This window comes from Papaver somniferum, chromosome 11 (assembly GCF_003573695.1).
Source record: "Papaver somniferum cultivar HN1 chromosome 11, ASM357369v1, whole genome shotgun sequence".
In the NCBI taxonomy this organism is placed as follows: Eukaryota; Viridiplantae; Streptophyta; class Magnoliopsida; order Ranunculales; family Papaveraceae; genus Papaver; species Papaver somniferum.
Genome location: NC_039368.1, coordinates 37,292,749 through 37,364,837, shown reverse-complemented (window position 1 = coordinate 37,364,837; position 72,089 = coordinate 37,292,749). Strand labels below are relative to the sequence as shown.

At 35.9% G+C, this 72,089-nt stretch overlaps 2 protein-coding genes across 7 annotated transcripts; one reads left to right on the top strand and one right to left on the bottom strand.

The window, feature by feature from the left end:
- Positions 1 to 33,262: 33,262 nt before the first annotated feature.
- Positions 33,263 to 40,392, top strand: LOC113320715. 5 transcript variants are annotated; one of them, XR_003346256.1, is made up of 7 exons: positions 33,263 to 33,392; positions 34,033 to 34,198; positions 34,322 to 34,464; positions 35,551 to 35,723; positions 35,814 to 38,782; positions 38,915 to 39,075; positions 39,174 to 40,391. XR_003346256.1 is itself a non-coding variant. In XM_026568609.1 (5 exons), exons 2-5 carry the CDS (start codon positions 34,065 to 34,067, stop codon positions 37,371 to 37,373), a joined length of 2,010 nt encoding a protein of 669 aa, XP_026424394.1. In that variant the 5' UTR covers positions 33,263 to 33,392; positions 34,033 to 34,064; the 3' UTR covers positions 37,374 to 39,086. The 5 variants fall into 5 exon arrangements, 1 of the variants encoding a protein (XP_026424394.1); XR_003346255.1 differs by having other exon boundaries at positions 35,814 to 37,813; positions 38,375 to 39,075; positions 39,174 to 40,388; XR_003346254.1 differs by having other exon boundaries at positions 35,814 to 39,075; positions 39,174 to 40,392.
- Positions 40,393 to 40,554: 162 nt separating this feature from the next.
- LOC113320717 (beta-glucosidase BoGH3B-like) lies at positions 40,555 to 44,866 on the bottom strand. Of its 2 annotated transcripts, none has more exons than XM_026568611.1 (11): positions 44,491 to 44,866; positions 44,160 to 44,403; positions 43,837 to 44,041; positions 43,563 to 43,653; positions 43,328 to 43,473; positions 42,831 to 43,074; positions 42,617 to 42,721; positions 42,311 to 42,493; positions 41,648 to 41,852; positions 41,032 to 41,515; positions 40,555 to 40,761 (listed from the first exon to the last, which is right to left on the bottom strand). In XM_026568611.1, exons 2-11 carry the CDS (start codon positions 44,377 to 44,379, stop codon positions 40,665 to 40,667), a joined length of 1,980 nt encoding a protein of 659 aa, XP_026424396.1. In that variant the 5' UTR covers positions 44,380 to 44,403; positions 44,491 to 44,866; the 3' UTR covers positions 40,555 to 40,664. The 2 variants fall into 2 exon arrangements, with proteins under 2 accessions (XP_026424396.1, XP_026424395.1); XM_026568610.1 differs by having other exon boundaries at positions 44,518 to 44,863.
- Positions 44,867 to 72,089: the final 27,223 nt, after the last annotated feature.

The window sequence follows — 72,089 nt, the reverse complement described above, 5'->3', positions numbered from 1 at the left end:
AAAGGAATGACACTCCGCTGCTGATGTTGATGCTGCGGAAAATAAGACTGCTCTATGCAGTCTGTTCTTTGTGATCTTCAAGGTCCTCTAATGGCGGCAGCAGCAGCAGGCGAGAATTGCTGCTAATCCTTCTTCTTCGCTCCTCTGCGTCCCAAACCTTCCCCAAACTCTTGATCAACCTTCTCTAACTTCTCTCCACCTCTTATATACTTCACATCTCAAAGAAATCCTGATAGAATCTCTTTTTTTCTTTCTTCCAACGTCTCGGAAAATATTTCTCCTTTTCTGTTCTTCACGCGGCTTCTGGGATTATCAAAACTTCTCAAAGATATTCGTACGCGTCTGTTAGCTATAAACTTTCCACCAAACTCTTATCAAGACTTGAACAGGACCTAGTACGTAACTATCCAGCGTAAAACTCTCACAAAATCTTTCATATAAATCCTTGAAACTGGACAGAACAATACGTATCCTGTTTGGACTTTGATCGCTTCTCCCAGCCATTCCAGCCCAAGTTGATCGATAAAATCACTTGCATACGGTCTGTTTAGTCTTAACAGGCCTAGACCAATTGATTTCAGGGATTTAATCTCCCTCAAAACTGCCCAGAAATCCAACAGCAAATTATCAGACGTGAACTTTAGTTTTCCCGCCAAATTTCATTATTTGAACTTTGAATGTGGTGTCCCCTTAACCAGACTGGGAGTCCCTTTAGCATATGCCTTGAAATGGGGTTCCCCTAGCGATTTTTCTAGGGTGAAAATATAACTTTTTTCGGGGTTCCTCTGAGGTATTTCTGGGGCGCTTCCGGGGTACTTCCGGTACACTGTCTACGGAGTTCCAAACGCCATATTTCTAGCCAATTTCGCCGCAAAACCTTATTTTTCTCAAAACACCTACAAATAAATAAAATAACCCAATAAGTACAAAATCGAGCACTAACAATATATACAATTGAGATATATTAGACACATAAATGCGTCTATCACAACACAACAACGCACAACACAACACAACAGAAAATCACTTTTGTAAAACTCACAACAATACCAAACTAGGCTATAGATTTCAGGTTTGTGCACATTTGAGATTTCAAGCTGAGTTTAACTCGCTTACATATTTCTCGACATATGTGTTGGTAAGCTTTTGCTTTAATATGCCCAATCTTGTGAACGACATCTTATCTCCCAAAGAAAATATCATGATGATACAAAATACAATAAAAAATTAAATTAACTAAACCTAAAATAAATACATTATACACACAAATATTTTATAAATTTACCACCCGTATATGAATACTATGAATCCATTGTGAACGCCAAAAAAATAAAAATAAATGAAAACTAGAATCAAAACCAAAATCCAAAGTACTTTAAATATTCGTAATTATTTAAGAATTGTACTAGATTTCGGATATTACATAGACATAAACAATTATATCCTCTTTTAAGGTAATCTAAGTTTTAATATCAATATTATGATTATACAATCTAAGAGTAGAAAATTCATCTTAGCTTGTAGTGTAGAAATTTTCATGGATCTTGTTCTTGTCTTTTTCCTAGGAGTCAGATAGGCATAAAAATTCTACAAAGAGCATAAAATGCGTTGACATCCTCAACAAGTCATTACATTTTGAACTTACCATTAACCAGGTGACATCACTGCAGGAGACATGGATTGACTTGTAATAGAGGTGCATATAAGGCAAAGATGACAACAAGTTATGTAACTGTTTTTTATAAAAGTATATCATCGTTTTGAAGCAAGAGGCCCAACAAGAATTAAGATGAATATTTTTATTGTCCTTTGTTTATAAGAGGAAAAATTATAACCAAATATCTGGATCCCACCAAAACAAATGGAAAAAATAATTATTCAAATCATACAAGATTCTATAGCGATAAACTTAAGAAGCCTTGATACCATAAACTTATTATAAGATTCTAATAAGTTGTACAATCCTTATATTCTCATTTCAATAAATGAGGATGCACCCATTACCATATTTAGATAGTGATTGGGTGAGTTTGAGACTCACCACTAGTTTCAACAGAAGACACTTCAAGGTTATTTTAATTATGACGAATAATTGGTTTTTTCTCGTTTTTCTTTCCTTACTTTGTCGTTGCTTGTAGAATAGACACCCCGGGAATTGATGTTATGCTTCCCATCCTGCAAATCGAAGTTCCTTTTTGTAGTTTTTCCTTTCTTATGAGATTATTGACATTGTAAAGAATTTTCTTTTTTGCAGGGACAAATTGTTAGGATCTTCCAGGTTGCTTATTCTTTTTGAACTATAAAAACCATTTGGATTCCATATCCATAAGGAATTAAAGCAAGAGGGTGAACTCTTTTCATCAGAGAATATTTTGTTTTTTTCGAGCAATTTTTTTATTTTTCTGATAGTGTTCTCAAAGGAAATAAAATTTTCCTTGAATGCTATCAATTATTGAGAAAGATTGTAATTTTGAGGGAGCATCATTCGAAATCTTAAAAAGGTCTTCAGAATTTCTTAATGGTATCTCCTCCTATTTTGAACCAAACCATCAGAGTACATGGTAAACTGATTCTTGTTACAAGAGAATATTATAAGTTCTAAAATGCTCAGTGATACAATCAGCAATTTCTTGTCTAGTGTTTAAGCATATTCCATCTCTGTTCATTATAGTTTCTATTCGATTTCTTCTGAATAGTTTTTTTGCCTTACTATGGAAATACTTGGTATTTCTATCCCCTAACATGAGGTTTTTGTCTCTATTCTTGTCCTTCCAGAATTTTTCTTTTATTGCATACCATTTTGTTAGTTCTTTGTTTAAGTTCGTTAGGTCAGAAGCTTTGAAATGGTAATAACTTCTACTGTTTGTTCTTTCCAATTCCCTTTTAATTCTTTCAATATTAGTTCCTATGTGACCAAAAGTGCTTTTATTCCGTAATATCAAGGTATACTTTACATGTTTTAGTTTACTCACAAGGGAGTAAGCTAGAGACCCTCTAATCTTTGATTCCCAACAATCTTGAATTAAGCCAGAACATTGTTCATGCTTCATCCACTCTCCAAAGTATTTGAAGGGAGTTGGGCCATCATTCCAACTATTGTGAGTACTCAGGCAAATTGGAACATGGTTAGAAGATAGGGGACTAGATGTCTCAGGTTAGAGTTTGGAAATTTTATATTCCATCTATCATTTACTAAAGCCCTATCAAGTCACTATTCTACAAAATTTCCATCTTGTCTTCTATTGTTCCATGTGAAATTATAACCAATAAAGCCTAGATCCATCAATCCAGCATTTTGAATTAAATCATTAAAAGTGTCAGCTTCATTTTGTTTGAAGGGAAGTTTTCCTTTTTTCTCTTGTTCATGAAGAACGACATTACAGTCTCCTAGAACAATCCAAGGTTTATCTACAACATTTGCCATATTTCTTATGATATCCTAAGAAACTAATTTCAGGTGAGTGTAGGAACTACCATAAAAACAAGTTAGAAGCCAGGAATTAACACTATTATTTATATGAATATTTACATTAATGTAGTTATAGTCATAATCTATGATTGTTATTTGCATGTGGTTTTTCCAAATCAAGCACAATCCCCCTGCAGTACCTCTAGGAGGAACTAGCCAGTAGTTGTAAACATTTACTTTTCTCGTTATATTCTGCATTTCCATATTTTGCTGTTTAGTTTCAGACAAAAATAAGATATCAAGATTATGTTTAAAAAGAGCTCAGAAGACAGTAACAATAAAGTCTTAGAGAGGAAACAAAGAGATAATTGCAGAGATATATGATAAGAGGGAAGCAAATTAGAATTTCAAAAGGAGATATAAACTTAATTCCAAACACTAGAGGAACAAGAAATTAAATAAAGAAAGAAAAAAAATGGGAAAATAGAAATTAAAGATTAAATCAGCAAAGGGGCTATGCTAGAAATTGCAGGCTTATAAAGACAATTGAAACAAAGAAGCTGGCAACTTAAGGATCTTTAGGAGTCTTTCAATCTAGAATCTTTGTAGCTAGTGTTTCTGGTAACAATTGCAACTTAGGGTTTCTGTGGTCTTTGTAATTGGAAGTGTCTTCGATTTCAAGAGATTTTCGTGTCTTAGTAACTGTTATTTCTCATCACAGATTTCGATTGAAGTTGCGGCTCATAATCATAAAATTGAAGCAGCAAATCTAGAAATAAAAGGATTATGAAGTGAAATCTAGAAATAGTGCATAAACATTGACTGGAGGTGACAAAGTTGTTAAGTTTTTCTGAGATTGATTGTTCCCCGGTGATATTCAGGCGACTTCAATTTTCCAACGGTCTAAAAACGGCTAGTTTTGGTGGTATTGAAGGTTGTTTCCAGGTCAGAGATGGGGGTTTACCACCCCAGAGGGTGGTATTGTGATTTGCTACTACTGTTGACCCTATTATTGATAGAAAAATGATAGATCTAATTCCTACCCGTGTTAATGATTGCGATAATAATATGTTATGTTTGCTACCTTCTGAAATAGAAATAAAAAAAGTTATGTTTACAATAAAACCCGACAAAAGCACAGGGCCAGATGGATTTCCGCCTAGCTTCTTTCAACAAAATTGGGAAACAATAGGAAAAGATCTAATCAAGATGATACAAAACTTCTTTAGAACTGGTTTCCTAGCTAAAGAGATAAATACCTCCTTTATCTCTCTTATTTTGAAAACCATTAATCCCAACACCCTGAATTCAGACCGATAGCTTTGAGTAACACTTCTTATAAAATTATAGCAAAGCTCATGGCAAATAGGATGAAAGTATTATTGGATAAGATAATAAGCCCTTACCAATCAGTGTTTGTTCCTGGTAGGCAAATAGCCGACAATATAAATATAGCTCACGAGATAATTCATAAGATGAGAAAATATAGAAGCAAGAGTGGCCTGATGGGTTTAAAGATAGACATGTCTAAAGATTTTGATAGAGTCGAATGGAACTTTCTAATAAAAATTATGAAAAAACTAGGATTTTCGGAAACTTGATGTAATTTGGTTTTCCAATGTATTTCAACCACTTCTCTTGCTGTACTTTTAAATGGTTCTCCAACTAACTTCTTTAGACCAACAATAGGATTAAGACAAGGAGATCCTTTGTCTCCCTATCTGTTCCTGCTGTGTATGGAAGCAATGTCTAGGACAATTTTATCTGCTGAAGAAATAGGAGACTTAAAAGGAATCAAAATCTCCAGAAACGCTTCTTCTGTGAGCCACCTTCTCTTCGCTGATGATTTTATCATCTTTTGTAAAGCAGATTTAAAAAATTGTCACAAACTGGTGACTCTCTTTAAAGATTTTGGAATAAATTCGGGACAATTAATAAATCTTAGCAAATCAGGGGTTTTCTTTAGTCCAAAAACTTACCTGAACAAAATAAACAGAGTTAAACAAATTCTAGCAGTAAACTCTATTCCTTTAGACGATAGATATTTAGGCTCTCCTCTTTTTACTAATAGATCTAAAGTTAAAAATTTTGAACCACTAATAAAAAATATGACTAAAAGACTGAAAGGGTGGAATGGTACTACAATAAACAGTGCTGGAAGAACAGTGATGGTTAAAAATGTAACGTCCTCTCTTGCTGTGTATCAAATGAACTGCTTTAAAATCCCAAAGAAAATTTGTAAAACCCTTACAAATCGCCAAAGAGACTATTGGTGGGGAAAGGATGAGAATGGAAAGAATAAGAATGGTAAAAAAGGGGTCTATATAAAAGCGTGGGAGTCAGTCTGCACATCAGTTGAAGATGGAGGTCTAGGTATACAAAACATAGAAAAGTTTAACTTGGCAATGATTTCCAAGATGCGGTGGAGGTTGAAAGAAAAACCATACTCTTTAGGGGAAAAATTCTAAAAGCAAAATATTACCCAAAGTGTGATATTCTTCATATTAATACTAAGTTAAAAGATGGGGACTGTTGGGTGTGGAAAGGGATTCTTAATGAAGTTGAACAGGTGAAGAAACATTGTATATGGGAGGTAGGAAATAGGGAACTCATTGATATTTGGAAAGATCAGTGGATCCCAAATACCACAGCACCCCTATAAAAACCAATCACAGGTACTGAAAACTTGAAAAAGGTATGTCATTTATTCACAATCAACAAAAATTGGGATGAACAAAAACTGAAAATTTGTTCTGATGAAAGTACTGTCAATAAAATTCTAAATATATCTATCCCAATAGTTGATTCAGAAGATGTAGCTCGCTGGAAGTTAGAAAAGAAAGGTAATTTGACTGTAAAATCCTTGTATAACACAATAAATAAAAGTAGTAACATTACTGTAGTGATTGGGGTAGGATATGGAGATTAAAAGTAACTCCATCTATAAAACTTTTCATCTGAAAAGTTGCACATGCAATTCTATCTAGAGGTATGAGAGTAACTGCGATTCTACCTAATATTAATACTAAATGTAACTTATGCAATGAAAATTAAGAATCCCTATCTCATCTATTTCTCAAATGCAATTTTCCAATTCAGGTATGGATGCACTTAAACTTTGATATAAATTTTGTGATAGATGGAAAAAAATGCTTTCATGAATGGTTAAATGATTGGTTTCATGCAAAAAACAAAGTAGATGGAAAAATCCAATGGCCTGAATTCTGTAGTATAGTAATCTGGCACATATGTAAAGCACGGCATGAGATCACTTTCAAAAAAAAGATTCAAAATAGTGCTTACACAGCAAGAAAAAAAGTACAGTTTATCAATAATATGATGACTGTTAATATGCCTGGTTACAATATAATGCAGACTCTTTACTATGATCCTATGCATGATATAGATCTAAAAAATTGACTAGAGAACCTGAAAAACATGTAACACATCTAAGTATGAGAATGTCCATAGCCCTGACTATGCATATCCCAATAAGTCAATCTGGAATTGGTATAACTTTGATGGATTTTTCAGGTAATACTATCGAAGCAAGAGGATCCTTTGAGGACTTCACAACTAGGGAACAATTAGAAGAGAAAGGTGTTGAAGCTGCCTTCCATTGGGCAACCGAATGGAGTGGCTATAACATCACTTTCCAAAGTGATTCAGAACCTACTCTAAAGCTGCTAATGGGAAGATATGCAAAATCTAGACAACAACGTTATATGCTTAGTGAAGACTTTGAAGCAAATATAAACTGTTGTATCAATTTTAAGGCTACTGCGTTTATTTTAACTTCTAGATTTTGTATTAAAAAGGCAGCAAACATAGCGACTTTCTGTAACCTAATTCAAAACAGTTGGACAGGGGATGGACTTATAGCTATGTTACATTATCTTTATATTGAAAATTGTCGTAATCTTGTAATTTCAATGGATTCTAGTGTTTATGAAATCAAAAATTATCAATCTAGTATCTGAGGATTCTGTCCTCTTTTCGAAAAAAAAAGTAAGAAGAATATTATAAGTTCTTTGTCGTTACTTCCGGAAGACTCAATCAAAAATCTTTTGTAATAAAAATTTAAGCACTTTAAATAATTAAAGCCTGAAATAACCATGTACAAATTGTCACAAGGCTTTAAACACAAACTTATTAGATTTTCACGGCGCCTTCCATATATGATACCAATTGAAAGGCATCATCAACTTTTTTATTCGTACACGTGTATGCACAATTCCTTGTACATATTTACGCATCATTCTCTTCACTTGGTCTCTCTATTAAGGAATTCGAAAATATTAACTTGAATGCAGGGGATTAGGGAGGACAACTAAAATTTGGAGAACAAGTATATTAATTTTATGGGTTCTTTGATTTTTGGTATTCAGTTTTTGATCTAAAACTGGTTTTGGTATAGCATTTGTCCAGGCTTTGCGTTTGGTCTAAAGACAAACGTTGACCCCGTTATATAATGAATTCTGTTTAGAAATTATTTTAAAACAATAAAAAATGAAAAACAATAATAAATAAAATAAAATTACTACACAATTTACTATTATGACCTTCACTTTTTTAATATTTACATTGATTACTCGTCTTCCCAACCTTCTTTGAACCCATCACCGCCACCATCACCACCGTCCTTTTGGGAAACTCAAACATTTACAGAAACACATCTCCACCACCACCGTTCTCCAAATTATCCACTCCCCTCTTCAATACTACCAGCAAATACATTTTTGTGCACCACCAGTGATTGAGATAAGAAATTTCAACAACCAAGTTAAGGTTCTAGTCTCTTACTGACTTGGTTGTTGAAATTTCTTATCTCAATCACTTCATTATCGGACATCACTGCTATGATAATAAGACACACAGATGGACTCCATTAACCAACATCTCTTTGAACATCTAAAATCTCACTGATTGACGCCATTAATCAACCTCAAAACTAGGTAATCACCCATATTTTCCACCATCAGCCAATCCATTTCAGAAAAAAACAATTCATCACCAACAAATTCGAATCCATATCAATCCATCTTCAATCCCAGTCATGCAAAAACCTCATATCTGTGTTCGTTGTTGTTGTGAACTTCAATATGAAATCTCAATCTCAAACACAACTCCCCCATTGAACCCATTTCAGGCCATATAAACACGACCACAATCACCACCACCGTCTTCCATTAAATCAAGTATCAATACTTAAAATCAGATCCACAATTCAAAGCACATCGAAACCATTTTCCATTGTTATTTCAGTAAACAACACACTCATCAACATTGAACCCATCTGTGCACGTCACCAGTTTAGTATTACACGGATTTCTTGGTCGCTGACAAGCTGAATGAATCGAAATCACCAAGACCACCTATTATGCTTGTTTGAAGACGACAAGGAAAAAATGGTTGTTGGTTTTCGGTACAGAAGGAAGAAGACATAATATATGTTGAAATATTTGCGACCATCCATGTGTACTTCGGATCAACGGTTCAAATAAAACAATTTAGATTAATTATTTTATAAAATTAAATTAAACTTAACCTAGTCAAAGAATGCCAACGTTGCACAAAGTCTGGACAAATGTTAGACCTAAAGCAATTTTAGGTCAAAAACTGAGTACAAAAAACCAAATAATCCTAAGTTTAAAAATCCAAATTATTTCCTAATTGTCCCCCTAAATTTTACAAAACCATAGTATTATCCTTATTTTGTAATGGAGATGGGCAAAAAATTAAAAGAACAGCTAATAGAATCTTTCTACCCTCTCTCCTCTTTCTTCCATTCCAACGACAATTTTTTTCATCTTCTTCCTTATTTTCTGCTGATTCTTTCAACAATGCGCTATGAGTAGTCCCTCCTGCTTGTGTTGATTCCTAAGCTAGGAGGGACTTGTGATGGGAGGAATGGTAAGTGCTCATAGTTTGACCTGTTTTAAGGTTTGCCGGATTCCATGGAACCGGAGATTGTGAGGGAATTTCAACAAACTTTTTGTTTTAATTCAAAACGAATTTTGGCTGGGTTATTTCAATGACTCTTTTCAAACAAAATCATATGCATTTTCATGTTTAAATTATAATCATATGCATTTCTGTAGCATAAACATCCTTCTAGATCTGATTTTCAAATAGTTGGAACCTCCAGTAAGCTTCAAAGATTGAAAGTTGATAATAAAACAAACTAGAAATGGCATTCTTCATGATAAAACATTGAGCATAAACGATAAAACATAGAACATAAACACATAGATATGATATTGACAGGTAGATAGTACTTTTGATCCTTTCTTAGAACTCGATCCCTTCCTCTGCATCCTTCTTTTCCATCTCCTCATAATGATTCTTACCTCGTTTCTTTAGATATCGTATCTCCCTCTTCTGAACATAATAATAATCTGAACCGAATGGCATTTCTTCAAGATAAATCTGGGCATCTAAAAATATTCCCTTCTCTATCTTGAACTGAATAACCTTCTTAGCTCAGGGACAGAGCTTCTCTTTTTCTTCTTTTTTAAGATTGCAATAAGCCAGGTACTGTGTCTGATTAGGATGGAGAAAAAATTCCCTGAAACAGTTTGAGCATTGATAGTAGTGGATTCAGTGGAGATGATTCTCCCTGCATCGCATAATTCTAGTAGAGAATATTAGTGCATCTTTGGGAATTTGTTTATGATCGCAAATCATTTTGATTTTCTGATTAAATCTCTCTAGCCTCTTGACCTCCCTTTCTTGTTTTCTAATTTTTCTGTGGATTGCTCTATACTTGCTCTGGAAAGAGTATTTAACCTTTTCTATTGATGACTTGTTGAAAGTACATTAATGGCATTCTTATCTTCCCCTCCTAATTTCTTCGTTTGTGTCGCTTCTGCTGGCTAGTCAATTATTAGATTCGTTGCATCTAGAGTAATTTTTGGTACTGTTTACACACTTTGTTATCTAGAATTTCATTTATGACTTAGAAATTTAATCTCCGAGTCTTCCCTTAATTTCCTTTTAATGTTTTAGAATGAGGAAAGTTTTCCACAATGAAAACTAATAGAATTTAGGGATCCATTATAGCCAATTTGTTTGTGAGGATTATTTACTTAGATATAGTGAAAAAGAAAATATAACTTAAACATGGAACTGACTTAAATACCAATACATTACATAAAACATATAACACTACATTCAGGCAAAGCGTAATTCATATTCTAGCTTTTAACTTTCCTAGAATTAACACTGGCCTTTTTTAGAACTTTAAACGATATGACAAGTAGAACAACTAACATTACATGCAAAATACTAAATTTAAAGATGGTTTACTGAATAACCATACTCTTAGCCTGATATGTTATTTCTTCCCTTGCATCTGCCTTCTATGCAGCATTGTATTTCCCCTTGCCTTTATTACAATTATACCTTGTCTCCATTTTGAGTACATATCCATACTAAAAACCTGGTGTCATCTCACTATATAGTATAGTGGCATCGATTGGTAATCCATGCTCGATTTGATTCTCAGCTGCTGCCCTCACCTCTTCACCCAAATTATCCTTTACTACTGGCCTCAGATTGCAATATGCTAAATACTTAGCCTGTTCTGCATGCATAAATAAATCAATTCCACACAAATAGCAAAAATAACAATGCACCCTATGAAAATGATATTCCATGCACCGCATACTTGTCATGGAAATTGGAGCTCCTTCAGGAATAATATCATGATTACAAGCCATTTTGTGAATTTTTGTCTTTTTGTTGTTTTCTTCTATAAATTAGATGCAAAACTTTGCTCTCTTTTATAGTAGTTTTAGGATAATCACCCATTAATTTTGCGTATAACTTTTCTTCTTCTCTCTTTTTCAATGCCTTATCTCTTGTTTTTTCTTTCTTCTCTGATTATCTTTGTATTAAATTTCTTTGTTGTTGTTGTACGCCTTCTCTAATTATGAGATTTGAAAATCTCTGTAACCTTTCCTATCTCTGTAATGTGAAGAGTAGTACCTATAGATCGTAGATGCCTATTTGCATGGCTACATGCATATTTAATTTCAGTCATTATCTGATAGTCCAAAGCTTTTAAAGGTTAGGTGCATTAAAATGAATTGCTAGAAAACTGGTTTAGGTATCTGTAGATGGTGGATTTTCAACAAAAGTCAAAACCGTAAAATCATGATACTGCATGTTTCTGACATGGCTTCAGGGATCCATGTGACAGTTCGTGTTTTACGAAGTATGATGCATATGTCGCTCGGAAGGCCTATCCGGAGCGTTCGACACCGGGCATTTCATCATAGCCTCTATGTAGAATAACGTAATTGGGTGGTTCTCCGTAAGATTGAGAGCTTAACGCCTTCAAGATGCCGGTGACACTCACTGTTCCCTAACTACATAGAGGAATTCGCCTCTACATAGAAGAACAATTGGGCGATTCTCCGTAAGATTGAGAGCAATAATGTCTTCAGGACGGTGATACTCACTGTTACTGACTATATATAGAGACCCGTGTATATACTCAGGCGGTCCTCCATACATGAAATGTTGAGAGGGAAAAACGTCTTCGAGACATTAACAACACTCGCTGATTTACTGACTATACGCAAGAGATTAAATTCTAGGTCATATTCACCACTGAATTCCTAGAATATAATCTATCTTTTCTCATTACTCCTATTTCATGATCGAAATGGTAATAGATAAATGTATTACTCCGATTTCATGATCGAATCCACGCTTGATCTCATGAAATGGTTATAGATGTTACTCCGCTTTCATGGTCGAATCCACGGCTGATCTCATGAAATGGTAATATCACCACTTATTTTATTACTCCGTTTCATGGTCGAATCACCACGGTCCCATGGAATGGTAATATCACCGCTCATTTCATTACTCCGATTTTATGGTCAAATCTGCAATTCCGTGAGATGGTGATGAAATTATCATTTTATTATTCTGAATCCATAGTCCAATCCGCTGATGATTTTATGGATTGATAATAAATAACTACTCATCTTATTACTCAGTTTCATGAATTATTCTCCATTGAATTTCATAAATCAATAATAAATACCCAACAGCCGGGCACCTGGACCATCACTGAGTAAGCCCCACAAAAATGGTGCGAGTGTACTCGAAAATGATGCACGACTGAGCACCCGGATGCACGAACGAGTGTCCAAAAATATGAAATAATAAGGAATCCTTCGCAAAACAGGAGAAAACGATGAATATTAATAATATAATAAGAGGCGCCCAAGGCCGGGCCCACCAGCCGGCCGTCTGGTCGTGCCCTAGCCATGGTCCGTCCGTGCCTCTCCCATTATTTTCCTTATTTCTTGTTATTTCGTGAACTCACGAAAACTCCTTGGTTTTAGCAACTTTCCTTGTTTTTGCAAAACTCGTGAATTCTCCATAACTTGGTGGATTCACAAAATAATATTATAAAATAAGAAGAGGTGTGCGGGACCGGGCAACCTAGCCGGACGGCCATGCCTAAGCCATGACCGGTCCCACATCTCACAATCTTTAGCTTTTTATAATTATTATCATTCCCTAATCTCACGAAACTCCTCCGTTTCAACAAAAACTCATGGATTCTCCATAACTTCAAGGATTCATGAAAAATAAATATCATAAATTAGGGAAAGGTGTGCGGGACCGGGAAACTCAGCCGGCCGGCCATGGCCGGTCCCACACCTTGCAATATCTAATTTTTCATAATTATTATTTTCCTCAATTCATGAAACTCTCGCGTTGAGCAAAAATTCATGATTTCTCCATATTTTCTCAAATATTGCTCAAATCACGAAAAACGAAAAGCCAACATAGTCACACGACTGGCTAGCCTCTCACGGAAATTTCAAATATTAAAACACTTTTATTTTAATATTTTCAAAATATTGATGAATTGAGCATACATGCTCATTCCAACAAAAATCAAGAATTCTCAGTCGAGATGAAACTCTTCTGAAAATTCACTATGTTGCTGGAACGCGCATCAGAAAATACTGAAACTCTCAGTATGAAAACAAGGACACCACGTAAACATGTGCATGCCTCCATGACCGACCAGAGTCATTCCTAGGGCTTGCACAAGGCCGGTCCCACACGTTCTCATAATTCTAACCTAATTTGGTCGATTGCTCATACTGGGCCCGAACTCTCTCCAACCAACTGGAGGATTCTCCAAATGACCAACAACCGGTCCCGTGACCACCAAGATCCGGTCTCATGCCCTCTTGGTCGGTCTTAATCTCTCACACCTAGGTTTTATCACCTAATGCTGAACCCAACAATATTTCAAAAAATGGTGAAACCGGCATTGAATCATCGTTCTTTCACTAACTCTCAAACTGAGAACCCTGGTGCATGCTCACTCGAGCACCGGGCATCACATGGACGCTCATCATCCCATGTGGTCGGTCCCTCTTCACTCATGACCAATTTTCAGAAATTCACCAATTGTTGAAGGATTGATCAAAAAATAGGGTTTCGAACAAATGCTTCACGAATCACCATTCTGAGCAAGTTCAAACACAAAATTATGTTGATTCAGTAATCAACATCCAAATTAATAATATTCGCTAATTAACTAATATTTTTGATTAATATTTTATTGGGTCACAACACCACCAGTAAATAATTCGTTGAATTGAGCAATACTTGCTCAGTTGCTCGAATATTGATCCAACCATCAATATTCGGTAACTCATCAGTAGTTTGTCGAATTGAGCAACACTTGCTCAATTGCACGTCAAATTATCAATATTCAGTGTTTTGGTGAACTGAGCAACACTTTCTCAGTAGCATACCAAAATTATCAAATTCGTCGAATAAAGCAATACTTGCTCAGTTGCTCGACAAACTCTCAATATTCGGCAATTCTTCGAGTCGAGCAATACTTGCTCAGTATCTAGTCAGTAATTCATTGACATCTCAGAGAACTACATGTTCAAATCCATGAATTGCCGAGCATTCACCACTTATGCTCGATTCAACAAAATTAGACTCACAGTCTAAATCAGTCAACAACTGACCAACTATTACACGTCTGCCTTGCAGACTCCACGATTCATGAAATCTCAATCACGTCACAAATGGGGGATATCACTTAGGGTTTTGGTCTGGCGGTCTACGACACGTGGATTCATCCACAATGAAAAATGTGCGTAAGTCGTGTAAACGGTTGAAGGAGTTAGCAAAGTAGTGGGTACACGATCAGTCAAGTCTCCGCACGACATGGAACTGACTTTACCACGATCTCCCACTTTCCTACTCTTTCACTCAAGAAACCGTCACACTTACAGGGATCAGTGGTACATCATTCTTGCAATAAAAATAAGTCTAAATCGAGGACATCAGGATATCATCAATCATCGATTATCATCATTATCCGTCAACAACTCGATATAAACTTATTCACAGAACTCAACTTCAGCAGTTCAACAATATTGCAGAAACCTTCAACACACCCACAATCCTTGATCATTACTGATCCCACACAACTGTCAGCTTCCCTCCTACAGATCAACCCATCTCCCTCTTTACGACCGAATTGACTCTGGAATGGACATTGTCTTGGTTTAGGCCGGAGTCATACAGATTGATTTCCCGAATCTAAGTACCCCCTTTGCAGCGGTGCATCTATGTGAGGTTCAGCAGTTCGCTCGGTTGAGGAGTCTCGACAGCACGCTCGACTCTCCACTTTCCTAGAAAACCAGCAAACCGTTTTTCCCCATCTACAGTATTGATCCGTTTAATTATTGGTTGTGACTTAGAAAAAGGAGTAGTAATCTTTACTATCTCTGATAATGAGATTCAAAAATATTTGTAATCTTTCCTTTCTCTGTGAGTATCACCTAGAGATCGTAGACACCTATTTGCATGGATACATGCATATTTAATTTTAGTCTTTATCTGATAGTCCGTAGCTTTTAAAAGTTAGGTGCATTAAATGCATTGCTAGAGAACTAGTTTAGGTATCGGTCCGTTTAATCCTTAGTGGTGGCTTAGAAAAAGGAAAACGAGAGACCCAAAGTGACGAGGAAATGACTTGTCACTGTGAAGCTATAAGATATCATACCCTGTAGATTACGATGAAAACCCGTAGGAAAGGGCTTAATGAGGTCGCTCAAGGTAACCATCAATGCGTGTTCGCATGGATTTTCCACAGGCTCTTGCTTTCCATGAGTTTTCTTTTACGGTTCATATTCTGGGTTGGGTTCATCCCTGTAATATATAGTATGAACTGAGTTGTAGACAGGAAAAAGTAAGAGCTCAACGGGACCCAGCATAAAGGCATGATTAGTTCCACGAATCTCACTGCACTGACCGTAGTAAACTCCTTCTCGTTGGACTAAAATAGAGGTCTGATTTGAACGACCAGGTACAACATCACATTTCACCTTGGGGAATCTTCCAATCAGTGAGGTGGTTGAGAGCATCCTGTTTCTCTCATAACTGTGATTCATGTGATCTTGGCCCCTCAATGGCATCTCCATCGCACTCACTTACAAGCATTCCACCACTTTGGAACTGATCTTCCTGCCTTTGTAGTTGATTCTTTCAGTTCTGTTTAGGAGGGATGGCTGAGATTACTCATCTTGTTAGGTCTTGACTTCATTCTTGAGCATGAAACCCTTATCCCGTGTTCTTGGTCATCTTGATTGAGCAGGTGATTAGGAGAAGTGGACAGAATCTGGTTCATCAGGTACATCTGGTCGGTCAGTACTAGGATTGTGCAATAACATCACTCAAGGTTCGGGGTGATACCTGATTGTAATCTATTCTTGTTCTTCTGTAACAAGACTAGTCTTCTTCATTGGGTAGATTCCTTCAAAGCTCTATGGAATCATTGACTCGCGTTACATGGTACATATTTCTTTTAATCCTCTATGTTTTATCAACTCCATGATTTGTTGTCTCTTCTCTTGGTTCTGCCTATTACTTTCTTGTGCTGCATCTTGACTTAGTTGTCTTACACAAATTCGAAGAGTAAAAGCATTTTAAAAAAGTTAATCCTAATAAGTCTTATTTTAGGGTTTGTTTTTTGGCTCAAGTAATGTTTAGATAAATACTCCTCCTTAGTCTGTCTTGCGACTAGTTATCCTGCGTCCTGTCTATATATTTTGATTATTGTTGGGACAATAGCAGAAATTCATAAGTTTGGCACTCCCCAAATTTTGTTTGGTCAATAAGTTCTCTTTTCTTCCTCGTACCTTGGTTTTAGTTAAATTCATTTTTTTTTTCAGTTGTCGACTTCCCATTGGTTAGGTTTTAGGTGCATCCTTTTTTGATTTCAGTATCATTCACGGGTGTTGATTTCTTTGGTTTTTGTGCTGTTATGTTTTTGGTTTACCCCTCTATATTTAGTCTTCTATCCCCTCCCTAATTTCCTTACCTTTGCTATCTTCTGCTATTTCCTTTCTTTCTTGCAATGGGTGAACCGTTCAATCTCTTTAAACACCTTAGTGGTCTTTCATTAGCTCAACGCCTAACAAATCACAGTAATACTGGCATTCTTCCTACACCTCCTTCTTTTATTAGAGACTTCGATATCAAGCAATACAGTATTCTTGTCAGGGTTTTCTCAACTGAAATCCTTCACCAATAAGAAGTTAGAGGTGCACTGAACAATTTTTGGGGGAGCCAAATAGCGTTTAGAATTAGGGAAATAGATCCGAATATATATATTATTATGTTTAAAAATAAAAAGGAATTTCACTGGATATCATCTAATGGACCTTGGTATCCATTCGGTAATGTACTTGCAGCTACAACAACTTTCCAAAGAATGAAAATCTCTACTGACTTGGTAAAAGAAATTCCAATATGGGCTTCTATCTCAAATGCTAAATGTGAGCATCGTAGTGAGGAAATGCTAGGTTTGATAGCAGGAAAAGTAGGAAAAGTTTCTAGGATCTGTAGAGGATCTGAGACGCCAGACTATAAGCCAAGAGTTCTTCTTTGGGTAAACATTGAGAAACCACTTATTCATCATCTGCTGGTTAAGTAGGAAGATACCCTGTTACTTCCATTTATTTAAACTATATCAACCTACCCTCAAAATTTTGTTCTCATTATCTGCGGTTAGGACACAAAGTAGGTAATTGTACAATACTTCATGGAAGACCTCTTGAAGATATTTATGATATCACAGTTAATTCACCTTATCCAGATGACGATATGAATTGGTTAAATAACATCTTAGTCCAAGTTTGGAATCCTAAAGATAACTTTGATCACACTGGTGTACCTGTTCCTGTGCAAGAGTACTTAAATCATCCCGGAGTACGTGAAACATTCCATGATATTTTCAGAACCTATGTTGAGGAGGAACCTGCACTGCAAAATGATAGGCATGAAGACCAAACTAGAACACAACCATCTACATTTAATTCCTATGATGTTTTAGGACCATTTATTATTAATAAATTTGTGTCTTCTGATGAAGATATGCCGCTGGCATCATCTTCTGTTCTAGGTAAACGGACTTTCCCTTTTAACTTTCCAGAAAACTTTATTTCGTTACCTTATTCTGATGATGAATCGTTCCGATCTTCTAACTCGGAAAATTTCCGAGTTTTGGCTGAATCGGAACAGGTTGTTATTGTTATTCTGGAAGCCAGTTCTGAATAGGATATTGTTATTCCGGTTCAAGTTCCTAGCTCTCCTATTAGGTCAATCAGTGACAGTTTAATTGGGGTAAATAGAAGACTCTCATTCTCTTCTCCTGATTTAGGAAGGGACTCATTGGAATCTCTAATTTCCCCATATTTTCCTGTGAGCTCTTCAATTAGCTCTACTTCTTTCAATAATCATAACATTTGGGTTGCATCATCTTTTCAAACTCCTTCAACTCAGCCAAAGTCCGCATTCAAAATTTTAGTCTCTGATTTCCTTTCTTCCTCATCTTCTGAACGCCTTTGTTCCATTCCCTCACAAGATGAAAAATTTATTAAAATTAATCAATACGGGTCAAACATTGCTGATTATATGGCAAGCTAAAGCACTTATCAGCCAATTCCTTTCCCTGATCTTGTCCCCTCAATGCAGAAGGAAGAGACACAGGTGCTTTTCTTTTAATTTCGTTTAAATTTCACTATAGATTTGATTCCATTAAATTACTGTTAGAACATTTCTGGGACGAACACGCATGTGTTTCTACCTCAATCATGTTTGTCAAGTTTAGTTGTCAAAACTATATGTCTTGATTTCTAGACTACTTATAGCTAAGTCTCGGTTTAGGACAGTCAAGTGTAGTTGAGCTCCAGAATCCACGAAGATCATCTTACGAAGACGAAGAACTACTCGAGGAACCAGTGGAACTTCATCCGACTAAAAGGTATGTGGAGACTTGAACTTATCTGTCACTCAAAAGTCTACCTCTCTATATCCTAATCTTGAGACAAAGTCGTATAAGTATGATAGTTTTCATACATACACATTCGCTATTTCGAGCCGAGTTTATTCGCCTATCCTTTTCTCGAAATATGTGTTGGCAAGCTTTCGCATTAACCACTTTTCATCTTAACCCGTGACAAAAGTCATGATGACGTTTCAATCTTGAAAATATATTTGATGACTATAGTTGTGAATAACGACTTTTATAACATTATAGAAGAATTTTTCAGTGGTTGAAATGTAGAGTTGAGATTACGTAACCAACTATGTATATAAGCATACATAGTGTTCGCACATTAGTGTATAAATCCATGTGCCGGAAACCAAGTGTGTGCATATGTATGCATGCGGTATTGGTGAAGGAGATAGGTTGGCGCACTAGCGGAAGTTTTCAACCGAAAATTTCTGATGAGTTTGTAAACTTGCAAACTAGTAAACCAGTCACCTTACCCACGGAAGTTTTCGAGCCGAAAATTTTTGCCGAGTTTTCAAACTCAATTCCAGTAGCTATGGTACACGTACCCATACGCGTACCCAAGCTGGTTATATTTCTCAAATCGGAAGTTCATGAACTTAAACAATAAATCAATAAGGAATGCAATCTTTGCAAACCGTGGCTATATTTTTCATGAATTGATTCAATGGAGTCAATCCGATTTTGTTTCAATTGTGTCTATTCATAAAGACCTAAGCAATTGAACAATTCTTGAACTAGTTCTTTTGAAGTCATTTGAACTAGTTGTGAAGAAGATGAATACGGTTAATATGAAAGTATTTGTGAACCAACTAAGTGTACATGTTTAGGTACGGTTACTCAAACCTAAATGAAATACATTTCACTTGTGTGTGACAAGATAAGTTTAAATCTAACGATTGAAAGATATTGATTAGCTTGGTTAAATCAGGTTTTTCATCTAACGGTGAATATTGAATGCTTTGTTACCAAGGTAACTTAGATTTCAAGCCCTGATTTGAAAACTATATAAAAGAGACATCTAGCAATTGGAAAAACTAATCCCTACACCTCCTGTGTGATACTAGTTGGTTTTGCTATAGTCGGTTCTCCTTTAACCTTAGGTTTCTTCTCGAGACCCTGTAGGTAGACGACTGAAAGACTTCATTGGGACTGTGAAGCCAGACGAAACTACTTCTCTTGTAATTGAGCGATCTAATGTTGCCATTTTCTATCGTACGAGTTCAATTGAATAATTGTCTTGAGATTTATCTCCGATAGGGCAAGATAAAAAGAAATCACAAACATCTTCGTCTCATCGTTTGTGATTCCGTAATATCTACTTTTGCTACCGTACCATTTAGGTTGTTGTGAGGTGATTGATAATTCTAGGTTGTTCTTCGGGAATATAATTCCGGGTTATCAATTGGTTCATGTTCACCTTGATTATATTAAAAGACGGAACAAAACTATTAGGTTTATCTGTGGGAGACAGATTTATCTATATCGTAGACTTTTCTGTGTGATACAGATTTTTTTATTAAAGTCTTCGACTTAGGTCGTAGCAACTCTTGGTTGTGGGTGAGATCAGTTAGGGGAATCAAGTGCGTAGTTTCCTGCTAGGATCAGAGACGTAAGGAGCGCAATTGTACCTTGAATCAGTGTGATATTGATTGGGGTTCAACTACAGTCCAGACCGAAGTTAGTTTGTAGTAGGCTAGTGTCTGTAGCGGCTTAATACAATGTGGTGTTCAATCTGGACTAGATCCCGAGGTTTCTCTGCATTTGCGGTTTCTTGGTTAACAAAATTTCTGGTGTCTATGTTATTTCTATTCCAAATTATATTTTGTTATATAATTGAAATATCACAGGTTGTGCGTTAGGATCAATCAATTAGAACATCCAACCTTTGGTTGTTGATTTAAATTGATTGACACTTGGATATTGGTCTTTGGTACCATCCAAGTTATCCCTCTAGTATTTGATAAAGACTCACAAATTTCTATTTGCTTGAGTATAGATCTAATCGAGAGATAGAGATATTAACTCCCTGATATACTTTTTATTAAGATTGAGTCTGACTGTCTAGTTGATTCTCTTAAAATTATATTAGAGTTTGTTCATACAGATTGCTAATCGAAATATTGGGTGAGGTTGTTAAATCCCCGCTTTTTCAATTGGTATCAGAGCAGGCAAACACGTTCAAGACCTCAAAAGTCTGTGTTTGTAGCGATCTGACTCTATGGACAAAGGTGTTATCTCTGATAAACGCGTCACCAGAAATAAAAACTTTGTTTCTAATAGCTGTATTAAAGAGAAAGATGCTTCAATCTCGGGTATAGACAAACCTAGTGTTCAAATGAAACATACTAACACTGACATGTGTTATCCTGATGAATCTAACCCTGTTATTAAAGAGGAAACGACTAGAGAGAGTAAAATGATTATAAACCTTGTTAGAATTCAAGCTGAAAGATTCAAACAGTTGAAAAAACATGTCAATGTTCTTCTCGGTGTAGTAACAGACTGTGGCTCCTGTGAAAAGGCTTCTCTTAAAGAAAAACCTGAAGTACGGTCAGCTCGTATCTTACTTGAGGCTAAACTTAAAAAGTATGCTTTAGAAATTGAACATCTCTTGAGTAAACTCTCCATTCAAGGATGCTCAGAAAAGTCTGCTATACTGTCTACTTCTATTCAAATTGAAAGACCTCCAGTTTCAGAAGTAATTCCTGGTTCTCTCCTCACTAAGCCTGATGAGCAGGAGATTCACACATCAGTTGAAAGAGAGAAATCTCCAAACGATAATGTTAAGACTGCAATCTCTAATCACTCCCGTGATCAGAAAGTGTGCCTTCTTTGTGATTCAAAAGGGCATATAGTGCAAAAAAGGAACCCAAGTTGAAAAACAAATCGTTGGTTCAACTTCAACATACCTAAGATTTAATTCTTAAAGGTGTGAATGATATCATATGTCTAAACCAATTGGTTTCAGCACACATCTTGTGTTTTCCACTAGGAAAGTCAGTTCAATGAGTTTCCCAAATGCACAAAAGCTTTGCAGACCTCTTGACAAATATCGTCCAAGAAGAACTCATGTTCTCTATCCTGTCAGTAATGGAGATAATGCTAAACCTGATGTGAATCATGTATCAAGTGAAGAATTCAGATATGAACAGATGGATGATAATCTAAAATTGATTATTGAAGGATATAAGGAAATCATCAACAAGCTGTCTGCTCCATCTAGATGTTCTTCTTCAGGTAAGAATTCTTACTATGTGTCATATTATGATAATAGTAAATTTTATGATAACTTTTCACATCATAACAATATTCTTCCTGGTAACAGAAGAAAAGGTTTTAACCAAAAACGATATTCGTTTGATGAGTTAAAAGCTCATACGTGTGCTACTTAATCACAAGGTTGGATGATCTCTTATAAAAATCCTGGTTAAGAGAGATGTTCATGTATACTTGCTGTAAATGTGTTTTCAAATTCTCAAGCTATTTTCTTATCGTCTTTAGCAGGAGTATCTTTACAAACATGTTTACATAAATATTTGTTTGTTTTTTTCAAAAGTTTTATTCTTTTTGAAATTTTGGTTTAAACCATTTGCTGCTTGTGTTCTCAAAAATAGATTCTCTCATGAGACATAATTTCTTCTGAGGCACTGGAGGTTCTTCACATATTAAATTTTTTTCTTGCAAGGTCGTGTACATACGACACTTGTGGTTCTTTGTGGTGGAAATTGTACTCGTACTAGTTACCCGTGTAACTGACACGAATCAATTAAGGAAACCCTAATCTTTTCTTCCTATGAAACCTTTAAGTACCCAAACTACTGAGTTACGTAAGTCACGTACGAAAACTCTAGGTTATTTTTTGGGTTTCCAAGGATGTCTTCTTCTTCATCTCATCATGGTGATTTTGCTAAGGGGTTCCTTGAGAAAGGTTTTGGTTTTGAATCAAAAGGAAGGAAGAAAAGAACTCTTGTAGAAGATGGCACACCTAATGCCTCATCCTATATTGCCTACTCACATCAAGATGTTGAGAATGAGGATATGGTGTATGCTGAAGTGGTTCATGACTTTCTTAAATACTTTGAGAAAGCAAAACAACAACTCGTTGAAACTATGAAGGATCTTGATGTGGTTAGAATGGAGGTGAAGAAGGTTACTACCGAACTTGGTGTCATAAAGTCACATGTTAAATAACTTCTAAATGAGGATATCTTCTCCTAAGATGCAGTTGTTAACATTAATCACAAGCTCGAAGTCCGTGAAGCTGCCGAACGTGAACTCTGATATAGCTTGTGATCGGTCTCTTTTTCTTATTCGTCTAGGAAACTTCTTATTTTCTTGTTATTGTTTAAGAAGGATAACTAGGATTTGGAATAGCCATAATTGTGATTACACATATCTATGTCCAACGTTTTTATCTTGCAATGTTTTTAGATTTATTTATTTAAATTCTAAAGTTGGAAGATGATTGTTTGCAGTATTAATCTTTATGGTTCTATATATTGCAATATGTTATGGGATATGTGTGTTTGCGTCCGTGAACTATTATTGTCCCATACGATGTCAAAAGTTATCTCTCTCACATGTCGATATGCAAATATTGATACAAGATCGATGAACTTTTGACAAACAAAATTTAAGCCTATTATGTCAATTCTTTGATGGAAGATAGGCTAAAATATTTTGCTTACAAAGATTATGTCTATTATATGTCATTATGCAAATAGTGATGAAGATAGAATGAATCTTTGTATATTCCACAATGTTGATCTTCCCTGATTCATATCTTATGTATATACTGCGTTGCTCCATAAGTTTTTTCTTATGTTGAGAATAAACGATTGAGTTGATCATTCTTTTATGGTTAAATTATTCATTGCTCCGTAAATTCTCTTATGTCGAGTATTACCGATTGAATTGATCACTTTTGTGTTTAATTTGGTTGTGTATTCCGATTAAATTAATCATGGGTTCTCTTGTGATTAGTTTAATTGAGAATTTTGGATACAAAATCATTTCCTTATGGTTTTTGGTGTCCAAAGAAATCCTTATTTTCTTGTAAAAGTAAGGCCGCTCTTGTTGTTCTTTCGGGAATGACATCAAATGGGGGAGAGTTCTTTTGAACTTGCGCTTAGTTTCCATATCTTTGTGGGGAGTGCGAGTGTGGAATATTTTAGGGGTTATCTTGTATCTTTATAAACTCCTTGATAAATGCATTTAGTTTCGGATATATGATTGCATCTAAACAAGTTGATATGTATTTTTCTTTGGTCTTGAAGCATCTCCGTGGAAATTTCATTAGGATCTCGTTTTCATTCCTTTTCCAATTTTATTGACAAAAAAGGGGAGAATTAATATGTAGTTCACACTACAAATACATATGGTTTACGTGTTTTACAGATCATTATGTAAGGGGGAGTGGTTTTCATGTTGAGATGAAAGTATTGACTAAGGGGGAGTGATATATATCACCATACTATTGTTGTCGAAGTTGTGATATAAGAACTTTGATACTGTGTAATAATACTATGACACTGTATAACAATGATCGAGAGCTTTTGTTTTCTCATTGTTATGACTACGAATCTTCAACAACAATGATGCTGGATTGAACATCTACGGAATCATGGGAGTAATTGGAAAATACGAAGTTTTCGAGCAATGTTGAAGCACCACGGAGATCAAGCATGTGGACGAGAAGCTATAAAGTTTAATTTATTTTGTAATCCATATGTATTGAAATTTTTTCCACTAAAATTGACAAGGGGGGAATCGTTAGAGCATTGCTCGGTCGAACTCGCATGTGTTACTATCTCAAGCATGTTTGTCAAGTTTAGTTGTCAAAATTATATGTCTTGATTTCTAGACTACTTATAGCTAAGTCTCGGTTTAGGACAGTCAAGTGTAGTTGAGCTCCAGACTCCACGAAGATCATCTTACAAAGACGAAGAACTACTCGAGGAACCGATGGAACTTCATCCGACTAAAAGGTATGTGGAGACTTGAACTTATCTATCTCTTAAAATTCTACCTCTCTATCTCCTACTCTTGAGACAAAGTCGTATAAGTATGATAGTTTTCATACATACACATTTGATATTTCGAGCCGAGTTTATTCGCATATCTTTTTCTCGAAATATGTGTTGGTAAGCTTTCGCTTTAACCACTTTTCATCTTAACCCATGACGAAAGTCATGATGAAGTTTCAATCTTGAAAATAGCTTTGATGACGATAGTTGTAAATAATGACTGTTATAACATTATAGGAGAATGTTTCAATGATTGAAATGTAGAGTTGAGATTACGTAACCAACTATAGATATAAGCATATATAGTGTGTTCGCACACTAGTGTATAAATCCATGTGCCAGAAACCAAGTATGTGCATATGTGTGCATATGGTATTGGTGAAGGAGACAGGTTGGGTACGCGTACCAGCGGAAGTTTTCAATCGAAAATTTCTACTGAGTTTGTAAATTTTCAAACTAGTAAACCAGTCACCTTAGGTACGCGTACCCACGGAAGTTTTCGAACCGAAAATTTCTGCTGAGTTTTCAAACTCAATTCCGGTATCTATGGTACACGTACCCGTACGCGTACCCAATCTGGTTATATTTATCAAATCGGAAGTTCATGAACTTAAACAATAAATCAATAAGGAATGCAATCTTTGCAAACCGTACGTGGCTATAGTTTTCATGAATTGATTCAAGTGAATTAATCTGATTTTGTTTCAATTGTGTCTATTCATAAAGACCCAAGCAATTGAACAACTCTTCAACTAGTTCTTTTGAAGTCATTTGAACTAGTTGTGAAGAAGATGAATACGGTTAATATGAAAGTGCTCATATGGCTAATCATTGGTTAACTATTTGTGAACCAACTAAGTGTACACGTTCAGGTATGGTTACTCAAACCTAAATGAAATACATTTCATTTGTGTGTGAAAAGCTAAGTTTCGGTCTAACGGTTGAAAGATATTAGCTTTGTTAAATTAGGTTTTTCATCTAACAGTGAATATTGAATGCTTTGTTACCAAGGTAACTTAGATTGCAAACCCTGATTTGAAAACTATATAAAAGAGACATCTAACAACTGGAAAAAACTAATCCCCACACCTCCTGTGTGATACTAGTTGGTTTTACTAGAGTCGGTTCTCCTTTAACCTTAGGTTTCTTCCCGAGACCCTGTAGGTTAACGACTGAAATACTTCATTGGGATTGTGAAGCCAGACGAAACTACTTCTCTTGTAGTTGAGCGATCTGATCTTTCCATTTTTTATTGTACGAGTTCAATTGAATAATTGTCTTGAGATTTATATCAGATAGGGAAAGATAAAAAGAAATCACAAACATCTTCGTCTCATCGTTTGTGATTCCGCAACATCTAGTTTCGTTACCATACCGTTTAGATTGTTGTAAGGTGATTGATAATTCTAGGATGTTCTTTGGAAATATAAGTCCGGGTTATCAATTGGTTCATGTTCACCTTGATTATATCAAAAGACGGCAAAACTATTAGGTTATCTGTGGGAGACAGATTTATCTATATCGTAGACTTTTCTGTGTGATACAGATTTGTTTATTAAAGTCTTTGACTTTGGGTCGAGCAACTCTTGGTTGTAGGTGAGATCAGCTAAGGGAATCAAGTGCATAGTATCCTGCTGGGATCACAGACGTTAAGAGCACAACTGTACCTTGAATCAGTGTGAGATTGATTGGGGTTAAACTACAGTCCAGACCGAAGTTAGTTTGTAGTATGCTAGTGTCTGTAGCGGCTTAATACAATGTGGTGTTCAAGCTGGACTAGGTCCCGGGATTTTTCTGCATTTGCGATTTCCTCGTCAACAAAATTTCTTGTGTCTGTGTTATTTCTATTCCGCATTATATTTTATTATATAATTGAAATATCACAGGTTGTGCGTTAGGATCAATCAATTAGAATATCCAATCTTTGGTTGTTGATTTAAATTGATTGACACTTGGATATTGGTCTTTGGTACCATCCAAGTTATCTCTCTAGTATTTGATAAAGACTCGCGGATTTCTATTTGCTTGAGTATAGATCAAATCGAGAGATAGAGATATTAACTCCTTGATATACTTTTTATTAAGATTGAGTCTGACTATCTAGTTGATATATTAAAAGTATATTAGAGTTTTTCCATACAGATTGCTAATCGAAATATTGGGTGAGGTTGTTAGACCCCCGCTTTTTCAATTACCTTAATTTCATCATATCTCTGTTTCTTTTAGCTGTAAAGTCAATTAATTTGATTGTTTCATTTAGTTGCTCCGTGTGTGAATTTCTCTGAATCATTTGTATTGAATCCCTTGGTTGTTTCTTGAATAATTGTGGTTGCTTGCTTTCTTATACTCTTAGCATTATGAAAATTCTTGCCTGGAATGTGCAAGGATGTAGAAACCCCTTAACCCAAAATCACTTTACTAATCTTCTTAATAAAGAAAAACAAAAAAAATTATTTTTATCTAAAACCAAAAACCAAAGACCCCTTGTCAAAAAATTAGTATCTTCCTTTCTTAATTACCATATTGTTGATCTTATAGGATCTGCAGGAGGATTAGTTGTTGCTAGGATAGATGGATTCCACTTTGAAATTTTTCAATGGAATATTAACATGATAAATATCATTGTTAAATCCTCTTTTGAGAACAAAAAGTGGGTTCTAACATGTTTCTATGGTAGTCCCTATCCAACTAGTAGAAACATAACTTGGGATTTTTTAGAAGAAATCAGTAAACAGGTTTCCCAAAGAATGCTTCCTTGGATAGTAATAGGAGATTTCAACATGATTTTCAACCAAACTGGAAAATTAGGAGGATTACCTTTCAACAAAACTAATAGTGAATATTATGCAAACATCCTAGAAACGTCAGGACTCTATGACTTAGGCTATATTGGTAATGGCTACACTTAGGACAACCATAGGTAAGGAAAACAAAATATCCAGGAAAGACTTGATAAAGTTGTGATCAATGAAGAATGGCACACTCAATTCCCAAATGCTTCCCTTTCACACTTAGTAGCAGTAGGTTCTGATCATTACCCTATTTTGCTCACTTTAGATTCTAAAATAACTAAAACTGATTGGGTCTTTAAATTTTATGATGCATGGTTGAAAGACCTATCTTTCTTACAAGTAATTCAAGGTTCTTGGAAAGACTCTACTGAGTTAAAAGCATCAACTAATCTTGTTCATAATCTTAAACAGGTAGGGATAAATCTTGTTGACTGGAAAAAGAACATTTTTGGTCTACCTTTTAAAAAAAATCATTAAACTGCTTAACGAGATATAAAGATTACAATCTCAGAGAGTTACTTTACATCAACAGAATAAAATTAAAAGTAAATTAAAGGAACTAGAAATCCTTTATGACACTCAAGAGGCCATAGCTAAACAACAATCTAGAGACAACATAATCAATTTAGGAGAAACAAATACTAAATATTTTCACACAGTTATTTTGAGAAGAAGAAAATGGAACACAATACAAAGTATAACTAATAAACAAAACCAAGTAACTAAAAATAGAAAGGAAATTCATAATTCTTTAACTTCTTACTTTCAATCTATCTTTTGTGAGATTTCCTCAGAAGTGGAGTTATCAAATCCAATTTTTAAAGATATCCTAGCAACTGTTTTTACTTCTGATAATGATAGAATTCTAGCTATCCCTTCTAAAGAGGAAATCTTTTTGGTCCTCAAAAACATGAAACCTAACAAATCTCCAGGACCAGATGGCTTCCCAGTTAGTTTCTTTATTCATAATTGGAATTTTGTAGGTACACAAGTCACTGATACAATTCAAAACTTCTTTAAAGAAAATTATGAAACCGGACCTAAACATAACTCATCTTTTTCTTATTCCTAAACTAAAAAACTCTAATAAGCCTAGTCAATTCATGCCCATTGGACTGTGCAACACTATTTACAAAGTCATAACTAAGTTACTGGCAAACAGAATCAAACCAACCTTAGATAAAATAATATCTCCCTTCCAATCTGCTTTCCTATCTTCTAGGAAAATCCCTGATAATATCATAGTTGCTCATGAGATCATACATTCCTTCAAAAAGAAAAAAATTAAGATTGGAGGCCTAAAAATCAAAATAGATATGTCCAAAGCTCTTGATAGGGTTAGATGGAGTTTTTTTTTTTTTTTTAAATGCTTTAAAAATCTTTGGATTCAATAATGAGGTGTGCAAACTAATAGAACAATGCGTTTCAACTACTTCTATTGTTGTGCTGTTAAATGGTAGCCTTGGAGAAATTTTCAAACCTACTAGAGGTTTACGGCAGGGTGACCCCCTCTCACCCTATATTTGTATCATTTGTATGGAAATCTTTTCTAGACTCTTGCTTATGAAGGAACATAAAAAAATCCTTCATGGAGTTAAAATAACTCCTAAAAGTGAGCCTATCTCCAACCTTTTTTTTTTGCTGATGATTGCCTTCTTTTTGTGAAAGCTGACTTACTAGAATGTAAAAATATTTTAGACACAATAGCAACCTTTAGTAGGGTCTCAGGACAAGTTATAAACTTTGAGAAATCAGGAGTTTTCTTTAGCAAGAAAGTGGAACCTAAACATCAAAGGATGATATTCAAGTTGCTAAAAATAAAACATATCAACCTAAAAGACCCTTATTTAGGAGCCTCTCTGTTTATGGAAAAATCAAAATTAGAAACTTTCACTCCTATCCTGGAAAGAATGGAATCTAAATCCAAAGGGTGGAAAAGTATTGTTTTTGCTCAACCTTGTAGATGATCTGTCCTCAATAAAGCTGTAGTTTCTAGTATTCCTTCTTATCTAATGTGATGCTTCTTTCTACCAAAACCTATAACTAGTAAAATAAGTGTCTTACAGAGAGACTTTTGGTGGGGGAAAGAGGCTAGAGGAAGGGGCTTTTATCCTAAAGCATGGTCAAACCTTTGTAAACCTATTCTTAAGGGAGGTCTAAGCTTTAGAGATGCTAGAAGATTTAACCTTGCTATGATAGCTAAAGTAGCTTGGAGATTGTTAAAAGAACCTAATGCTTTATGGGTCAAAACATTCGGTCCAAAATATTTCAGGAATAAATCTCCTATTAGGACTAAGGTTAATTCTAGAAGTTCTTGGACTTGGAAATGCATAAAACAAGGGCTATAATTAGTGCAAAAATATAGTACATGGGAAGTAGAAAATGGCCAAGATATAAATATTTGAGAAGATAACTGGATCCCTGGTTTAACCCAAAATATGCTACATCTAAAATACTCTAGTAACAACAACCTTGTGAGGGTATCTGATTTGATTGACACTGAAACTGCTTCTTGAAAATCTTCCCTTATCCGTTCTACATTCCCTAGTAACATTGCTAACAAAATTAAGAAAATACATTTTTTTAAAGCCTCCTGGTCAATAAGTCAGGAGACTTTACTGTTAAATCAATGTATGAAAAGCTAAATGAAAGTGGTTTGGATATAACCAATCTATCACTCCCTAAATCTTTTTGGAAATCTCTTTGGAAACTTAATATTTCTGAAAGAATTAAACTCTTTTTATGGAAATGCTTACAAGATGCCCTGCCTACTAATGCTAAACTTTATGGTAAAGTTAAAGATATTTCTCCTATTTGTACTATGTGTAAGAATGAAATTGAAACTACAGAACATCTTCTCTTTCACTGCCCTTATGCTTCTTCTATTTGGAACTCTGCTCCTAATCCAGTCTCCTTGAACATAGATCATTCCAACACAATATTAGACCTTTATAAAACTTGGATGAAAAATCCTAGAAAGGATTTTCTTTAGAAATTTTACTCATAAAAATGTGGTTCAGCTGGAAGGAAATATGTGACAGAATCTTTGAAACTCAAACCAAGGATAGTACTACTTTAAACTTGGAAATCCTAAGACATATTGAGTTTTGGTCTACAAAAAAAGGCAACATCTCTAAAACTAAGCAGAATAAGAAGAACAATTTTACATGGGAAGCTCCAAGTTTTGGAAACTTGAAATTTAATGTTGATGCTACTTGGATTTCTGGATCTTTACCATCTACTTATGCATTTATATTGAGAAATGAAACAAGAGATTGTGAAGGAGAAAAGGCAGGAGTTGCAGCAGGTCTTGACCCACAAGAAGCAAAAGCTATATGAGTCTGGCAAACGGCTGTTTGGGCCCAAGAAAAGTAGATCAAGATTTCAGTATTGAAGGAGATTGCGAAAGCCTTTTTACTTACATCAATGGTCAGAATGCAGGTATTTTTTGGAGAGCTAAAGCTTATATGCAAGAAGCTCATAGATTAGCTCATCTTTGCAACAACTTTTTGAGTTTTATCTTTGTTCCTAGACTAGGAAATCAAGTGGCACATAACTTAGCCAAATTTGCTAAAAATGTAAACAACTGTATTGAATGGGATGCGATCCCACCTACTTGTAGTAGAAAACAACTCTTAGTAGATAAATCTAATATTGGGAGTTCCTCAAATCCCATATTAGATGGCTCCACTTCTTTTGTAACATTGACTCTTTCAGAGTCTTAGTTTTTATGCAATGCCTTATTTACAGAAGAAAGAAAATCCTTATTTTGTACACATTTTTATAATAAATTTTCTAATTTGCTTTGAAAATTCGAGTAATTGGTATAAACACCACTAAGTTTTATGGAAAAACAATGAAAAAAATAAATTGTGAAATTTAATATTTAGTCAAAGTACTTTACAATACATGTGGTTCTCCAATAACATTTTTCATAGAAAAAAATGATAAAGCCATTTTTTACATTAATATAATATACTAAACTTAAGATGTTTGTCGACTTCAGCTTAGAAGCTTGCTGCCTCCGCTGGCCGGATTAGTACACAATATATGTTGAACCTCCTTAATTAGGTGTGGTATGCTACCTTTATTTTGTTTCTGTTTTGTTTATGGTGCGTTTGGATACACATACAAAAATAATTTTTGACTTTTTGAAGTTAAAAAACAAGAAGTTGGTTTGGGTGTAAAATTTCAGGACGATTTCTAAAAACAAAAAAAATCGACTTCTAAACGCGAAATAAATACATTTTACACATCTTGATTGGAAATGTGATTGGTGAAAAATAACCTTTTTAATTTAGGTTTTTCCTATTTCCCACCCCTGTTTTTCCTATTTCCTATCCCTCTTAATTCCTATCCCCATTTATCCTAAGTACCACCCATATGGATTATCGTATATCCTAAATACTATCTCTGACTTTTTACTTGTGCCCAATCATAAAACCACCGTGCAATAACAAAAAGAAAAAAACCCTAGGTAACAAGACGCATTTCTTTCTCCATCTCTACCACCGTCCATCTCCACCACATACCACTACCTCGTGAGAAATTTGTTTGGGTTATATATATATATATATATGTACGGAAGATTGTTCTTATGGCTAATTCGAAATGTTCTTTTTTCTAGTTTTAATCATGTTTATCCAGTAAAGCAACACTGCTGGTCCAAGTTGCAGAGATGTTCATGCTAGTGTTCTATAAATAAAGTTGTTACAATAAGACTTCAGTGACGTCAAAGGTCCTCAAAGATCAAAGCAAAGACCTTAAATCGATGAATTTAGAGGAGTTTGAATATATATATTTTACATGATACAGACGATGTGACAAGGATGGAGTATCAGTCCTAATTTGCAACTTCCATGGAGCATCACATCGTTAATCAGTTGAATTCTTCAAAAACAGATACTAATTATCAGTCGAATACTTTCATGAAAAGGGCTAATTTTCTATAATAATGGAACTTTTTAATTTTTAATCAAAAGGAAGATCAAAGAAGAAGACAAGTAAATATGGTAATAGTTTGGAGTCAATTTGATGTTTAGAGGTGGTACATAGGAAAAACGAAAATGGAAAAATAATTGACTTTAGAAAATTGTGAAGAAGATAGAAAATAGGAAAAGTAGGGATAGAAAATAGGAAAAATCTTAATTTATGGGCGCAAAATCTGTTCATAAAAGGATTTTTAATCTAATGCCCGGTTTAATTATGTTTATGGCGTGGCTTTGAAAAATCAAATACCTGTCAATGGAATTTTATCCATTTGCTAAACTAATTAACCAAATAAATCAGACACTGACCGGTGGGGTAAACACAAAACTTAGAAGAAGACTGACCTTTAGGTGTAAGGAAAAATCGAGTCCGAGTAAGACAATAGCAAGGCAGAAACAACCTGGTAGTGGGTTTGAGTAGAGAGGCAGGTGGGGAGTGATTAATGAGGAGTGGGGTATATTTAAGGAGGAAATGAGGCAGACATCCTTTATGCCGAGTATTGATTTACAGAGATTCCTTTCCTTAAACTCGTTAGTTGTTTGTCGTTTTTGCATAATAGGCCATTGGTGTATGGACTGACAGTACTTGCAAGTTGCTACGGTGGCGCCACCTAGTAGGCTACTGAAGACTGATATGATAAAGATGGACTGGTATGCTAAAGCGTCCTCTCTGCACAGACTAAAACCCTGTTTCCAAACCGTTTCCAGAACCCCATTTTACTTATTTTATCATACCAGAAGAAAAGACCCTTCGGGGAAAAAACTTGAGATTTTGCTTCTTTTGGTATGCTTTGAACTTCTGAAGAACAAGTAAGTTTTTAAAGTTTTATTTTCTTATCTTTTACAAACCCTTTCCTTTGATTTGATATGATGTTTTGATGCTTAAAAGGTTTCTTTTATTCTCCATTTTCTTACCCACTTTTCCATTTTTAGCTTGTTTCATGTGTTTCTTGATCTACTATTGATGTGTGTTGTTACCCAAACTCTTATCCATTCCCCCTTTGTGTTTCATTTACAAGAAATCCCATGTTTAATGTAAAAGAGAAAAAGGGTTTCTTATACTTTGACCAGACAGCTAATGAGTTAGGGTTTTTTTCAGAATCCATTTAAGGTTGAAGTATTACTCTGTATCTGCTCAAAATGTGTTTTTCTCATATTTACAAGGTTTAAACATGGCTCTGTAGTTGGATTCCTTAAGAATAGAGCTTATAAGCTTACTGTAGTACCATGTAGTGTAACAATAAAAACAGTTACATCTACTCTAATCTAAGTTTATAATCTCCACCTGGTTCTGTTTTTTTCTAATTGTAGCAAAAGCTAAAGCCTCTAGTTGCTAGTAAGGGTTTGATTTGATGAGGCTGATGCAGATTTTAATGTTATTGTGGAGTGGGTTTTCGTAGTTATTAACAATAAATGATTGCCTTCTTAGTATATCTGTTTTGCTTTCTAGTTGTAGGTTCATAAGCAAAATACATTGTTGCAATGGGCACTGACACTGAGGCTCCAAAAGGAGACATTGCTGTTGTATCTTCAAGAGTGAAGTGGAGGATTGAGAACTTTTCTAAGTTGAGCAAGATGCATTTTTCGGATACATTCTCTGTTGGTTGTCATAAATGGTATGTGAACTTCCCTACCATTTATACTTGATTCATTCGTCTGTCTAGTTTGCATTTGAGTGCCATTGGTTTTTGTTATTATGTTTCTAAAAAACTTCGAAAATTTTCCATTTTTCTCACCAGGCGGTTGCTAATGTATCCTAAAGGAGCAATTGAGGGAAACTTATCGCTTTACCTTTGTGCTGTGGGCTTCTCCAATTTCCCTTTTGTAGAATTCTATTTGGAAGTGATTAACCAATTTGATAATAGCTATACAGTCAGAAAAGGTATGTTTCACTACTTCAGCGAAGCTGATTGTACTGTTGAAGCATTCTAGAAATTTTAGTGTTCTCTGTTGTACGGATCACTCAAAAACATAGGTTCCACTTAGTGCGCAAGAAAATTTGCATTGCAATGGAGTAAAGGCCTTAGTTTTGTAGGAAGCTATTCCAAACCTTCATTGTCATCACATTTTGGGCCCCAATAGAAAGGCATGAGAGTGGTGAATTCTTGCAAGGGGTTAACCTTTCTGCAGAGTTTCATTGTAATGCAAATTACCAGGGCAGCTAACATTGAGCGCCCTAACAAGTTATATAGGTTCCACTTAGAATGCAAGAAAATTTGCATTACAATAAATGAATAAAGGCCTTAGTCTATTACAAACCTTCATTGTCATTCACATTCTGGGCCCTAATAGAGAGGCATGAGAGTGGTGAATTCTTGCAAGGGGTTAACCTTTCTGCAGAGTTTCATTGTAATGCAAATTACCAGGGCAGCTAACATTGAGCGCCCTAACAAGTTATATAGGTTCCACTTAGAATGCAAGAAAATTTGCATTACAATAAATGAATAAAGGCCTTAGTCTATTACAAACCTTCATTGTCATTCACATTCTGGGCCCTAATAGAGAGGCATGAGAGTGGTGAATTCTTGCAAGCGGTTAACCTTTCTGCACATTTTCATTGTAATGCGAATTACCAGGGCACAAACATTGAGCTCCCTAACAAATGATGGAATTCTTTTTACCATTAGCATTACGCATGTTTAATTTATACCAACTGAGAGTCCTCATGTACATTTATTTTTTAAGTTCTTACATCCCACTTTCAGTGTCACCTTATTATCCGGTATGCCTCTACAGAAAGTTCAAACTGATTGATAGTTCTTATACTTTTTTGCGATCTATTACATTCTGTAGAATTAAAGATCAATGTTGGTTTGAAACTTACGGCACTTGTGAGATTGAACTGCATACTTTATTTACAAATTGCTTAAACTAGCTTTCATATATTGAAAATTGGCCAAGCGAGGAACAATATAATATCTGGTGTACTTTATTGTCATGATAAACCTCACATCCTTGCCATCTGCAGGTGCGCATTACAAGTTCACTGCACTAGATCGTGCTCGGGGTTTCACATCTTTGATGCCTCTTAATGAACTCAATGGCCCCCGTAAAGGATACATTGTGGAAGATAGTTGCATAGTTGAAGCTGAGATTTCTATGCCTGGAGTTCCTGATTATCATATACCAACTTCTTTGGAGGTTAGGATTTATTTATGGCTCTACTTATTATTGATTGTCCCCCTGATCTTGTTTCCAATAAAACTTTGTTTTGTGGATCATGCGTTTCAGGTGCACAATGGTAACTCAATGGAAGTAGAACTGAGTGTAGAGGCGCTCGCTGAAGTTGTGACGCCTACAGAAGATATCCTCCCAGTTGGGGTAATGGAAGCTGTAGCTGAGGTCAAAGTTTCTGGTGCAGCAAAACAAGATGAGTTTCCAGGTGCTGGCCGACTATATGAAGAAGGTAGATACTGCAAAGAAGTTGTTCTGGATGAGAAATATGAAGAAGTTGGAGGCTTCAGGGTACTGAAAACACAAGCGTCGCTGTATAAAGAGATCTGGTTGAACTATGGGCACATTGCTTCAACCCAAGTTCTTAAGGATTTATATTCTTCCCAGGTAGCCATTGTCACTGAAATAATGACTTGTATTGTGGATATGTATTGGTACCGTCTCGAGGAGGTTTCTTCAGAAATGATCGACACGTGGGATAAGAAGATACAAGTAGCAGAGAAACTTGAATTCAACATCAGTTGGCTTCGTGAGCGCTTAGAAGATATTAAGATAAAATTTGCTGGGGAGAAAAAGCTTCAGGACACATTAATGGAACAGGATCAGGCAAAGTCACAAGTTCTCGAGGCTGAGCAGCAGTTGGTCTTAGCAAATGAAAGGTTGAATATGGCAAAAGAGCGACTTTTCGGCTTGGAAACTAAGACTTCTCCCTTACTTATGGAGAGACAAAATTTTCTAAGAAAATGTGGCGGTCGTTTGCTGCTTTTTGATGGCGACACGAGCGTGCCACTTGCCATGGCTCCAGTGGAAAAGGATGCAACGCCGACAGAACAACCTATTGATAACAGCAACTCAGAGACAGTGCCTCTTGTCATGGCTCCAGTGGAAAAGGTTGCAACGCGGATAGAAGAACCTACTGATAACAGCAACTCAGAGACAGTGCCACTTGTCATGGCTCCAGTGGAAAAGGTTGCAACACCGATAGAAGAACCTATTGATAACAGCAACTCAGAGACAGTGCCTTGTACAGGAATTGAAGCATCAATTCCTCGAAGAACAAGAACCTTGACTACATCCATATCACCAGCTAATGAATCAAAGAGAAACTCATCTGGTGATGGTGCAGGTGGTGGTAATGGTCAACATTCGGAAAAAAAACCAAAAGCTTCAAAAGATGGGTGTGCAGTTACATTACAAAGTATTAGCTACTCTCCCATGCCTTCAAGAGGTTCATTGTCACCAAAAAACATGTCACCAGCTAATGAACCAAAGAGAAAATCATCTGGTGATGGTGCAGGTGGTGGTAATGGTCAACATTTGGAAAAGAAACCAAAAGCTGCTACATCACAAAGTATTAGCGGCTCTCCCATGCCTTCAAGAGGTTCATTGTCACCAGAAACCACCTCAACACCAAATGCTAAGCAGCTATTTACAGAGGATGAAATTATGACTGCGTTGTTGCAGCAGCCTATTATGACAACCCGAGATCTCGTTGGCAAGTTCAGATCAAGACTGAATACACCAGAGGATAAATTGGCTTTCTCTGAAGTTATGAGGGGAATTTGCAAGATACAGACAAAGGAAAACGGAACCAGATATGTAATGTTGATGAAGTAATAGATTTCTGGCTACTAACTACAAGTATTATGTAAAGAAAGAAGTCATCAGATGGACAGTTGCTGTGTTCTTTAGCAACTAGAGTTATTAAAGGTTAGGTCGCATTGCCATTTAGTAAGTATTATAGGTGAAGGGTGGCAAGGATTTTGGTAGAATTTTTTAAGCTTATAATCAAGCAGTTAGAATACTGTTTAGCTTGGTAGGATGATGAACTACAGTTTTTGGTTTCACTTACTCTGATATACTATTGCCCTTGATTACTTTTCAGTGAATTTTGGTGATACTTATTAGTTGTTGTTTTCATTTTAATATTTCTTGGTTTTTTGATGTTGACCATACTCCATTTCTCTCTGTCTTTCAGTGCATGTGTCGAACACTTCCACTACATAACAACTGTCTAATCTTTACTGCGAACTCCAGGCATTCTTTGCAATCTGCAGGTACAAAACACCTCCATTGCATTGCACAAGATCCTTGCAGGGGGGTCGCATTGTCACTTCCTGCTGAAACGGATCCAGTAGTACCCAAAATGCTAACAAATGAAGGTTAGCTAAGTAGTTTCTTTTGCAACAAAAAAGTACAGTGAAATGGAGACTTTGCCACTCACCAATTATTGAGTACTACAGTTAAAACAAAAAAGTTGCATCAACCAACTTTTTGCAAAAGCATGATAAGATCTGTCTCTCAACCCCATTCAAGAAAACTCCACCACTTAGTTTTTCTCTTTTTGAAATTGAACTCACTCCAAAACATGTCTTGAATTCTCAGGAAGTTCTAAACTGCTTGATCTCTTTAGTTTCCTGTAAAGAAAATTAGGATCCACCAAAATGCTGTTTAAGCCTGTTCCAGATATTCCAAAGAAAAATGACTCCATTACTAAAACATCATCAAGGTTTAGATGGAGAATTGAAAATTTTTCAAGGTTTAACAGTTCTGCAGCTCAAGTATACTCCTCAGATGTGTTTAAGTTTGGTTCTTATACTCTTCAATGTTTTAACCAGGCATTTAATCATCTATCCAAAGGGACAGGACAATGACAATCACATATCCATATTCCTGGTACAACTCGAGCTTCGCCTCATTGGGTTCCTCAACTGGTTCTTGTTGGTTCAAATCTGGCTTCTTTCCTGGTACTGCCTCGAGCAGTACCAGTTGTTCCGATTCAGGCGGTTCACCAATTGCGTCTTCGTGGGGTTTGGCCTCGGCCAATTCTGGGACTTGCTTCAGTTTGGCCTCTAGCAATTCAGGTCCCTCTTCCAGTTTGGCCTCGGTAAATTTGGGGTCCTCGTTCAGTCCTTCGCCCGAGTTTTGGTCCTCTTTCAGGTTGTCCCCACGCGATCATTTGCAGAATATGGAGTACAGCTTATCTGTATTAGATCAAATTCATAACAAATACACAGTGCGGAAAGGTATACAAATCATCTTACTTGGATGCTACATGCTGGCTAATTTTATCCCTTAACAGTTAGCTGCACAAGAATGGATGTTGTTTCATTTACCATTGATGCTTAACTTTAGTACTAAATGGCAACACTGAGCAGAGGGACAACACGTAATCGACGGTCAAAACATGATTGGTTTTACATCCTTCATGCCTCTTAGTCAACTCAACGACCCTGGTAGAGGATACCTTGCAAATGATACTTGTATCATTGAAGCCGAAATTGGTTTTCCAGGGTTCTAAATGAACTCTTCTCAAAAGGTTTGTATATGCATCTAGGTGCTCACTTTCACTAAATGTATTGTTGTCTGTATGATCATAATTTACGCAATTTCAAATTTCCTAATCGTATGTTTCAGACAGTCACCGATAAGTCAACGGAAACAGAACCCCAGGTGCTCTCTTCCGTGCAGACTCTTTCAGACATGGATCCAGTTGCAGTGTTGATGCCGCAGCTTGAAACCCAAACTAAACTAGGTGGGCAAAAAGATGAACTTGTTAAAATGCCTGAGACCGAGACATTGTTAAAATGTGAAGCAGCAACAGAATTTAACGCCACAATGGCAAAATGTGAAGCACCAACATCATGCAAAATTACGCCAGCGCTCGAGCATAACCTTGCTGGTCATTTGTTTGAAGACGGACGACATCAGCAAGGCACTGTTTTGAATGAGAAATTCGAACATGTTGGAGGCTTCAGTGTTCTGATGAGACAAGTACCATTATATAAACAGATATGGTTAAAATATGGGCATATTGCTACAAGTCAAGTTTTGATGGACTCATACTCTGGCCAAGTCTCGGTGGTCACGGATATAATGAATTCTGTTCTGAATATGAAACAACAGCGTGTCAGTGAGCTGTCTAAATGATTGAAGCATGGGAGAAGAAGATAAAAATGGCTGAGAAACTTGAATTTAACATTAGTTGGCTGCGAGAGTGGTTTGAGCTTGTTAAAGAAGACTTCTAGGGGGTGCAGAAGCTTCAGACTGCACTAGTTGAGCATGAACAGGCAAAGGAGAGACTGATTGCAGCAGAGGAGCAGTTGATGTTAGCCAATAATGAGATGAAGAATGCTCGAGAAAACCTCTCTGTCTTAGAAACTAGGCTAACTCCCTTATTGTTTCAGAAGCAAATCTATGAAGAAAAAGGCACCCGTATGGTGTTGGATGGGTTGTTGTAATGAGTATTAACTTCAGTATGATGCCACTCTTGGTGTAGTATGCAAGGTTAAATTTTCTGTGAATAATTGGATGCCCAGTCTTATCTATAATGTACATTGAGACTAAATTTGAATCAAGTTGGATGCCCACAGACTCACAGAAAATGAACTTTAACATTATTCAATGGTTGAGAATGATAAAGTTTGTTAGAGAAATATCAAATCTTTAAGCTGTTAACTTCCAGAACAATGGGTATTTTGCCTGTGTTTGCAGTTTACAGAATCACGGCTTAAATTTCCCTTTCTTTCCTTTTTTGCTACACAGGACAAGACTAGATTGCAGCATATGCTGAACTATGATAAGATGCTCATGTACCAAAAGGACCCAAGTTCTCGAGCTACATAATTAAACTTGGATATGCAAACTGAATGTTAGGCATAGCTACAAAAGGATACAACTAGCAATGTGTTTACCGTGGTACTCAGAGTAGTGGTCTTCCAGACCTTCACTAGGATGCACCCCTCACTACTAATTAACAGAACTAAAATATAACTTGCAGATCAATGGTAATCAACTTCATGTAAAGATATAATTTATATAAAAACTCGAACGCCGCCAATTAATACATCCAATGACCATCCATTATAAATAACTGAAACTCAGGTTTATACAAAGTTATTATTGGGTTTACATGATTGCCATACCTGTTAGGAAGAAGCTAATGAAAACAAAAATTGTCTTACAAGTACAAATAGCCTGTTGTAAGGCTCCTGATGTATCGAACCTGCAGATATCATTCAAAAAAGAAAATAGAAATTAGGAAACAACCTTGGAAGAAATTATGAAAAATGGGTTTTGCTTATCTAGAAAGGTTAGTTCAAATTCCATGTGTTGTCTAAATAGCTTATAGAGTATGAAACAGCAGCTGCTACGTTATGTATATTAACAGCATCAGTAATGTGATCCAAATAGCACTAAACAAGCAAAAGAATATAGCTTACTCTATATAAGAAAATGAAATAAACTACCACAGAGTTAATCAGAAGAATGTTACCTTTGAAACAATGGCCTGGTAGTGAGCCCGTATCCAAATGGAAACAGTGGGTCATAGTGTGCATCCCCAAAATTCATTGGAAGCTGATCTACAGTTTTGAACCATGTTCGTGAAAGTTTTCCCGTGAATCCATAATCGCCAAAAAGGACATCAGTCACTCCTTGGCTTTCACTGCCTGGGAGCCACGCTGCCACCAGAGCATCTATTGATGAAACATAGGGCTCAAGTACAACAGGTCGGCCAGATACAACGACAACAACACACTTAATAGCACCACAAACATTCTTAATTGTATCAGGGCCTGGATCAAGGATAGTAAGCTTCTGGCTGTCTCCTGCAGTCTCTGCATAAGGAGGTTCACCCACCAGCACAATAGCATACGAGAAGTTATTAGACTTCATATATGCAGCATCAGGGTTCTCTTGGTAAACCACAGTGGTGCTTGGATCTACGGCAGTTTTGATGGCACTTAGAATAGTAGTACCTGTTCAATTTAAAAAAAAAAAAACAGTCTCTCTCAAATAAACACATTTTTATCATCTGAACATACTATCAGTCTGTCTAATATTGAACACTAAGAATGCACATTGAATGTAAGACCAATAACAAATATTACCAGTTGTGAGTTTATTTCCACTGAACCCTTGCCACTGGATTGTCCATCCACCACACTGGTAACCTAAATTGTCGGCGTGGCTTCCAGCAACAAGGATCTTGGATGCTGTCTTGGGCAGAGGTAGCATTGGATTATCCACAGACTTCCCATTCTTCAAAAGAACGAGCGATTTTCTAACAGATTCCCTAGCCAAGTCTCTGTGTACCTGTAAAGGAAACAATTATATGCTAAACAGTCTAAACTTCCCCAGTCGTTTGCCATTTTGGCAATAAATTAAGCATCAAAGAGAAAGACAAAAGAGAATGAGAAGAATGAAGGCCTATAAGCTCGACAATCCATATGCAATTAAAAGAAACTGCATGAATGAATTAAAAGAATCGAAAGTGTTCAGTTACGCTACGCAGGAAAGCAAATCGGTTGGTGTCTGTTTATAGCGGCACAGTTCATGGACTAACCCAACTCACATCAACATGCTGTGTTATGAAAGGTAAAAGTATCTTCGTAACCCAAAATGTGCATTAAAAGTCTAAAAACATTAAACATAATATGTGAGATAGGAGCTGGCATTGACTGAATCAACTCAGGTTCAACGTCATGAAACCAATTCTGTAATGATTGTGGAAACATAAAGAACTGAGGTAATATAGAGAGAGGATTACTAACCTGGCTTCCTAGCTGGTCAACCAAACTGAGATCAGCTAAAGGGTTCTCAAAGAGTCCCATTGTGAATTTGACTCTCAGAATCCTCGTCACAGCATCATCTATTCTGCTCATCGGGATGATGTTGTTTTTGACTTGTAAAGTCAGATCATTCATAAATTCCACGTGTTCTAAGGGGACCATGACCTGCAAAGCCCAGCAACAAATAAAGGTGTGATAAGGTGCTTTTTAATGGATTTCACAATTTTGCGTGCACTATCTTAGGGAAGATATAGAAGTTTAATGATTTGTCATAATAATCTCCCTCACCATGTCAATGCCAGCTTGAACACCAGCTTCCACAGAGTATGAGTAGTTTGAATGGGCAGGTGTGGTGATCCTGTCAATTCCTTGCCAATCCGAGATTACAAAACCCTTAGAATTCATCATCATGTAGGAGAAACAAAGTGAGTAATTATCTTGGTAGTTGATGTTAACAACATTTAAGGTATTAACATTTGCATCAATACTAATTGGAGCTTACCTTAAAGTTAAGTTGATTTTTGAGGTAGTTGGTGATGAGATTGCGGTTAGCATGCATTTTCACCCCATTCCAACTCGAGTATGATACCATAACTGTTGAGACTCCCTTGTTAACAGAATCGATGTAGGCAGGCATGTGGATGCTGAATAATCCATTCTGGTCGATTATTGTATTGTCCTCATTTACACCTTTGAGTGTTCCACCATCACCAACAAAATGCTTTGCACACGCTGCAACTTTGGTCCTACAAGAAAAGGCTGATCATTCAGTGCCTAGTATTATAAACACCTCTGCTAGATTCGACCTCAATTGGAAGCGAATGTAAACAAAGTTAGCAAACAATTCTTATTGGGATATTGGCAACAACAGCTTTAGGGAAAGTAGCATGTCATCTGTGATTATTAAAGATTACATATGATTTGGATCAGATAATTTTTGCGGCTATTAATGAGTGTAAAAAGTCAAGTAAGCATAGATGTGATTGCATTAACACTTACTTCCCACCGACGTAAGGATACCCGCTCGGATAATTAGGTGGGATGTCTCCCTGTAAACCGGGTATAATCTCTGTCATTTGTTGTACAATCTTATGATCTTCACTGTAGCTCTCATAACAGCGACCCCATCTTGGATCTCTGCAAACCTATATAATTTAAAGAAAATGATTATCTCAACTACAATCGTTAAGCTTAACATGAATACTTAGTAGATTCTTTATTTTCTCTTCCTTACTGCAATACATGGTGCGAAGGCATATGGAATCCCAGTAGCTCTGATTTCAAGTGCTGTTGCATCACCAATTCGCTTCACAAGTTCAGGATCCCTAGATAAACAAAAGTCCATCAGGACAAACAAAGGGAATAATGTAACAAACGTACACGGCCAATATCAGGATAATATACAGTCAATTTGTAAGCCAAAATTAAACAACAATGTATATCAATCAGGGGAAACCATAATGTTAAGCTAAAGTTAAACTAAAATGTATATCAAAGTAAATAGTTGCCTGGTACATCCGAGTCCAATATTGTGAGGAAATATAGTTGCATTGTAAACGTTGTTATGACCATGAACGGCGTCAATTCCATAAATCATAGGTATCCCAAGACGGCTCGATAAAGAACCCTTTTGATATTCATTCACCATATTAACCCAATCCTCAGCTCTAGCATTAGGAAGAGGTGTACTCCCACCACCACTCAATAAACTTCCTACAAGAAATCCGAAACCAAACCACATTTTTACTAATCCATTTTTCTTATTCTACAAACTTCATTTCCTAGATATCTCTAATTATCAATCATACACAATAACCAACAGAAAACTCACCTATTGAAAAAGTTTTCATTATGTCAACAGTTGCAACAGTTCTATCAATTTGCACCATTTGCCCAATCTTCTCTTCTAATGTCATCCGACCCATTAAATCCTTTATTCGTACATCTATCGGTTGTTTTCGATCTTTGTACTTGACATAGTCTAATTGTGCTTTAGCTGACCAGAAAATGAAACATAAAAGTAACCCAATCAAAGGAATCACCTTCCCCATCTTGATTCTCCAGACACACAAATCCTGGACCAAAAGAAAAAAAGCAACAACATAAGATACAGAATCATACTAATAATCACAATGTAGACAAAAGAAAGAAAAAGAACATACTTCAACATCAAATAGCAAAGTTCTAACCTTTACAGGAAGAACTTAAAATGGGATGCTAGATGCTGGACCAGTGAAAATGAACACAATGTAAGCAAACTTATACCAAATTTGACATCAGTTGAGACAATTTTAGAATGAATTTTTATCAACAGAAGTGGGTTTAAGTTTAAGAATCTCCAAGTTCAGAAAAAAGGTATCCTTCTCAGTAAAGCTTCAAAAGCTCAAAGGTACTTGAACAGTTTACAAACTTTTAACTCGTTAAATCGTCCATAAACCCAGACTGAGTTAACTAGTTAACGTACTTAGGGGGGGTTTGAGACTTGGTAATGTGTAGAGTTTTGCAGCTTACTTTATCTTAAATCGAGATTAGAGAATGTGGAATTAGATAATTTAACGGTTTAAGATTAAGATAGTGTGGATCAACGAAAAGTAGATGTGAATGCAGTGTAGGTAAAGTAAGAGTGGGAACAGCTTTTCTTTTATCATGATTGCACGAATAACTAGCAACGACAGTAAAGAATCTAATTCCAGTTTTCGCAACTACATCTACAATTAATTAATGTTAAAAGAGATCTCAGAAATGAGTTTACTCTAGAACAAGTTCATTTATGTGGGGCCAAAGTCGACTACCTCTTAGTAAAGTGACTGGCTAAGTTGTTGGGTCCATACGTTCTTTGAGAGGTGTCTGGTGGCAAGGTGTCGTGTTGGAGGTGGAAAGCGATAAGCATCATTCACATATAGTGCGAGTCGACCGTGCTTGCCAATTAGAAGTCTTTTTTTTTTTTATACCAAAGGAGGAACTTCGAATTACACAAGAAGGTTTCTTTCATCATGATTTATGTAAGGAATTAGAAAGTCAGGTGGTCAACTCCACCAATCCCCACATAAATTATGTTTACGAGCTGCCTTTGCTAATGCATCTGCAGCTTTATTACAAGACCTATAAACAAACTCACAAGACCAAACATGATAAGTATTACACATGTTAACACAGTTTCTAAGAAGAGGCAAACATTGCCACTGACAGATAGTAGTTTGATGCTGTAAAAAGGAACTGATACTCAGATTATCTGTTTCGAAAATGACCTTGGACCAACCATTTGTTGCTGCTATTTGCATAGCCTCTAACAAAGCCCAGGCTTCAGCTTGCTGGATATTTATAGCTCTTTTCAGTGTTCCCCTTCCCATGACATGTGCTCCTGTAGAATTTCTAATTATAATTCCAATACCAGCTAACAAAGAATCAGAATTATACGAAGCATCAATATTTATCTTTAAGAACTGAAAAGGTGGAGGTTCTCAAGGCAAATGCAAGATGCAGTTATGCCTATGAGACTGACCATGATCAACAAAACAGGTATCTAAATGATGATGTGCCCTGTAAGAGTTTATTTGATGTATGACTGTGTGATGGTTGGGTGTTATATTACTAAAAACAGCCCTACATCTATGCTTCCAAATAAAGTGCATTATAGAGAGCCAAATGCACAACCTGAGGTGTTTGTTTAATATTTATGTTAAAATCCTTAAGCTTCTAAGTCTGGATCCAGGAAAGAACTGAAGGATGTTGCACAATAGAGATAAACTGATTAGGAAAAAAGTTCTGCCATATTGCTTGAGAGAAGGAGCAATGAAGAAGCAAATGATCCGAATCTTCTGTTTGATTCATACCACACAGAACACAAAGTTTATCATCAGTATTCAGATGTCTGAAATTCGAGCTTTAACAGGAACCGCATCATGATTCCTTTCCACATAAAAATTTGAAACTTGTAAGGCACTTTCAATTTCCAAAAAGCTAACCAAAATTGCTGAGATAAACCCATTGAAATGTCAATATGCAAATCTTTCTCACAAAGCATCTTGTATGCTGAAGCAGTTGTAAAGATGCCAGAACTAGTAAAAGGCCAGACCAACTTGTCTTCTTGATCTAATTGTAAAGGAGTAGTGAGAATGGAATTCACCTGGTCTGCAGGAAATAGTTGTCGAAGAAGTAGGATATTACATTTTTGCATGAGAGGATCAATTAGTTCTGAAACCCATTGAATATTACTTGTATTTAGATCACTCCAATCTAGAATAACAGTCTGCATGGAAGGAATCCAATTAGCTGTCCAGATATTGATGCGAGTACCATTACCTACTTGCCATTTTGCATTTCTAAGAACAATGTCAAGCCCAACACATATACTCAGCCATACCCAACTTGAATTAGTAGATGCCGGAGGAGGGATTGCAAATAAATGTTAGGGAAGTATTTACCTTTCAATAATTTTGCCCAAATAGCATCTTGATTATGTAATAATTGCCAGGCCAATTTCGTAAGAAGAGCTAAATTATAATTGGTTAATTTTTTAACACATAAACCTCCTAATCTTTTAGGTACGCATACCTTTTTCCAACCAATTAGTTGTTGTGAATGACTGTTGATAAAATTGTTCCACCAGTAACTCCTTTGGATGTTGTCCATTTGATGAATTGTTGTTTCTGGCAGTTTAAAAATCTGCATTTGATACATACCCATTGTGCTCAGTACTGCATTCACTTGAGTTGTTCTTCCTACCTGGTTAACAATTTTACTATGCCAACCCTGCAACCGGTTAGTCATGTTAAGAAGAATACCTTGACAATTCTTTTGCCTTGATCTGTGCAACAAAAAGGGAATGCCCAAGTATTTCTCACCCAACCCCATAACTTGCATATTCATGATACCAGAAATACTAGACTTATCAGCAGTTGAAGTGTGCTTACCAAAGAATAAAGTTGACTTTTGCATGTTAATAACCTGTCCAGAAGCTTGTCCAAAAGTTTGAATCAAATCTTGCAGATGTCTCATCTGACCAGAAGTAGCTTGAAAGAACAACAAACAATCATCTGCAAAAAACAAATGATTGATAGGAGGACAATGTTGATTGATTTTAATACCGTTAAGAAGACCAGAATCAACATGATGCTGCAAAATTCTAGAGAAGGATTCCATGATAAACAAAAATAAATAAGGAGACAAAGGGTCTCCTTGGCGTAAGCCTCGAGTTGGAGAAAAAGAAGAACTGGGAGTACCATTAATAAGCAGATAAATACTTGTTGTAGATATACACTGATCAATCAAAGCAATCCAATCTTCATGAAAACCTAATTGTCGAAAAATTGATAACAAAAAGAACCATTCTACCCCGTCGAAAGCTTTCGACATATCTAGTTTTAAACCTACCAAGGCCTTATTATCTGCTTAAGTTTCATACTATGAAGAATCTCTTGAGCTATGATAACATGATCGTGAATATGCCTGCCTGTAACAAAGGCAGTTTGAGTAGGAGATATAAGGTCAGACAGTAAAGGTTTAAGACGGTTCGCCAAAATTTTGGAGATAATTTTATAACTAACATTACACAGACTGATTGGTCTGTAATCAGCTGGGGTTTGGGGGTTTTGAATTTTGGGTATCAGAACTTGATATGTATGATTTATGGCCTTGAGAATATGTTTGAAGGTAAAGAAGTATTGAACCATAAAGATTATCTCAGATCCAACAATCTCCCAGCATTGTTGATAGAAAGCATCTTGGAATCCGTCATTGCCTGGAGAAGCCCAAGGTCTAATTTGAAATATCACATCCTTATTTGTTGAGCATCAGGAACTCGGATGAGTTGAAAGTTTTGTTCTTCTGAGATACAAGGACTAAACAACTGCAATATATCTTGATTAACCTGCGACTTTGAAGTAGTAGAAATCTTCACAAAATGGTTAATAAAAATAGATTCAATACTACTCCGATCATCATACCAAATACCCAAAGGCTCTTGAATAGCCTGAATGTTAGTTCTTTTTTTATTGAAATTAGCCAAAGAGTGAAAATAAGCTGTATTTCTATCTGCTTCAAGAAACTTGTCACCTGCTTTTTGCATGAAAAATTCTTTCTGAATAGTCAGCCAATGTTGAAGAGAATAACTTAGTTGTCGAATTAAAGGATGAGATGCAGGTAAATTATCATCATAACAACTTTGAAGTTGATTCTGAATATTATGAAGGTTACACTCTATATTCCCGAAAGAGAATTTTTTTCCACAATTGCATATGATATCTAGTGAATTTTAACTTACTTGAGAGCTGAAAGAAGGGAGAGCCAGTAAATTGTTATTGCCAGCTTCGATTGATAGCGTATGTACAAGAGTCCATTTGGAACCAGCACTTGTAAAGCTTAAATGGAGTGTGTTTTCTAACACTAGGAACAATATGCAGAAAAATAGGGATGTGGTCCGAAGCAATGGGAACTAAATGTTGCAAATGAACATTAGTATAATTATTGATCCAACGACTGTTTACTAAAGCTCTATCTAGTCTAACAGAGACATGAGCCTCTCCATCTCTATGATTCGACCAAGTTGTGTCAGCTCCCGAAAAACCCAAATCAATTAGACCAATTTGTTGTATGTAATTCCTAACATGTCTAGCATGATGAGGATGGGATGCATTAATACTATAAGTTTCAGAGTTATTCATAGTGAAATTTAGATCTCTTAACAAAACCCAAGGCAGGTTAACAGAAGAATACATAACAAGCAAATATTTCCACTGATTATTATTGTCTACTGCATCACGCACTCCATACATAAATATGACCAAAAAATCCAAGTTGTTGTCATGAGTGTGAACTATAACATGAATTGTATCAGGGGTAGTATGCATTATTTCAACATCTATACCTTGTTTCCAAGCTAGAGAAATACCACCAGAAAGTCCCACAGAAGGATCAAACCAATAATTAGGATATTTAGTTCGAGAAAGATAGAGTCTCATATTATTGGCTTGAGCTTTGGTTTCGCATAAGAAAAAAATATTCGGGTCATGATTGGTTAAACAGAAGCTAAGATAGTTTATAGTATGAGGTTTTCCTATACCTTGACAGTTCTAGGATAAGATTTTCATGGTGTGAACAACGGTAAAAATATAAATAAAAGTAATGCAAAAACAACAAAGAGTACGAAAGAAGGAAAAACTCGATAAAGAACAATAAGATGAGAAAAACACATGTTGCTATGCATCAGTGTTATTCTGAGCATTAATCGCTTGAGCAGCAGCAATGTCCCAAACATTATTCTCTTCTACAGCGGCAGTATCATCATGAAATGAAGTTGTTTCTCCAACAATAATAATTTCTCTATCAAACTCAGCATCTTCAAGTTGATTCTCAAAAGTTATAACCAAGGATGGTGGTCTGCGATATTGCTTTTTAGTACCACTAGTACTTGCACCATCACTAGGCAGCGTAGAAGTTGGCCTTATGGAAGGGGGAATCAGAGAATGATTATGGTAAGATGATGAGGCTACATCATCAGAATCAGTATCCGTGAAGATGGATAGTCGCATTCCATCAAAAGGCCTAGTTGTTCCAGAGCAACTGGCTGCCTCAGTCTATTTCTCCTTTGAGTACCATGTTGTAAAAAGAGTTGAGATTCTTGCTGAGGATTTCGTTGTGGAAGCAAAACAGGTTCAGCAAATCCAAATCCTCTTACAACCTCTTCCATTTCACGTCTACAATTACTCATATCAGCACAATCGTTTTCTTCATGATTAGGTACCTTACACTTAGAGCAAAGTCTATAAGGTTGTTTTTCATAAAAGAAACCAATCCACCTAGTGACACCAGCAGCATTAGCAGCAGTAATACCAGTAATAAGCGGAGTGTTGACATTAATAAGAACTAAGGCTGTATATTTGAGGAAGTAGGAGGATTCACACCATCAGGTTCAACAACTCTAACCTCTCCAATGATATTACCAATCATTCTCAAGATATCAGCATAAGTGAATTCAGGTAAAATATATTTATATTTTATCCAGTAGGGAGAAACCGAGAAATCTAACAGATGATAGTCCATACTTAAATTCCAATCTTTTAAGACTACCAAATAACCATCAAAATTACAAGCCCCTCCAAACAAAATTGCTTCTTTATCCTCATTAACTTGGAATTTGATAACAAAAATATTAGGTTCCAAACTACGCACCTAAATCATCCATTGATTGTGTCTCCTTAAGTGAGGCCAAATGAATCTAGCAGGTCTTTCAGCATCCTGCCAGATCATGACACCAGGAGCATAAATCTTACCAGCAAGACAATACCTTCAATCTCGAACTCCAGTTAAGATTGCATTCTTTGAGTGCATAACAACCCTCCTTCTAATAGGTTCTTCACCAATCGAAACTTCTTCCATCTGTTGAGAGATGTTATTCACAGATGTTCTAGCCATAAGGATGAAGTAAAGAAAGATGACGTAAAAACAGAGAAGGGTATAAAGAAATTGAGATCGACTGATATAGTATTTATAAAGAAATTTTGAAGGAGGTTTCAAACTGATAACTAGATAAGTATAGGTGAAAGGTTTAAGAAAACAGAACAAAGATAAACTTTAGACAACCTCAAAGTTGTTGAATAAATAAGGATAACAGCAAAGACACTTTTCCATAAAGGTGAAGCAGGAGAATCATTATAATAACCCCAAGTCAGATAAACTTGAGAGAAAATGATAAGGTTAAAAATCAGATGCACCACTGCAATAAAAAGCCAACTTTGATTATGCCAACTTGGAAACTGCCAACTGTGATTATACCTCATGATGTGATGGGACATTACTGCAAAACTAGTACGTGGCAACAATCAGGAAGGATTTTAAGCTGCCATTAAAGAAGAATGAAACCAATTAGAACCAGAAATTGACAAGTATAAAGGGGAAAAGGAAAAATTGAAAACTAGGTCAAAATAAATGAAGAGGATACATAAAAAAACAACAGAATTAAAACAAAAATCTGACTGCAAATGAACAAGACTGAGAATTAAAACAAGGGGTTGATGGAAAAAGATCAGATCAGATAAAAAAACATGAGCAAAATCAAAGTTTGACTATGGTTGACTTTAGGTTGACTATCTCTTGACCATATCTCGTTCTCGGAGAGAGAGAGAGCTCTAATCAACTCAAATTCTTCTTCAAACGACATTTTTTTTTTACAATTAGCTTTGCTTTTGATCAAGCCAATTAGAAGTTGTGATGGCGCAGTTGTGATAGCACGGGATAGTGATAGAGTTTTCAATAAGCCTCATGGAGGTAGCTAGAAATAATTGATTAGTCTACTAACTAGTTAGGCCTATTCCTATACACCATGTCAAAAAATTCTGTTTACCATATTAGGTGGCATGCAAATCAGTCCGGTCACGACGGAAAAATAGTTGAGTGATGATGTTCCTAACAAATGATATTGTTAATAGCGACTACAATAAAGACTATATCGTTGGATATAAAGTTAATGTTGCTCGACGAAATGTGTACTTCCAACGACAAGTTCTTTGTCGCCTATAAATAGGTAGTATTTAAAGAACACGCGATTGGGGATACTCATATTAATTGGGGGATATGAATTACTAACCCCATCCAATAGTGTCCGCTAAGGGGTGTTTCTTGGGGACGGAAATACTAAAATACCCTTCCGTCTAAATTAAAATTTAAAATTAAAATTAAAAATCAAATCCTAACAAGTTCGTAAAGATATGTTAAATTGAATTGTTGTTGAGTAAGAAGAAGAAGAAGAAATGGCTTCATTGAGAAGGTACATGATACCCAATCATATTTAAAGTGTTGTTGTTGTTTTGAAACTTTTCAGTTTCAGCTTCAATCCACTCCTGGCTTGTGTTCATGATGAATACCCTATTGTTTTTTGTGCCGGCATGTTTTTTAGGATGAATACCATGCTGATATCTGTGCCGACATGGTTTTTAGGATGAATACCATGCCGATATCTAGTGTCGGCATGGTTTTTCAGGATGAATACCATGCCGATACTAGTGCCGACATGGTTTTTCAAGATGAATACCATGCCGATACTTGCTATTTCAGACAGATTTTCTGTATGTTTTTGTCCTCAAACCGGCACGGTACACTTGGGAATCGACCATGCCGGCACTACTACCGGCATGCTCGATAATGAACTTTCTCTGCCGGCAGTGTACTTACAATTTCAAAATTGGGGGATATTGTGTATCGGCATGGTGAAAGTATGAATACCATGACGATTTGGTCCCTGCCGGCATGGTATTCATACTTTTACCATGCCGACATTGAGTTTTTCAGGCGTAACAATGGTGGATTCGATGAAAAAAAATATCAAATTCCAATATATTAATACCTATATATAACTAATTGGAGCACTTGTATATTCATCTTGTTTACTTTCCAGAGTTGGTTCTTCACCGGAACCTTCATGATCATAAATATCTTGATTTAATGTTGTTGCATCAACAAATTCAATGATAATGATTTATTCTAATAATTATCAAACTAATCTATTAACTTACCTAATTATATTTAACCACCAAACATGATTAGTGAGGGGTACATTAGGAATTAGTTAAAATACATGGATAAGGGGTGACTCTGATTTACTATTTATATCTCTTTTTTGTCTTTTTCCTCTATGCCCCAATTAATATAAGTATCCCCCAATTGCGCGTTTTATTTAAACTTAAAATTTACACCAAAATTTTTACTTCAAATTCTATCTCTAAAATTTCTCAAAATTTCTCTAATGGTAGAATTTCAAACCCAATTTGATTCGGCAACACAGCTTAACTTTTCTGGATTAGTACTTGAAGGTGCCGTTAAGAAGATATGTGATAGTTATAAAGAAATAAGTAAAAAGCAAAGAAGTCTTCAAGTTATGGATATTAACTAACTCAAACCTACAACTAAGAAAAGGCAAAAAAGAGTTAAGGAGTGCATTCATTGGAAGTTATGTGAAATGAAGAAAATAAAAAATACGAAGAAGATTATCCCACATTTTTATTTTTAAAGTCTATATTTTAAATTATTATTGTCTAGTTTTATGTCTTGTAAAATGACTATTAATGATTAATTCGAAGTTTAAATCAAAAAAGCGCACTTGTTTATGAATTCGAAAATTTGACTCGTATTGTTGAAAATTAAACTTATATTTTATTCTTAATCCAATCTTATGTTTTAGTTTTAACTAATAAAATAAGAAAAATATTAAAACTTCTACTTATGCTTAAGTTGACAATTAATAAATTAAAACATAAATATTGGATTATATTTGGGAAACACTCTTAAAATTCAAAACACCTTTCATATTCGAAGTCTTTTTCGTTGATGCGGCGACACACCACCCAACACCTTTGTTCAATGTCTATGGCTCCATCTTGGTTTCACCACCCCGCATATTTCAACCTGCTTGCATTACTAAAGCAATTACTTAATAATTTCTTTATTGATCACATTGAAACGACTACTCAACGCGTTCGTATCGCGATTGTAGAGGTTCATTATTTCTTCTTGAAATTTTACAAATATGTTTTCCAAAAATGTCATGACTTGGAGCGCAACACCAACGATTATACATTGACTAAGAAAAACAAAGTTCATTCAAATACATTCATCTATCGCCGTAATAAATTTTGGATTCCGCGCTCTTATGATTTTGCATATCGGCTTGGTTAACAACTCTTTAATTTTCAGCAACATGTAAGTTTTTATGAACTCAGCCATGTTTATATTTTCATCCATGCTCTTTGAAAAATTGGAAGAGTGATGAAAAGTACGGAAGATATGTGAGTTTGAGAAATTCTAGAGATATTTAGAAATTATGGTGTGAGTTGAAATGAATTTGAAGTTGAGTATTTATAGGGTTTGGAATTCCTGATTGTTGAATGAAAAATAACTGAGCGATGTTCACAGCAGCGAGCGATGGAAAAACTAGCGCTGACACTCTTATGACTGACGAGCGTTGTTAAGACCATCGAGCGATATAATCTCTATCGAGACTAATCGCGTATGCCTAAGTGATATATTTTCCACTTAGGCACTTATGTTTGCCAATTTTTCATACCCATAGTGGGTGCAAAAGTGGCAAATCATATGATTTGCTATACCCATAAAAATAGGCCTTAGTGTGCTTTGGACCCTCCTTGTCCTGTCGCCCCTAGACTAGTACCGACCAGTCCAAAATCCCCCCGCCCAATCTTGTCCATAATTTATACGAGTCAATTCATTTATCCACCGATCTAAAAAAAAATTATTCTTTCAATTACCTAGAATGTTCCTTGAACTAACGTGTTAGCTTTGGAAAGAGAAGAAACATGTCGGAGAAAACAGAAAAGAAAAAAGGAGAGAGAGAAAGAGAGAGACTACTTATTCAGAACGTGTTTGATTCATCTCGATTCAATTCAAAACAAGCGCAAAAAACTTAAAAATGAGAATCAACAATGATTTGTTCTTGGAGGTCTATTGTAGATCAATGATGAAAAATCCATCAACATTACAATCCACAACTGAATCTAAAGATTCGTTAGCAAAAATGATTATGAAGATAAGTTTCATCTTCTCTTATCATTTTAATTCGATTTAGAGCTATTAGTTTAACTTTTATAGTAATGCTCGGTTGAACAAGTTTTTCTATCTCAAACTTGTTGTCAATTTTAGATGATCAAAACTATATCTTGATTTCTAATCTACTAAATCAACTCTCGGACTAGATTAGAATTTAGTAGTTGAGTATCAGACATCACCCTCGAAGACTGGAGATCGACAAAGACATTAGTAGAACTTCTTTTATTAGGTATGTGAAAACTGAACTATTCTATTTTACTCACTATCTTTCCATTATATCTGTTGAGACTATGTCTTATAACTTATAGTAGTATATTTACAAAGAAGAAGTTTCGAGTCTATCTTATCTTGTTAAAAAAATATCGAAATACGATTCAAGTATATATGTTCAAAGGTCCTTAAAAATATTAGCTCGAAACAATTTATTGCTCAAGAATTAATTCGTGGATCAATTGAAAATCGCCCATATAAGTGATTTTATCATTTGGAAATGTTTCAAACATCATAAGAGAGAAATTCATGAACTTCTGATATTCATGTTTAGGGTAGGTTGACAAACCAGTTTGCAAACCATAGATATTTGATTTCGAAAACACAAGGAAGGTAGGCAAACCAGTTCGCAAACCGTAAGTTCAGTAGGAACAGTTCACGAACCGTGGTTAACTGAATTTTTGGTGTTTGTATAAAAGGCTTAAGGTCGGAGAACCCAGTTCACGAACTGTGTCCATCTGAGTTCATAAACGGAGTACGGTTGGAGAACCCAATTCGCGAACATTTTACGTACATCTGAGTTCTCGAGCCGAGTAAGGTTGGCGAACCCAGTTCATGAACTGTAACCTGACTGGTGAACTTTAGCCTTACAATTCACGAACCGTTTCACCAAAGGTCCTAGTGGAATTCAGCTAGCAGATGCTCAAAGACTTGACTTTTAACATGTTAGCATTGCTATGAATCTCTTAAACACTTTTAAGACATCATTGTTCACTAAAACACTTATGAATGTGCATCATGATTAAACTTTTGAGTGTTTAAATGAAAATCAACTTTCTTCTTGTTCAAATGGCATATTTTCCAAATCAGTACGGTCATTATACACGATTCCGTAACCGGACCACTGTGTATATTCTTCCATTTTATTTTCAATATTAATTCTCATATGTTTTAATTGAAACCCTAATTAGAGTTTCGTCTAAATAAAGAAAGTGTTTGCTTGATTCTCAAGTTATCTTAGCTTGAATTATAAGCAACCTTCAGTCTTTAAAAACTATAAATAGGGATGCTCTTTCAACTGGGAAATTCAATCCCTAAAACTTTGTGTCCTAGTTGATAACCAGAGTTGTCCTATATGAACCTAGATATCCTCTGAGAAACATAATTAGGTTTACGACTAAAAGATTTTACTTTGGAGATTCTTGAAGCCAGGTCTTATCTTTACCTTAATAGTTTGTGTATCATGATTTTTTTTGCTGTTATTAAGGCTCCCGTGATCTCTTTCAGACGAGATAAATAAAAATCGAAAAGTGAAAAGCGGGGGTCTAACAACCACACTTAATTTTTCGTTCGGAAATCTGTATGGACTAACTCCAATATAATTCCAAGAGAATCAACTAAACAGTCAGACTCAATCAAGGAAATATATCCAACAGGTATATCTTAATTTCTCAATACAATACGCAATCGAACAGATAGAAATATGTGAGCCCGATTGATATGAGAAATAACTTGAACGGTATCAAAACCCAATGTTCAAGTTTCAATCACTTTCAATCAACAACCAAAGGTCGGATTTACCGATTGATTGAACTAAGCACAACCTGTGATATTTCAATTATATAAAAATATAACGTGGAAAAGAAATAACACAGAGACCAAAAGTTTTGTTTACGAGGAAATCGCAACTGCGGAAAACCCCCGGGACCTAGACCAGTTTTAAACACCACGCTGTATTAAGACGCTACAGACTCTAGCCTACTACAAGCTAATTTCGGACTGGAATGTAGTTGAGCCCTAACCAATCTCACACTGATTAAGGTACAATCGCGTTCTTTACGCCTCTGAATCCCAGCGGGACTCTACGCACTTGATTCCCTTAGATAATCTCACCCACAACTAAGAATTGCTACGACCCAAAGTCGAAGACTTGATAAACAAATATGTCTCCCACGGAAAATTCTATTTTGATAGATAAATATGTCTCCCACAGAAATACATATGAAGTTTTTGTTCCGTCTTTTGATAAATCAAGGTGAACATGAACTAATTGATAATCCGGTCTTATATTCCTGAAGAACAGCCTAGAAATATCAATCACCTCACAATAACTTAACTATATGGTAGTAGAATAAGTTATTGTGGAATAACAAAGAATGATACGAAGAGCTTTGTGATTATTTTTTATATCTTACATATCGGAGATAAATCTCGAGCAAATCTTAGAGAAGATAGTACTCAATACGATATAACAAGTAATATCATAACACACAACTACAGAGAAAATAGTTGGGCCTGGCTTCAGAATCCCAATGAAGTCTTCAAGTCGTTAACATTTTAGGAAAAACCTAAGTTAAAGGAGAATCGACTCTAGTCGCAACTAGTATCACACAGGAGGTGTGGGGATTACGTTTTCCAGTTGCTAGAGTTCTCCCTTATATAGTCTTCAAATCAGGGTTTGATAACTTTGAAACAAAGCAATCAATACTCACCGTTAGATGAAAACCTAATTTAAGATTCAACCTAAACGTGTATATTGAGTTGGCTCAATAATATTTAACTGAAGTTAGCCATATGAACACTTTTGTATTAACCACATTCATCTTAACGCTTCTAGATCAAATGGTAATCAAATGAATCTAATTGTTTTACTCATAGAGTTGTTCAACTGTTTATATTCTCAAGACAAAATCAGATTGATTCAAAAGAATCATATCATGAACATTTTAGCCACTGTTTGCAAAGATTGCATTCCTTTGGTTCCCGGACTTTAACAGTTAAAACCGTTCGCATACGGGTGTGCACACTTGGTTCCGTACCTGAATCATTCTTACAACAGTGTGTATACGGGTATGCATACTGTGCTATATCCAGACAATGGTTAATTGTTCTAAACTCCCATTTCAATCACTGAAATATCCTTAGAAGACGACAATAGTTGTCCCATAAACTATTAGCTTATAAGTAATTTTCAAGTGATCGAATGATCAATACGAAACATTCCGAGTCTACACCAAATGACTGTCTCACACAAATTATGTAAGATGTTACAAGGCGATTTTCACATGATCATATTTTGACTCATTATTTAGTTTCCAACAAATAATTGTTTCCAACTAAACTCGTCAAGAATAATGGTGAACGTAGTTAAAGCAAAAAGCTTTCCAACACATATTTCGAGAAAGATATAAGCGATTTAAAATCAGCTCGAAATATCAAATGTGTATAATATAAAGTCTACATAGCTATACGACTTAGTATCGACAGGAGATAGAATAGAATAGAATTCTGAGTGATAGATGAGTTCAAGTCTCCACATACCTTTTGTTGATGAAGTTCCTCCAAGCTCCCCTTAGTAGATCTTCGTCTTCAATCGATGAACTTCGTGAAGTCTAAAGCTCAACTACACATTCTATATTAATCCGAGACATAGCTATAAGTAGACTAGAAATCAAGACTTATAGTTTTGACACCTAAACTTAACAAACAAGCTTGAGATAGCAACGCTTGCGAGTTCGACCGAGAAGTGGTCTAACAATCTCCTCCTTTGTAAATTTTAATGACAAAACTATTAATGCATATGGATTAAAAAATAAATAAACTTTCTAACTTCTTATCCAAATGCTTGATTTCCTTGGTTCTTCGACATTCCTTGAATTCTTCGTCACTCCAAGTACTCCAGTGATTCTGAACATGTTCAACTCAGCATCATAGTTGTTGAAGATCCATATCCATAACAATAATCAACAAGATGGTTTTTGTATTGTTATACAGTGTCATAGTACTATTACATAACATCAAAGTTCAATTGTATCACAACTTTGACAACAATACTATGGTGATATGTATCACTTCCCCTTAGTCAATACTTCATCTCACAATTAAAACCACCCCCCCCCTACATAATGACTCGTAAACCATATGTATGTAGTGTGAACTACAAAATAATTCCCCCCCTTTTTGTCAATATAAATTGGCAACGGTACGAAAATTAACGGGATCATAATGAAATTCTTATAGAGTTGCTTCATGACTAAAATAGAACATATCAACTTTGTTTCGATGATTTCACATAGTCGAAACTTAGTGTATTCATGAAGGAGTTTATGAAGATACAAGATAACTCCTATAAATATTCCACAACCGCACTCTCCACAAAGATTTGGTAATCAAGCACAAGTTCAATTAAGAACTCTCCCCCATAAAATGTCATTCCCGAAAGAAAAACAAGAGCGGCCTTATTTTTACGAGAAAAGAAGGATTTATTTTGATACTAAACAGAAACAAACTACTACAACTAGAAACAAATATGAATTGAAACAACACTTCACTGAAACTCTAAGCTTTTATAGCCCAGAGGATATTGATAGATCCAGGAGCAAGAAAAAGATAGAAATCTAATGAACCAGAACAACACCAATAGACTGCCGTTAGTGTTGAAACATAGCAGTATCTAGATGTTTGGTGAAAATATCAGCCAATTGTTATTCGGAAGGCACAAATTCCATGTTAATGATACCACTTTCATAGAGATCTCTAATAAAAATGATACCTGATGTTGATGTGCTTAGTTCTTGAGTGCTCAACAGGATTCTCAGTGATACGAATCGCGCTAGAATTATCACAAAAGATCTTCATTATTCCAATGTCAATTCCATAATCATCAAGCATTTGTTTCATCCATAGAAGTTGAGTACAACATAAACCTGCAACAATATATTCTTCTTCACATGTTGAAAGGGATTGTGAGTTTTGTTCCTTGCTATGCCAAGCCACAAGATTCAACCTGACATAGTAAAAACCCCGGATGTACTCTTTATGTATTCCACACATCCTTCCCAATCAGCATTTGAATAGGCTATAAGATTAGTGTTAGTATCAAAAGTATAAGATAAACCATACCGTTGAATGTATCGCATGATCCTTTTTGCAGCTGCAAGATGAGACTCATTTGGATTAGCCTGAAACCTAGCATAGCAACCAACACTGAAAGAAATATCAGGTCTAGTAACCGTAAGATACAAAAGACTTCCAATGATAGATCGATAGAGTTTTTAATCTACATTGACTCCTTTCTCATCTCGATGTAGTTTCCCAGTGGTGTGCATGGGAGTCAGCTTTGGAGTTGACTTATCAAGACCAAACCTTGTAACAAGATCCTTAACATATTTTTATTGAGATAAGTAAATCCATCCTTGTGTTGTTGAATTTGTAATCCTAAAAATTTTAATTCACCAACATTGCTCATTAAAATTCCCTTCCAAGAGAGACTTGAAAATATTTTGCAAGTTTCTCGGAAGTTGATCCGTAGATGATATCATCTACATAAATTTGAACAATAATCACATCTTTCCCACTCCATTTGGTAAAGAATGTTTTATCATGCCCCACCCCTCGAAAAACCTTTCCTAAGAAGGGAAGTAGTTAGTTTTTCGAACCAAGCACGGGGTGCTTGTTTTGAGCCATATAATGCCTTTTTGAGCTAAAATACATGATCTGGAAAGTTTGTACTTTCAAATCCTTTAGGTTGAGCAACATAAACCTCTTCCTTTAAACATCTGTTTAAGAATGCGGATTTGACGTCCATTTGAAATAGCTTAATCTTGAGAAAACAAGCATGAACTAATAACAAACGAATAGACTCAAGGCGTGCCACAGGAGCAAAGGTTTCGTCAAAGTTGATACCTTAAATCTGTGAATATCCCTGAACGACAAGTCTGGCTTTATTTCTGACAATGGTACCAAATTCGTCTGACTTGTTCTTGAATATCCGTTTGGTACCGACAATATTGATATTGGAGGGACAAGGTACGAGCTCTCATATATCTTGTATTTGAAAGTGGTTTAACTCTTCATGCATTGCATTCACCCAAAAGGGATCACTAAGAGCTTCATCAATACTTTTTGGTTCTACTTGCGATAGATAACAACCAAAATTGCAAATATCTTGAAGTTTTCATATCATCTTAGCAGTAGAATCTTTTCCTCCAATAATACTATTAGTATCATGATTCCTTTGAACCCAGAGGTGTCGTGGAGGAGCACGTTCTTGTTCAGCAGGAATATCTTGATTAGGGCTTTTATCCTCGTCACTAGAAGCGTCAGGATCAGAAACTGTTGGAACAACTTCTACTGATTCTGGGATTTCCTTGACTTTCTCAATTGTCTCAGTTGAAGGCAATTCAGCAGGAGAGTCATCATGGCGAAAATTGCTCAGATCATCAATGATAACATTTTCTGATTCCATAATAATTTGGGTTCAGAGATTAAATACTCGAAGACCACAACTGTCAGATGCATAGCCAAGAAAGATACCTCCATCTCTTTTAGAATTAAATTTCTCTTTCTGTTCTCGATCTTTCAAAATGCAGCACTTGCTTCCAAACACTCTGAGATAATGTAAGTTGGGCTTCTTACTATACCACAACTCATAAGGAGTATTTAGGGTCTTTGACCGTAGATAGACACAATACATCAAGTAGCATGCTGTAAAAATAGCTTCTCCCCAAACTTTAATGGTAAGTTTTTGTTATGGAGCATTACCCTTGTCATTTCCTGAATGTTCCTACTCTTTCTTTCTGCAACTCCATTCACTTGTGGAGTAATGGGTGGTGAGTATTGTTGAATAATTCTTAGTTTGTCAAAAAATTCACACCTTAGTGTCCTTGAATTCAGTTCCACGGTCGCTTTTTTGCAAACCGTGGCTAAAATGTTCATGAACTGATTCTTTTGAATCAATCCGATTTCGCTTCAATTGTGTCTTGTATACTTCTATGAGAATATAAACAATTGAACAACTCTATGAGTAAAAAAATTAGATTCATTTGATTATCAATTAAATTAGAAGTGTTAAGATGAACAAGGTTAAGAGAAAAGTGCTCATATGGCTAACTTCGATTAACTGTTATTGAGCCAACTCAATATACACGTTTATGTACGGTTACCCATATCTAAATGAAGGTACATTTCATTTGTGTGTAACAAGCTAAAGACCATCAAACGGTGGAAAGATATTAGCTTGAATCTTAAATCAGGTTTCATCTAACAGTGAATATTGATTGCTTTGTTCCAAAGTTATCAAACACTGATTCGAAGACTATATAAGGGAGAACTCTAGCAAGTGGGAAACCTAATCCTCACACCTCCTATGTGATACTAGTTGCGACTAGAGTCGATTCTACTTTAACCTAGGTTTTTCCTAAAACCATTATAGGTTAACGAATTAAAGACTTCATTAGGATTCTGAATCCAGACCCAACTATTTTCTCTGTAGTTGTGTGTTCTGATCTTACTTTGTTCTATCGTATTATCAATCACCTCACAATAATCTTAATCGACTAGCGAAACAAGATATTGTGGAATCACAAACGATGAGACGAATATGTTTGTGATTACTTTTATCTTGCCTATCGGAGAAATTAATCTCGAGTCAATTATTTCAATTGTACTCAATATGATAGAATCGGTAAAGATCAGAACACGCAACTACAAAGAAAATAATTGGGTCCGGCTTCACAATCTTAATGAAGTATTTGAATTCGTTAACCTACAGGGTCTCGATAGAAACCTAAGGTTAAAGGAGAATCGACTCTAGTTATGCAACTAGTAACACACAGGAGGTGTGGGGATTAGGTTTCCCAGTTGCTAGAGTTCTCCTTTATATAGTTTTCAAATCAGTGTTTGCAATCCAAGTTGCCTTGGTAACAAAGCATTCAATATTCACCGTTAGATGAAAAACCTGATTCAACCAAGATAATATCTTTAAACCGTTAGATCGAACTTAGGTTGTTACACACAAATGAAATATACACTCATTTAGGTTTATGTAGCCGTACCTAAACGTGTACACCATGTTGGTTCACAAATAGTTAACCGAGGTTAGCCATATGATTACTCTCATATCAACCTTATTCATCTTAACCATAACTAGTTCAAATGACTCAAATGAAATTAGTTAAAGAGTTGTTCAATTGATATATTCTCATAGAATTATACAAGAACCCAATTGAAGCAAAACCAGTTTGATTCACTCGAATCACTGATGAACATTATAGCCATGGTTTGTAAAGATTGCATTCCTTATTATATAAATGTTTATGTTCATGTTTAAGATCGATTTTAGAACTTTAACCTTCAAGTATGCAAACGGGTACGCATACTTGAAATACCCGGACTAAGATTGAGTTATGCCAGTATGCAAACTTCAAATCCCAGCAGAAATTCTCGGACATGAACCTGTACGCCACTACGCAAACGGGTACGCATACTTAGGTTCCTGGATTTCTCAAACCAATAGGTACGCAAACGGGTGCGCATACTATGGTTCCCAGACATGGATTACATATGTGCAAGAATGCACAACATGACATATCCAATAATGGTTAAGTGTTCTAAACTCTTATTTCAATCATTGAAACTTTCTTAGAGGATCACAATAGACGTTTTTCACACACTATTAGCATCAAAGCAATTTTCAAGTTATTGAAATAATCATTACGAAACATTCCAAGACAACACCAAATGATTGTATCGCACAAACCATGTAAGACATTACTCGACAATTTTCACATGATATAATATGAACTTGGTCGAAGCGAAAGCTTTCCAACACATATTTCGAGAAATATGTAAGCGGGTTAAACTCAACTCGAAATCTCAAATGTGTATATAGAAAACTATATTTTAATACGATTTATGTCTCAATATAGGAGATAGAGTAGAACTAGACTTTCCAAGTGATAAATGAATTTAAGTCTCCACATACCTTTTGTCGATGAAGTTCCATAAGCTCCCATTAGTAGTTCTTCGTCTTCAAATGATGAAAGCCGTAAAAACTAAGTTGTCATACTCGGAGACATCTATAAATAGGCTAGAAATCAAGACTTATAGTTTTGATCACTAACATTAACAAACATGCTTGAGATAGCAACGCATGCGAGTTCGACCGAGCAGTGCTCTAACAATCTCCCCCTTTGTCAATTTTAGTGACAAAACTATCAATACATATGGATTACAAAATAAATAAAAATTTGTAGCTTCTCATCCAAATGCTTGATCTCCTTGGCATCTTCAACACGACTCGAAAACTTCGTCACTTCCAAGTATTCCATGATTCTAAATGTGTTCAACTCAGCATCATAGTTTTTGATATCCTTAGCGATAACAATGAGAAAACAAATGCTCTCAATCATTTTTATACAGTTTCATAATATTATTATACAACATTAAAGTTCAATTGTATCACAACTTTGAAAACAATACTATGGTGATATGTATCACTCCCCCTTAGTCAATACTTCATCTCGACATGAAAACTACTCTCCCTTACATAATGATCCGTAAACCATATGTATTTGTAGTATGAAACTACACATTAATTCTCCCTCTTTTTGTCAATATAAATTGGCAAAGGTACGAAAACTAGTGGGATCCTCATGAAATTTTCATAGAGATATTTCATGACCAAAAGAGAATAACATACCAACTAATCTACATGCAATCATAAAGCCGATGCATTCATTAAGGAGTTTATAAAGATACAAGATAACCCCTATAGTATTCCACAGCCGCACTCCCCACAAAGATTTGGCAATTAAGCACAAGTTCAAAAAGAACTCTCCCCCATTAAATGTCATTCTCGAAACAACAACAAAGGCGACCTTGCTTTTACAAGAAAAGAAGGATTTCTTTGGATATAACCAAATCACGTGAAAACATGATTTTGAATCCAAAACTCTTAATTGAATCAACCATAAAAAAATGATCAATTCAATTGGTCATTCTCGACACAAGAGAACTTACTGAGTAACACAGTATATGCACAAAAATGTGGATCGGAGATCGATCAATACTGCGGAGTGTACAAGAATTCATTCTATTTTTCATCACTATTTGCACAATGACATATAATAGACTTAATCCTTGTAAACAAAAGTTTTATCCTTTCTTCTATCAAAGTAATGACATAAAAGGCTTTAACTTTTGTATTGTCAAAAGTTCATTCTATTTTTTTATCAATACTTTCATACCGACATAATAGAGATATCTTTTGAACAAGTATGAGACAGTCACAGGTTCACGGACGTAAACAACGTATCCGATAACAATTTGCAATATATGAAACCATAAATATTAATACTGGAAAAACAATCTTTGCACTTAGAAGGTAAAATCAATCTTTTTCGCACGGTTTTACACCATGAGTGGTTACCAAAGGCGTATAAAAAGATTTTATTATTAAAGAAGAACATAAAAAGTCATTAAAGACCATGCATCATAGTTCACATAAGATGATTGTGAACATTCAAGACTCTCATAGCAATGTGTACTACTTCCCATTCTTGAACTTCCTTCTTTATGATTCACCAACATCATTCTTATAAAATATCAACTCATCCAAATTTAGGATGTCTCATCACCATTTTGAATATAGTTTAAAAAGGAAAAGAATGCAAAAATAATGAGGTTATTCCGAGTTCAGACGAAGAAGTTACGGCTAAAACAAGTTTGCCGAAAAACGACATCTACAGGCCAGTATGCATACGGGTTTGTAAACGAATTTTCATGACATGGAGTAGTATGCAAACGGGTATGCATACTAAAACCCCTGGATTTTGATTTTAAATTATGTTATATATGCATACATGGTATGTGTACCATGAAGTCCAAACATCTAAAACTACTATTTTCAAACCTAAACATATAAGAACCTTAAACACAGATCAAGTTAGGTAGAAATGAACGATAAGCAAGGTACATGGATCATTATAAGTACTCTAAGCAAATAAAAACACAAATTTTTCTCAAGTTTATAGACATGCCTTTTTAGAATAATCCAATCGAATTCTACATCCTTACCGAACATAATCTGTGTGCCCCAATTCTCGTGCTTCCCTCACCGTATACATAGCAAGGAATTCCTTGGTGAGGATGCACTTACAATACACTCAAGTAATGTTGAGGTGAACAATGTCTTGCTCACCATAAGTGACTTTTGGATTATCATGAAAGAGATCGCTTTTATAACCTTTCACATACAAATCCATCTTTACAAAGAACTTATTAAGTTCCAACATCATGGATACTGCTTTCTCCATAGTCATGGAATTTTCTGGGTGATCATTCATTTTCACAATCAAAACATAATGTCTTGCTCACCACAAGTGACTTTTGGATTATCATGAAAGAGATCGCTTTTAGAACCTTTCACTTCCAAATCAATCTTTCCAAAGAACTTCTTATGTTCCAACATCATGGATACTGCTTTCTCCGTAGTCATGGAATTTTCTGGGAGATCATTCCTTTTCACACTCAAAAAATCATTGACTTTATTTGGTATCCACTTCTGAGTGCGTTTAGGAACAACTAGATCCTTCTTTCCATTACTCTCTTATAGAATTCTCGGAAGAGAATTGGATTGACTATTCTTTTAAAAGTTAGTCTTTCTCCAATTGGGAGCATCGGATCTTGTATTTGTCTTTACGAAGTTATCCTTTTGATAACCATTACTATTGTGAAAAGGATTCGTATGACGTTTATAGGAAAATCTAAGTTTATCATAGCACTAATTCCTTTGCCTAAAGGTTGGACAGTTACAACCTGTAACGTTAAGGGGATTAGTCTTAACATATGATCTTGGTTTCACAACTTATTGTGATGCCCAAACGAGAACATCATGAAGTTTCTCATTCCTTATATGGAAACGACATCTCCTTTCCAGGTGACCTTTATTTCCGCAATAGTGGCAAACATAAGGAATGTTCTTACCCCGGTCTGTGTGTGCTGACTTTGGAGGTTGATATACTTTGCTCTTTTGAACCTTAACTGCCGGTGAAGGGATTTCACATTTGCCATCAATGAAGACCTTTTGTCGAGAAGAATCACTAGCCTTGACAAATTTTACCTCTTTGCTAATACTTAGAGCATTTATTCCCTTATAGCCCAATCCTCGTGTATCACGATGATTTTTACTTGCTCCCAGCATAGTGGTTAAATTGCTTGAACTAGTATTGAACTTTTTCAAGTCATCTTCCAACATATTGATTTTATCAAGAGCAGCAGCTAAATCAGCCTCAAGACGTTTTTCTCGAGCGAGAAAAGCGCTTTCTCTGTCATCAAAACTAACTTGTTGAGAGTTAATCCTTGCTTCAGATTCTGCAAGTTTCTCTTCCAACGAAAATTACTTTGGATAAAGATTATCACATTCAAGTGACTTCATACGTAGGTTTTCCTCAGAATCCTTGAGGATCGATTCGAAACATAAACACCTGCGTAACATTTTCTCAATTGTTTGTTTTTTTCGACAGAGAGGAGTCAGAAGAGGTGTGACATGAGAAGTTGTCATCTTCTTCTTTTCCAACGAATTCAAAACCTTAACATACTATGAGACTTCCTCATCAACCTCTCTATCAATATCTAAATCACCTTTATCAAAAAGTTCATCCGATTGTTCTTCTAGGAGTGTTTCCCAGTTATCAACAGTTTTTACATTAACAGAATGTTCAGATATTGACATATATGTGACAGTTCTCTCAGGTGAATCCAAGCTTTGAAAAACATCTGGTAATTTCTAACTTGGTTTGTTATTAGAGATACACTCGTCCATAATCAGATCGCTACAAACACAGACTTATAAGGTATTTAATGTGTTTGCCTGATCTGATACCAATTGAAAATGCGGGGGTCTAACAACCACACCCAACAATTCGTTCTGAGAGGACTTACTCCAATACACTTTCTAGAGAATCAACTAGACAGTCAGACTCAATCTAGAGTAAAGTATATCAAAGAGCTTAATATCTCTAACTCTTAATTCAATCCGCAATCAGCAAATAGAAATCTGCGAGCCCTATTGAATAAAAGAGGAGTTACTTGAACGGTACCAAAGACCAATGTTCAAGTGTCAATCAATGTAAATCAACAACCAAAGGTTGGATATTCTAATTAATTGATCTTAACGCACAACCTGTGATATTTCAATTATATAACAAAATATAATGCGGAAAAGAAATAACATAGACACCAGAATTTTGTTAATGAGGAAGCCGCAAATGCAGAAAAAACTCGAGACCTAGTCCAGATTGAACAACACACTGTATTAAGCCGCTACAGACTCTAGCCTACTACCAATTAACTTCGGATTGGACTGTATTTGAACCCTAATCAATCTCACACTGATTCAAGGTACAGTTGCGTTCCTTACGTCTCTGATCCCAGCAGGATACTACGCATTTGATGATCGCTGTCGTATGCGTCAAAAATAAATTACACTTTCTTACTACTTCAAATATAAATATAGCAAGGGCAAGAAAGGATCATCCCCATAGAGAGGACTAAGGTTGTCAAATTGTTTAGGTTTCCTACAAATACCAATGGGTTTTTTTTTGATTTTTATATACTAAAATAAAATAAAAACAAAACAAAGAAATAAACAAGCAAATCAAATAGAGCAAATATTGGTTAAGGATTCATCTTCATTCACAAACATGCTTTTTTAACAATAACTAGAATTGATATTTAATCTCTTTTTTATCAAAGGCCCTAAGATACCTTGATCGCAAGTATATCCCACAAATCTCCTATTTTCATCAACAAACACATTAAAAGATGAGAGTATGAATTCTACCTTAGAGAACAACCTAACGTGTAAAAACACTAATCAAGTTTAATTCCCCAGATGCATTAAGTTTTATGAAATCAGGCCAATCAAAGCAACCGAACGTGGAAAACGCACCAATCCGATTTAACAAAGGTTATGACTCACTTGTGACTACTAGGATATATCACTACAAGCAATAATCACAATTATGCTACTTGTATTCAAGGTATATCACGTTTACGTATAATAAACCCTAAACTAGCAATAGATATGATTACGAGTTCTACCAATTTGCAACTTGACAAAACTAACAATCAATCATACATGACGATATTTCTAGCGAATCATAATCAATAAAACATGAGACAAAACTAATTTATTGAGAACAACCCATGTTTGGAAATTCAACTTATTCCTTAACTAAAAGATAATTAGCTACACATGTTCATGGAGTTCATCACAAGAATAAAAAGAAGAATCATGTTTCTAAACCCTAGAAAACAAAAGTAGAAGAAGAGATTCTATAAATTAGTAGAGGAGTTCCTTTTATATCTGTCCTTCTTTCCCCTACCAATTCTCTGTTCAGGTCACGCACAAATCATGGCAAGTTCGCCCAGTACCAAGCCTGTCTAGCCCATACAATATCATGCCCAAGTCCATCTGAGCAAGCTGTTGGATCGGTGAGTCAACTCGTCATTGATGAAATCCGGCAGAGTTTACCCATTTATGGCATGTTCCTGGCCATAATTTCAGGCCATTTTTAAATGCTTCTCTACGCTCCTAGGATTCATCTATTTCACATAACAGCTTCTTCACTAGTCTCAGCTGCTTCCACTGCACAGTTCAAGTCCATATTGCATTCTCATACCTAGCTGCAATCAACTTCAAGCACACATTCATTCCATACGACCCACATTCACATTTTGCAACCTCAAAGCCACTCCTGCAATTTTTCACCTGAACCTGACTTGACTGCAACTTCTCGAATCTTCTCCTGCAACATCACAAACAAACACAACCAGTTCAAACCTCCAACTGCTGCTGCAACGTATCAGCATCACTGCCTGCATCATCACCGCTTCTGCCTCAGACTCACTACTCCAATCCAACTGTAGTTCAGCCAATGCATCTGTCACAACCATCCAGCTCAGTTCATTTATGCTCCTAGCCTTCAGCTTCACCTGCGACAACGCCATATCCTTTGGCTCCACACATGCATCATTTCAGCTGCTTCATTCCTAGCTGCTACACTTGCAACTGCCAATCCATTGCTGTCAGCAAACACCAGTCCTCTTCTACCATCAACTACAATCCCGTGTAGCTTCACATCATTCACAACTCAAACTGCCATCTTGTAGCTTCAAATGCATAACTGCTCAGCCATAGCATCATCACCAGGGCCATCTCCTGCCATTCCAACCAAGTCACTGCATCTGTAACACAATCTGCTTCTCTTTACAGTACCACTGCATTAAACCCATTTCAAACAACCTCTATCTTGTTAAACCAACTCAAAAACAGCTTCATAATCTTCTTGTTCTCATCTCAGTCATAACCTTATCCCTGCAAGCATTCTAATATGCATTCATTACCAGCACACATACTACTTCTTTTGGTTGGTGCAAGCGTGCAATCAACAGCTCCATCTGAACAGCAACAACCTCAACCCTTTACAGATTCATGCTCAAATTCCTTTCACAGATCCACCAGAGGCTAGTACACAACCATCAAACCCATATCAACTGTTTCAGCTTCATAGTCGAATCAATTACAAATCCAACTCCAACCATTGCTTATTCTCTTCATTGCAACCTATTGCAGCAGTGTTACAACTGCAACAGCACCATTATCTTCAGTAACCAGTGCAATTCATCACTCAATCTCTACATTGCAGCACCACCGGACTCTCAGCCAAAACCACCAGTTACCACCATTCAGCCTTGCCTGCAAATGCACACTTCCACCAGCATCCATTGTTTCACTTGAGCAATGGCAACAACTCCTTTTCTCAAGAACCCATCACCTGCTCCATCTCTATCTCTTTGTTGACTGCAGTAAGTTAACAAGACCCCTTCGTAAACTTCCACCATTATCAACACTACCAAATCTGCAATCTCAGTGCCACCACCAACACTTCCATCTTATTGCAGTAACACACATATAACACCATCAAGTTCCAGTCACTGCACATTGCAGTTCAGCTGCACTCCCATTTCATCTGCATAGCCAATGCATCTTTAATTCCATTGTCATTCTTTTCCTGCTTGAATCAGCCATCTATCTCTGCTTAGCTCAAACTGTAGCTGCATCACTTCATCCCACCTGAAATTCCTGGCAACAGTCACCATCACATCATCTCAGTTCTTCTTAGCTTACAGACCTGAGCTTCAATGCCAACAAACCCTTGAACATCTCCAGCTCTGCTACACAACCCACCAGAACCAGTTGCATTGCAACTGCTATTCCATACATCACCAATACCGGTTTATTTTGTCTCCCTGTGAATTCATCTGCTCAGATGCAACTCATTCTGCAATCTCCCAGCCAACACAACATCCATTTCATCTATGAATTCCACCAGTACTCAAAAGCAGTCACCAACAGCAGCTACATCATCCGTTCTTCCTTCTCAGTACCACCAAACCCTTGAGCTCATACCATGAATACTGGGGTTTAAATCTGAATTCAAGTAATACCCAATTCCAAACTTCTTCATTAACCTTCAATTTCTTCTTTAATTTCTCTCTTCATGAACTGCGAACATTTCATCAACCCATTAAAACGACGGTGAGATCTTCTCTTCTTCCATGTGTTCTTGATTCAAATAAACCCTAATATCTCAATTATAACAGCCTCAGATCCCCTTTTACATTCGAACAACATCAGCTTATTCTTCACCACCGACTGCAACAATGATCTCAAGAACCCATCTATTTTTTCTGTTGCTAATTCAGCTCCGTATCTTCCATCCAAATTCCTCATCAAAATCACCTCCATAAACGTCTCCAGCGGCTGCAGAACGAAGAAATGAAAAGCTGAAAATGTGTTCTTCTTCAGTCCGACCCATGTTTAGACATAAGGATATAACTTTGGGAGGTGCTGATGGCACCCATGCTTCATTTAAGGGTCACCCTGATAACTTTCAAACGGTCATTCTTAGAAGAATGACAGTGAAATTCCTGCTTCATTCTCATTGTATTGTCAGTTTTAGAGAACTGACAAGCTTAATATCTGATTTTTCTCGAAACTTTCTCATACGGCGTCGGATTGACCTTGATCTTTCACCATTGGTTCCGTCTTTCCATTCTCTTCGAGATGATTGAGAAGAAACCTTGGATTAAGATGACTTCCACTTCCTTTTACTCAAATGACTCCAAAACACCTATAAAACTCAAAACT

Bases quoted from the DNA above. Each gene is read 5' to 3' on its own strand.
- LOC113320715 (XM_026568609.1), top strand. From the start codon at position 34,065: ATGGGCACTGACACTGAGGCTCCAAAAGGAGACATTGCTGTTGTATCT. The intron at 34,465-35,550 runs GTATGTTTCACT...TGCCATCTGCAG, and splicing joins TAGCTATACAGTCAGAAAAG to GTGCGCATTACAAGTTCACT. The intron at 35,724-35,813 runs GTTAGGATTTAT...CATGCGTTTCAG, and splicing joins ATATACCAACTTCTTTGGAG to GTGCACAATGGTAACTCAAT.
- LOC113320717 (XM_026568611.1), bottom strand. From the start codon at position 44,379: ATGGGGAAGGTGATTCCTTTGATTGGGTTACTTTTATGTTTCATTTTC. The intron at 41,516-41,647 runs GTAATATTTGTT...TAAATTGAACAG, and splicing joins TGGAAATAAACTCACAACTG to GTACTACTATTCTAAGTGCC. The intron at 40,762-41,031 runs GTAACATTCTTC...TGATATCTGCAG, and splicing joins ACCAGGCCATTGTTTCAAAG to GTTCGATACATCAGGAGCCT.